The following is a 72,089-nucleotide window of genomic DNA, read 5'->3' as shown; positions in this document are numbered from 1 at the left end:
CAGACACATAAGCCAAGAAATAGCATTCCTCTAAGGCAACTAAACAAGTAATGCATTGTTACAAAAAACACTAGGCTAACATTGAAGGAAACAAGCTAAAAATGCCTTTTTTTTTAAGTTGGAAGTAGGAGCAGATGACCCACTTATTGTACAATTATATTTATGCCTGGCAGTTGTATTTGGGTTCTCTTCTTTGTTTATAGCTGTTTATAACACAAACTATTCAGTGGAATGTATTTTAAAAATTATTAAAAGGCACAGATATACAGAATGCATTAAACCTGCAAGAAAACTGAAAATTGCAAGAATGCAATTCCTAGTCCCAGCTGTGCATCCAAGGAGTCAGACAATATTTTGGGTGATGAATCCTGGAAGAAGACTACCTTATCAGGGGCTACAGAGTATGAAATGCATCTTGCAGAAGAAGCTCGTGTTTCACAAGACTATGCTTATGCAAATGAGTGGTTTTCTTTCATATCAGAAAACAAAGTTTGCTGATCAATTATTTAATTGTGAATTTAATACTGAAAAGTCTGATGGCTCAATAGCTACTGCTGTAAAGGAAGTTTCAGGCTCATGTGTAGCTGCTGTATGTTTGACATAGGCCATGAATCCACACACAGACATGCATCTAAAAATGTCTCTTCAGAGTTAGTTGATATTAAAAAATCCTAGGAAAGATGAAACAGACAGAATAAATTCTGGATTAAAAAAGTGCATTAAAAATTCAACCACATAAAAAGTTTCTTGCTCTATAACCTCAGATGTATTAGCATAACCATCACATGAATCTTTTTTCAGATGCCAGTGGGTAATTATAGGAACACAGGGTAGATCCTCAGCTGGTGAAAATCGTTATAGCTGCACAGAAGCCAATTTATGCCAGCTGAAGTTCTGGCCCATAAAATCTCTTCTAAACCTAAAAGAACATCTTGTGCTACAGTGTTATTGGTCTTCAGGTGATTGAAAACCATCTTGATGAACAGTGTGGTCTCAGGAAAAAAAAAACAGGACTGTATGGCTGACAAATTTCTGCTCTGTGTTACTTTATTTAACTGGATTAGAATGACATATTTAAGCAAAAGCTCGCATGGTACAATGCACCATTAGTCACATGCTGCTTCTCAATAGTGAAACCATCAATTTTATTATAGATGTGAATATGTGCAAGAAATCTAACTATAATTGGAACATTAGCCAAGAAACAGATGGGGATTCTGATTAAGAGTATACCTCCTGGGTATATGTTGTACAAGCAGCATCTCTAGCAGAAGAGAGAAGGTTATCAAGCCCTCTTACAGTATATGCAAACTAGCTATAAACACAGCAACATAAGCTAGAAATTTGTTTTTGGATGCTTCGTGTTTAAGAAAAGGTTCTATTTTATGTAAAGTAGGCAAAGCACTAGCTTCCATGCAATACAAAATATGTGTTCTATCTGTTTCACAGAAGAGCAGTTTGGATTATCTATTTTTAAATTTAGTATTAAAAAAAAATATCCAGATCACTACAGTAGCTATGAGTGATTTCAATGTGGAAAATGAAGTAACGTGCAAATGCGGGGTGTTATGGAAAAGAGAGATCAAATCTACTCACTTGGTAGAAGAATAACTTTTTTTTAATGGATTCTTTAAATTCTATGGTTAACATATTTAAATCTTAAATTTAAGAACTTAATTTCAGACTTTTTTTAAGAATCAAGGTTTTTGCAAATACCAAACTATCCAGTTGCCTTACCCAGAGCATGAGTAACAAACATACCCAAATCTAAAGAATAAACCTTCCACTCACTCTTGAAAGGACTCACATCAGGACACAGTGTAGCTTCCACATTCCAGGTGTCATTTTCCTACATCAATCTCTTAGCTTTCTTTACAGTCCCTGAAATTTCTCTTCCCTGATTTTCTAGTACCTATGTTGCATTCAGCTGTTGGAAATTTTGTCATTGCCAGTGGTACAGAACTGTAGCAGAGCAGTCTTACAGTTCATATTGCCCTGGCAGACCAGCAAACAACTATTAGTGTCTCAGAAGTATCCAGTTTAATTCAGACAGCATTCTCTATGATTGACCAGTGGACTAATATGAAGACCCAGAGCATCCTCTTTTTTCCAAAGGATCCTCTTTTTTCTGCAATGACTTTCAGAATATTGCAGCTCCCACTCACTGCACCTCATACAGATTCAAATGTGGCTGAAAAGAGCTATTTCAGTATGTGATGCAACATGCAGCAAGTAACTCTGAGTAGCTATTGCACAGTCCTTTCTGACAAATTCCTGTCGCCATTTTTTCTATTCTCATAATGTACCAAAGACTCTTTCTTGTTATACTTTTTATATAAGGAACTAATTCCTAAACCAATTTACGGTATATATCCATAGAATATATATGTATTATGCTATACATATACTTGTGTATATGTATATATGCTATACAAACATAACAATTAACCAAGCTGAGAGAGGGCTCAAGCAAAGCACGTAACTTCGCCAAGTGACCCGATAAACATGTTGAAGATGGCAAAGGTTATGATTTCAATATTTGGATTCACAGGAAAATTATTTATCAAGAGTCTTCTACCTCTAACATTCATTACATTGCAGGAGAGCCATTCTTTTCTTTATGAGTAGATAATAAAGGTAATTGGAATTACTCATGTAAATCAAATGGAGAAGAGACCTAGGGAAAAAAACCCTGACAAATCTACACTCTGAAAATGCATTGTGTGACAATGCTATAGAGGCCATTGGGAGCAGCTCCTACCTCCAGAACACCATTGCGTCTGCTCTCTGTGGACTAATGTGCCATAGCATGCAATTTTGTGCTACATAAACTTGTCTTGAATACACACTGTGGAATCTCTCATTCAAATGCTGTACAATTATTCCCACAACACTGCTTAGCTCTCTCACTTTTATTGCTGATAGTCTGTCAACACTGAAAAGGCAAATTAATACTAGCAATGACCAATGCAGGATTGCCAAATAAAGTGATGCAGATAGCAGGGAGGAAGGCAGGTTCCTCCTCCTTTTGCAGCTCATTCTTTTCCCAGTTTTCCTCTTACCACTTTAAGCAATCCTTCATAAGATGCTCATAATGCCATTCTGGTTTCCTACATGGGCTCTCTAGTGAGAAGTAAATCCAAAGGCTGATCCCTATAGTGTTTTTTTCCAGGCAATCTCCTCACAAAGATCCAACAGCCTGTTCTGTACCTGACAGATCTACTGTCCTGTTCCAGAACAATTCCTGTCTGCAGAAAATAGAGCTTATAATCTTTCTCCCCTAAACACTCTCTAGTTTCTTGATTACTGTGGCTTATATCACCATTCAACCTGTCAGTCAGTTATGTAATCTTCACATCATCTTCAGCTTACATTTTTCTAAGTTCACTGCAAGGCTGTGCTAAGTCACACCAGTAATTTCCACCAGCGTTAACTTCGCTAAAATACAGCATTTCCTGGCTACCATCACAGCCTAAATTCTTGTCCAAGTTCTGTCTCCTGTCTCAATTACTGCAAATCCTCTTCTTGCTCACATCCATTGAAAATACTGCTGTGAAGAGTATTTATCAGCCAGTCATTTGATCATATTGTTTCAGTTTCTGTATTCCCTGTTTATTAATATACTTTCACACACACACACACACACACTCCGATCAATCAGTCTTGACAACTCTTTAGATGTTGGTGTGCCAAGATCACTACCAACTGTGGTGACTGGTATGACCTTAGAGATTGCTAGTAGAGTCTTCTAGCTGTCTGCTGTATCCTAGACTCAAAGCTCTTTGGAGTGAGCAGGGAAAGGAAGTGATCTGTGTTTTTCTCCTTTATTCATGCAACACCCAGCACCATGGGCCACTCTCCATGAAGCATGTTCTTGTGTGCCAAAACAATGCATCAAACATGACAGCAGAGTTTCCCTGCTGAGAATACATTTTTTGTAGCCTAACATACCAGTTCTGCTATGGCATATGGGTCCTATGAGACTCACTGTCTTCTAAAAGAAAGAAAAATCTTTTAGGTGGGACACTTTAAAATAGTTCTTAATTATAAAAACGATAGAACAATGACAAATTCCTCAGGCTGGGATGGTATGGCTATCATTTCACACATTCTAGATTTAGTAATTACGATAAGAGGCTTCATAAAAAAATTGAGAGTCACTGGATACTCAAAATACACTTTTTCAAGTTTACAAGTGCTGTTTCAGTCATTAGTCTGACACAGATAGTTCTAGAGTTCTTAAAATATTGTCTCTATTTGCTATTACTAACAGCAAATCCTTAACAAACTAAGTTTAGCGAAGAATTTACACTATCACCCCCTCTTGAGCACATGAGGGCTTCTTAATCATTCAGAGCCTGGGAGAAAGTTTACTGTGCAAGAGACCTATTTCTAAGGAAAATTCCACAATGCTGTCAAAGCATAAAAGTGAGGTATAGCATAGACCTATCTGGCTAACTATATACTAGGTCAAGTATGCAGGTAGCGGTGGAGGTTGGCAACATTAACCCACGTAAGCTGGCAATCCAATGAAAGTGTAGGTCAATTTGCAGCCCATGCTAAGGCCTGTGCTGCCATGGCTACATCATAATTGGCACTTAGTTCCTTTCAAATGAGCTAGGGTATTTCTCAAGAACATTGACGTGTGTGGGAAAAGTATGATGCTCCAGACTGATGCTAACAAGGCCTGGAGGACAGCATTTTGTCCTGCTCATGTGTGAGATCCCGCTTAGCGGTAATACTGCCTATCCTGCCCTATCACACTTTGCAGTATACACCTATTCATTGTGGCATTTACACACACTGCTGTAACTAAGATTCTGCTTTGATTTCCAATATAAAACATACCATATTAGTAGTAACTTTTCCTCTGAAATGACTCCTACATTTACAACATATACTTGCTTATGATTGTTTTAACCGGAAGTGGAGAGAGATGTTGGTTAATTGTGCTTCATTAGTAAATTTATTATGTGGTAAAAATTGTTCACTTAATTTGAAGGGAAACATTTTGTGATTATCCAAAATCTGGTATCAATTTTATTACTGAAATAAGAGAAGTGTTTGTTATGTGTGGAATTTTGATGTTTCCCTTACTAGGATTTGTCTATGTTAATGAAATATTTAGATTAACCTTCAGCAGTTATTTTGCAACGTGTTCAAACTGAGCTGTTGACCAACCAAATTTGAGCTGGCTACCCATGGCCTTTAGCAGTATTTCAGAGAACAAACACCCTCAAGTCCGCTGTGTTCAGAGCCGAGCACTGTTGAGCAAGGTAGGAGGATCCAGTTCCAAATTATTTCTGCCACAAGTGGCATAAAATAAAAAAGAAGAGGTTGGAAACAGGCAAATTCCATTTTCACTTCCATAAAAGGAAAGATTGGAGCGGTGGACAGAAGAATTCAAGGTTAATGATTAATGGGCAAAGAATTTCTTGCAAAGGATTGATAATTCTCTCCTTTTCCCATCTTTGGCAGAATTAAGCAGTGCATTCCCCAACTCTCATTCAGAGAAAGAAGAAATGAAAAGTTTGCAACTTCTCCCATTTTTGTTGCTTTCTTGTCTCATCACCCCAGCAAATACATACGGAGGAAAGAAAAAAGGTAATATCCTATCAAACATAAATAGTGAATGTGAACTTTTTTTGAAATGTTTATGCTATAAAAATTCAGTAGTATTGGCTGTCTGGTCATCAGCATGTTGGGATTTGGGGGTTTTTCGAGTGTTATGTTCCCTTAAAGTGTGGCATTTATAACTGTCTATGTTTATTGGAAAATGTAGTTGTTTGTAATTACAACAAACATTTCTCAGTGGAAATCTATACATTCTGAGACTATAGACTTAAGGTAATCTGACCTTTAACAAAACTTCTGCTGAAGCTAATTTAAAAATGTATTAGTTTGAAAATATACACTCAACTGATATCAGTTACAATCTTCTTGGGCTGGAAGTATTCTATAAAATAGATTCAGTCTCCTACTATGAATAAAAATTCCTAGCTATTTGACAGTGTTTAAGCTTTCGTTTTCTGAGTTGCCTAATGTAGGCTGCCTTTCACCTCAAGTATGATGAATAACTTTGAGTGAAAGAGATACACCTGCAGTATGTTTTGTAGAGAAGTACTGTGGAGGATCTTTATCATTTACATGGTTGTACAACCATTTTCTATGCATTTGTGACACCGCACATTATGTCAGTATCTGTGTGACTGTTGAGTATGTCAGTGCATCACACAACCGCATTTCTTAAATCCTCTCTAATGTGATTGACAAAGACAATTCCACGTTTTCGTTCATTGTTGAGCCATACATAGTAAGCATTAGTTTTCCTTCTTATCTAACTGCATTTCTAATACTCTAAGTCTGGAGGGGATAAATGTAGCTTTCTCCTTAGCTGGAAATAAAGCAAGATATGCACATTCACAGAAGTACGGCCTCTTTCAGTAGCTGTTTTGCATTTATGTTGATTTGTATTAACAGTTTTAGAAACCATTTGCTATAAAAACACTTTGTATGTAATAGGCACAGTGATTTCAATCTACAGGAGGCAGGACCACCTTTCTTTGATTCTGCACATTAAACTTCCCCTTGGGTTTGATTTTGAACAATATAAAATCCTTGAATGAAAACACAATTATAATTGTAAATTTCAATTAATGCCATAAGTTGGCATGGCTTACCAGTCAGCAAGGTCTGCACATCCTTAACAGTCGCTGAACCTTAGTAAGCTATTTAGAAACCTTGATCAAATTCTGTATTTTTGACAGAACCAAAAATCAGAGCACTAACTTCTGTTTGAGGCTTCTCACATCATCTTTGCCCAGATATATTCAGACTCCACTGTGTGTTTAAAGCTTAGTTCACCTGAAGATACAAACACAAGGCAGAGAGAGGAAGTCACTGCACCCCCATTCTTTTATAGTCACAGGTCTTGCTGATGTCAGTTCACATTCTCCTACCCCAACTATTTGTGGCACCATTTATAGCAAGGTCAGTCACTTCACTCTCTCCATCCCCCTTTCCCCTCATGACCTAGTACTCCTATATCAACAGACTTCACTTGTTTGCTCATTGCTTCTGCTGCTTAAAACCTTGCTTGTGGGCCACAAAGATAGGTCACATGTCATATTAGCACTAGCAGCATGAGCACTGTTGAAGCGAGAGGCTGATTTAAGAAGCAGAGCAGGTACATTTCTAAAAACGCAAAAAAGTCTACTGTGTTTTCTTCTAGAGGCTATCCACAACTTAACTAGATCTGCTACAGAGAGCAGTTACAAGGTTAAGGGCCCTGATATTCTATTATGTTATATTCAGACCCTCATCTCCTGTCAGTTTTAAATCGGTGCAACTCGAATTCCAACCATCCATTTACATTAATGTCTATTTCTGCACCTTTCACTCCCTTGTTCTCCTTCCCCAATCCAAGCTCAGCCACACCAGCTTTGTCCAGAAGATAATGTAATTCCCTGTTCTCGAAACTTTGCCTTATTTCTCTTACCATTTAATTCATCAATATAGCTCAGCTAGTTCTGTCTTTCCCCAAATCAGCTCCAGTGTGTTTGCCACACCTAGTAACCTCAGGGAGTCGTTTTCCTCATTTCACTTCTCAACGAGGCAAATCTGTTTGCCACAATGGCGTATGCAAATGGCAATAAAGCATTAGTCCTCACCAAGGAAGGCCAGTGAAGTTTTTAGGCCTACATGAAAGGCCTTTTAACACTGTCAAGTGGAGACAGCTTTCAGTGAGCATAGTATATATTTTACCTGAATATCCTTCTACCTTGGAGCTTGCTTGTTCTTGCTTTAGCAGGAACTGCAGCCATGAACTGTACAACTATAAGGAGCTAGAAAGCCTTCTCAAAGCTGAGCGTCTGGCATGTAATTTTAGCACAAGCAATTGCCTACAAGGGAACCATCCTCTAAAAGAACAATCACTGTGTGAAAGTCCTTCACATTTATTTGTACCCAGCAAATAAACAACTCTCTGCTTCAATTTTCTCTGTATCATTCTATCCACCTACACAGTAAAAGAAATCACATTACTAAAGAAAAGAATTTGTAGGAATTAGACTGCAGCATGTAAATCACTGTAGATAGGTGTATGTAAATCCTTTTGTTCAAGTTATGTACATAAATACATATTATAGGTTCTTATTTTATACTTAATTATGTAGAATAAGATGGACTGCATTACCAAGCGAACACAACATCACATTTAAAACACAGAGAGGTTATTCTTAAAAAGCCACGGAGTGTTTCTGAAATGCCATGGTTTTCTTGTATATTTATATAGTAGGAAATAAGTTCGGCATTTTTTGGCAAGAGTTCATTATCTAAAAGCAGCATCCCAGAAAAAGACCAGAAATAAGCACCTAAAAATAACATCCCTGAAGTTGAGCCAAGATGATTCTTTCTAAAAACATGTGAAAAATACTTCAACATAAGCTCTTATTTATTTTGATTCTTCTCCTGGAAACATAAAATTAGGTGGGAATATATTCCATTTTTCCACTTCATTGTGCAGAGCAGAGTTATACAGTAGTCGACATGAAAATGTGTGTTGTTGAGCTAGCACTTTTTACTTGACAGTCTCACAGCTGGCAGTTGAGCCAGACATTTTTTGCCCAAAAGAGAAGGTAACATCTTAGTTGTCATCCAATTCTGCCATGTTTTAAGTATTACAGTGCTAACAGCTTAAAATTGTAACATAGACCATGGGAATGGATTATACAGAAATTTGAATAGCTGTTATGGTTTTTTTATTCCTCAATTGTATTATGGAGACATAAAAGATGCATTGGGTATATCAAATCCTCCAAAGCCTAGATAAAATTCTTCAGTAAAATGCAGTGTGCATGGAGTATAACATATCAGATCTGAAAAACTACTAAAATAATTTCTACCTGAAGCTGAAAAACTATTAGAAATGCAAAACCCATAGAAGATTCAAAGGCCATTTAAACTGCAGCGATAGAGAAATAAAGTCAGGTAAGATGATGAGGTGGTTACCTTTGACATTGAAGGTGAATATCACTTTTACTATGTAACATTTCTTTAAAGTCTACAATAAATACTAAAAATGTAGGGAAGACCTTCCTTTTAATTCCTTGAAGCATATTCAGTGTAATAACAATCTGTGCCTTAAATTTCCATTCATTCTGTGTGATTTGGGTTTATAATAAATGGCAGAACACAGACTAAGGCTGACAAGCTCACAGGATACTAGTAATCCAGTCTTACTTCTAGTTTGAGAGAAAATTATAATTTTCCAGCATAGACAGAAAGCTAAGATATCAAACTCAATTCCTTTCATGGAACAGAATGGCACAGTAATCTGTTCCTGTGATTGAAACTCCTTGGCTAAAACGTCTAACTCAATGTTCAAACTAACTAACGTTCAAACTCAACTGGAACACACTCAGCCTTTCACTCTCCTCAGGTAGACAAATTAAGTATCTCATAAGTTGTGCGCTATTTACAAACCATGGTTTGATGGGTGGCTGAATTTAAGATGTGCACTTCCATGAGCAGCAAAACTAATTTCAGTTTCCAGTCACTTAGATCCTACATATCCTAAACTCCTCATGTCCCAAACTCCAGCTGTGCTTCCATGACATTCCTGTCCTAAGGTCCTCAGTTCCTTCACCCCATCTCTACAGCACGTCTATATTCCTGAATTACTCCATGACTTAGTGCCCCCCATGGTACCCAGAGACGTTCCAGCACACTCTAGCTTCCTCAAATACCTTATACAACCCTTGCTAGGACCGTCCTCAGCCTGAGATCCACTCCATGGTCTCTCTCCCCAGCCCTGCACTACTGTCACCTCCTCATGTTTGTAGCCTTTTTTGCCTTGCTCTGCGTACATGCTGTGACTGTTTCAGGGGTATGCTTGTGTCCATTGACTACCTAGTGCAGACAGGCTCATAGATCAGGTAGTGGCTGGCCCAGGGCTGCTCACTGCACCAAGTAGGAAACTACTACTCTCCTGTGTTTGGTATCAGTGCTCAAACAAGATCAAATTCCAGGACAAAATGCTTTGAGCTAATTGCATCCACAATGCCTGCAGGAGTTGAACTCAAGCACAAGCCAGCCTCTATGAGTTTCCCTGTCTGATGAGCAGTTGGTTGTCTCCAAATGACAGCCAGAATGCAAGGTAACAGCTAAGCTTTATAGATAAGCAAGGTGCTAGAATTAAATGTTTACCTGAACCCTATCTTAATGCAATAGCAAATGTGTTACTACAAGGGTCTTTCTTCTCTATCCAGCTGTTGATTTTCAGAAAACATGTAGGAATTTATTATTTGATACCTCTTTCTCTCTATAAAGTTGTATTTAAATTGGCTCAAAAAATTACTGAAGGGAATTATTCTCTTTCTCTCCCTCTTCATCATATGTGCAAATATACCATGATTGCAGCCTATGGAAACAAAATAAAAAACATTAGAGTATTTCTAATTTACTCCGGTGGAGTTTGTGCATCACCACTGACCTTGAAACTCAGGTCACTCCTAGTTAGACCATTTAAACAGGGATTGAGGAGCTAAATTTTATGACATGCTGAAATACTAGTCCAAGAAGTCCTGGAAGTTGAAAGTTCAGATGTTAGGGTACTAACCAGTTACACTAATGATCTATATTATGCTATTATTAGGAAAAGTTCTACAAATGTATTTGCTGCCATATTCTGAGTGGCTGTGTTTCAGAAATACCGTGTGTGTACACAGCATTTGCAATGCTCTCAGGAGTCTTAGAATTCTATCAAAATTTCTATAATCTAAAACAGTTATTCTTCCTTTCGGCACCTGCAAAAATTTACAAATATTAATTCAGACATAAATTTTCACCACAGAGTCCAAAATATAACTGTAGTCTAATTGAAGACCGTTTGCTTTTTCCCATGAAGAGACAATAATGGGAACCCAATTGACAAAGGAACTATCCATGCATGAAACAAGTTTCAATATTTCTACTAATGCAAGTGACTGAACATCTTAATGAGGAGATTAAATTCACTAGAGAATTGTAATTCACTTGACTTAGGCATTACAGTCTACTGACCACTACTGTATGAATAGTGGTTGAACTCATATGACACTTGAGAAACTTGAACATACAAAACATTTCTTGATAATGTGGCAGTGCAATCTAATCGCTTAACTGATTTTCTTCCTTTTTCTCTCAGACTAGGAAAGGTTATAGTTTTTTATTAATATACATGTATAGTTTTAATGGAAAATAACTTATCAATAAAAACATTCATTATTAAAGAGAACATTTTTCTTTTCTGCTTATTTTGTGGTTCACTCTAGGTTTATATCGCACATTTCATTTTGGAAAACATAGTTATGCCCAATCCATGTGGAGCTTCAGGGTTAGTAATAGGGTTACATCAACAGTAGTGTAATATTGATGATGTAGCTCATAACACCATATGGTCCCCTAGGGTGGCCTTAGCACAGTGACCTTTTTCCTATATGTTAGCTAGAGCTAAGAGACTGTTTGCTGAAGCTAACTTGGACTCCTTATACAGTGGAATAGCTTGGCAGCAGGTGGATGGGCCAGCAGCCACTTCCAAGCAGCATGATTAAGACTTCCTGGCAACATAAGCAATAACTGGCAAAAGAGGCAGAAGGGGCCATCTATCTGCACATGCCAAGACTGGGTGATAAAGTTCACTTCTTTGGCAATAGGCCAAATGTGAATTACAGTTCTAGCAAAAAAAAAAATTAATGTCTATCTGCAAAGTAAAAAAAAAAATTACCACCTTCATACTTTGTAGCCTTTCTTCTAGAAAAATGTACTGGTTTTTAAGTTATATTACTATGACATCTTTCTTGCTTTTTCCTTTTAATTAAAAAAAAAATAAAAAATTGTTACAATTGTTAATATTCCCAGGAAGCATTAACTGCACATTAGTGCAGGAAGGATTGCATACCCTTACACATACCCATTATGACTAGCCAATGAAAACTTTTGCTGGTGCTGAAATGCTTCTAATACAACATGGTTGCTTCATGGTTGTGGAAACGGTAGCTGTTGCCTAAAAATACCCACAGACATTCTCTTGCCCTCTCCCATTTGCTTGCCCAGTCCAGTAAAATCCATTTGAATCTTTTACCAACAATACTGTTTATATTTGGGCTCCTGCTTGGCCTTCAGACTTCATGGTGTTGCTCCAAGTGCAACAAATAGCTACCAGGTAAATAACAGAAAGGAAATTATGAAAAAGAAATCTAGAAATATTGAATATGAGTGCAGAAGGTGTTTAAAGACATATTGCTCTCTGGCATAAAACCAGCATGTCCCATCTGAAAGATCAATTTTCATTAGAGAAACCCTAAAAAATTTCTGCTATTTTGAAATGTTTGATCCAAATACCATTTTCTAATTTTGCATATTGCTTTACTCAGTAAGTGAAACTGATGGAGACTACATACAAAGGAAAGTACTGAAACATGGGGGAGATAATGACAGAGCAGGTCCAAAGACGAAAAGAAAAACATACACGTTTGATATTGCTTTGCCTCTGGAGTTGACAAACTCCCATAAAAATCTTCTACACTGGCATGTTTTCCCATATCTTAATGCTAAATTTGTAAACAAATATATAGAAACACTGCTGAGATCAAATTTTTCATTTTAAAATCTTGTGTGTATTAAATCACTTGTGGCTCTACTTAATGCATCTCAGTCTGAAAATAATCTGTAGCATCTGACTGAAGGATTTTATTCAGCCTTTAAAGCACCACTCTTCTCCCTTTCAGCAACAATGGGTCATAAGAGATGTTGGAGGACATCAATTAAGATTTAACTCCATGTTTGCCAATCTGCATTTCCAAAAGCCACTCAAACTAGGGATTCTGCCAAACTAGGGTGGAAGGGGTGTGTGTGTTCCTTAGTTATACTACTATATAACTACACTGAAAAACTACCAAAATACATTCTGATTTATTTACCAGGCAATTCATTGTCTAATTAATTTATTGTCCAAGCAATTGTCATGACTTCAGCCTAAAACCTGTCCAGAACTGACCTTTGATTGGAATTCTAGGAGTTGTTATAAAAATACTAATAATAAAATTATATGGGCTTTCAGACAAAAAGCATGTTAAGAAATTATATTTATGATTTAAGAGAGTAGTATTTTGATTAGTTGTGTTTCCAGTTGATTATTTTCTGTGTTGTGGTGAAGTTTTCATATTTATGTCACTTGTACTTTTAACTTAAGACAACTGTGCCAATGCCTTCAAGGTTTCATTTTTAGGGGCTGCCAATAGGAAGGGAGGGGACATGGGAGAAACTCTCATCTTATTTTTAAGGGGGAATTATTTGGGCAATTTTTATTCACTACAAACAAAATATTTGGAATGATATTATTCAGGCAATACTTTCACCCCAGAGCTTACAACTTTCCAAGGAAATTTTTTTAAAAGTTTAATCACTTGTAAGAATGATGGATGCTATTTAAAATTGTTATCATTATTTTCAGAAAGACATGAAAGCTATTGCATTTCTGAAATTGATTACTCTTACTGAAGCAATATATTGCTTTCAGTGCCCAAACTGTGAGGAAGAAATAACAGTATGCATTAACAATGTTTTTAGGACATGTGGAAAAGGTTTAGCCACAAGTTTATTATGTCAGATACATCATTTGTAAGCTATGCATCTTTCTTACTGAATTATGTTATGTAAGAATCCCAAAAGCCTTCTACAGATATTGAATCAAGCCCTTAGTAGCTACTTAAATTCTTTTTTAATGTCTAATCCTAGACTCCAGTCCCTATTAATACTGCAATATCACTCTTCTGCAATTCACTAGTCAGCAGTTTTCAGACCTTTCAAATATCTGTACGATTTCATAACTGATCTTGACTAAAATAGCTTATGTCTATGACAACATATAGATTGCCACCTACACAACAGTGCCTGGCTAAACTACAAGGAAACTTGACAGCCCTAATTGCATTTCATGTGTTTATGCAAATGAGAGTAAGCTGGATGCAGCATGACCTAGAGCAGAGATTCACCATCAAGAACAAGACTTTCACAGACTATATCTGTGCAGGATTCCCCAAGTCTGCTGTTCAGGTTAAGGACCAACTGCAACTAGGAGAAAAATGGAGTCTTCTCTGACACTTGAAAGTAAACCCAAAACAGTTTTTGTATATTTTTCAAGGAGCAGTAGAGAGTTTAATGGACAGGATGCATTCCTCCCTCCAGAGTACAGAGCAAATGGAGGGAACTGTGACTAGATTACAGTTAATTCTCTGGCCTGCTCTTCTGTTAGTGCAGAAATGAGCAAGGCAGCTTGTAAAATTAGAGTCCAGACCCAAAAGAAAGAAGGGAACTTAGAATGGTAACATAAAAAGCTCAGCTAAGAGCATAAAGCATTAGTGATTGGACCTCTGCAGTGCTAGAAACTACACAGGAAGCCAGTTGGCACATCATCTAAAAATCTACTGTGCTCTTTATCTCCATCATGCTTACCTTCTGCTTACCTGGGAATAGAAATTAAAGCTTGTTCTTTTAATTGGGAACAGTTTTTTGAACAGAACATAATAAATCATTGCGTTCTTAGTAGATGACATCAAAGAGTCATGAAAGCTGAGATACTAAAGTGAGGTGTTTGTATCAGAAATCTTTGCCTATAGCTTGTCCAATAAGGCCCTAAAGAGGTTCCTAAACAAAATATGTCAGTGTGCAGTGCTGAAATTGCTCGTCTGTGTTTTGTTGAGTACTACGATTGCAATTCTGCCATCTTTACTCATACTGGGTAGTAAGTACTTCATTATCCCCAAGCTTGCTTGCACACTACAGTACTCTGCAATATAACAGTGAGAGTATCTGGGCATTGCCTTCACTAAAAAGACAGTATTCCAACTGGTTCCAGTTGACCTGTATATATTGCTCTCTAGAGCACAGCAAGGTCATTCTTCTGGCTAATAAATAACATTTCAAATACCATCAAATATACATAGAATGCTTACTAAACGTGAGGTTTTTCTTACTACACATGAATTAGTGATCTTCAGCCTCCATTCTACATCAGTAGAACAGTTTGTGCCACAGAGAGCATTGGGAGGTTTCCACATCTTTCCTAGGGCACATATACCTTTAGGATTCACCCTTTCCAAAAACTTAATACGCTTTTCCTCTCTGCCAGAACTCTACCTCCATCCCAATAGCAATCTCTGCACTCTTTCCTGGAGAGAGGAGTTCTGCATGATCCTCACGCAAGTCGTTTAATAGCCTTGGTCTCTTCTCGCATGTTATGTGACCATAATGTGATCTTTTACTTTAATATGTTAATTAAAAGGAACGGTAACTTTTCTAAGAAACTTCAGCCAAGGAATGTGTCTCTCAGCACCCTCTGGTTTGGTATTGTCAACAGGACAGAATGCAATGGAGATTCTTAACTGAAGCAAATAGACAAAACTTACAGTCTTTGATCCAGCTCCCTAAATAGACAGTTGTGCTGCTTACTATTTTAATCTCCCTAAGTCATAGCTCAGATGAAGTGGCAATGGGAAGGGCTGTTGACTACACTGTATTCTTCTATATGGAATTTTAGGTAGCAGAAATGAACACAATTACCACAGAGGTTCTCAGCGAATAAAAATAAAAGCAGGATTGTGACATATTATTCCATCCAAGAGGAATCTTTGCACCTCCCTTCTCCCAAACCCATCTCTGGAATTTTAGTAAATTCATAGGATTTGCACTTTGGATTTGTTTGTTTTTTCTCTTATGATTCTGTTCACTTTTCTATCTTTCTGGTCCAGTTTATGAAGATTGTGTGTATCTGTAAAAAATCTTCACCTTTACAAAACATTAAGTGCTAGTAAATTAATTCCATTGAGGATACCTGCATGGCCTTAAGATGTATCTAGCCATTCATTTAAATGAAATGTTCCTCCCCTGAATACCATCAAATAGCTCATACTTATGGGCCTACCAGAAATATTTAAGTTATTAGTGACTTTCCATCTATGAAGTATCAATGTTAGTTCTTAAGCTGGCTTAAAAAAAAAAAAAAAAAAAAAACACTTCTGGCTTTGGATACTTTGAATATGATAATCCTGATGTGCAGAAGGGAACCAAATTCTGAGACATCTGAGAGTTACACTGCATCTGTTCAGGGACTAGGTACTCTGAGCTCAGAAGGACTTCTCAGAACGTATGCATCCAATCAGCATTTAGCACTCTGCAACCCCAGCACATCATTACTTCTGATCTCCTCTTTAGACATTCTTTAGACATACCAAGTCCAGAGTAATCTGAACAAGTGAGTCTTGGGTCTTTAACAAGTGATCGGAGACTTCTTTTACAGTTACTCAGTAATCTACTTTAAGTAACAATTCAGCTACTGACTACCTGTATTTTTGTTTTTCAAAGTAAACACAGCCGCACAACTTAACTGCTGCACTACAGAACTCTCTGGATCCCTAATATTTCCAGATGTAAGATTGTGTGTTTCAGATATTCCTTTATTTCATTAAAATATTCTTTGATTTTAGCTTAAGTAAAATTAATTATGATTGCAATTATTTTAAGTAAAATCAATTTTTATTAAAGCTGGTAGCAAATTTCCCCATGGATTTTCTGTGAGCTGACACTGCCCGGAAATTTCTACCTTGATTGTATATTGTACACTCTTGGATGGTGTGGGTAGTTGGAAAATGCTGTAAACCAACATTTTCCTTCTTGCCGTGCAGCAAGTTAGTCCCTCAGCCCATAACTGTGTTCCTGAGCAAGCTTAATTGACCAGAATAAGGCAATCAAATGTGAATATTCTTTGCTCTTTGATTTTTAGAATGCCCTTTAAGAGTATAACCAAAATGAGACTAAGGACATGAGTTATGCCAAATTAAGAATCTAACAGAAAACAAATATTTATATTAATAGAAGGGGTGACATTCCACATCTGTCCAGCTCTCAGGAAAATCAAGGCCTCAAATACTTGATTTTTGTGTTTTGTACTTAACCAGTGTTCAGTGATGGCAGATGTTTTAAAGTCAAAGGGAAAGGCTGTAGTTCATTACACACTTAGTGACATTAACAACTTAAGCAGCCCTTGCCTCAGGCCACCATTGCAGGTACTTCATAAGCCTCTCCATTGTGCCAGTATAGCTGCTTGTAGCAAAAGAGCTTGGAAACTGATCCAGTCAAAAAATAATCCCATTTTTTGCTGGTGATCCTACTTTTTAGCTGGATCAGCTCCCTGATCTTGTTCACTGTTCAGCTAAGCAACCAGCTGTGCTGGGACAATGATGGGGACTACAGGAGGTCAGGAATGAGTGGGTGGCAGCAAGATGGGGCAGAATTCTGCTTAGAGTTGCTCAGGCAGCACTGAAACCAAATGTCTAGTTAGGAACTAAAGACGCTAACCATTGAGTCTGTCCTTTTTTTTCTTTTCCTTTTTTGGTAACTTTAAGTTTTTATCCTCAATTTAAAAAATAAAATAAAATGCAGTCTACCTTATCAGGCTTCCCATCATCTAATTTAGGAATAATAGCATTTGAAAAAAACCTAAAATATTACACAGTTTACAAAGGAGTAAGCATTAGTAATAGCATTATTGGAGCTGACAAAACAATGGAAGACACTTCTCACATTCAGCCCAGGCATATTAATTTGTCGATTTTTTCTAAAAATTCCTCTCAAATCCTAAAGATTACAGTGACCAGATTCTGATGTCATTTACATCATTAAAACTTTGGTTTACTTCCAGCAGTTTCTGTGAAGCATTCTCTACTGATTATTGTGTAGGAGTAAACAGAATTTAATCTTTGCTTTTCTGTGTATGACTACAGTGACATTATTTGTAATTCCTGGCTCTGTTAGAATTTTAAAGACACCCCCCCCACCCCAATTTAATTGATTGATTTCCAAAAATCACTTTAGTAAAAGAAAGAGAAGTCAGAAAAAAACCCTATTTTATCATTCCAATAACAGCTCATAAAAGATTGTATTTCTTTTTTTCTGGCTAGTGTTAATAATATTTACATTGGAAAGGTCTAGGGCAATCTCCTTTAAAATACAATTGTGTTCTGCACCATCAGCAACCTATTAGCCAGATAAAATAAAAGTCTTGTACCTCAGAGCTTTTTGGGTACATGCTCGAATTAAAGCTTTCATTTTCCTCAGACCCTCTGTACATATTTCAGCAAACTAACCATGGAAAAAGTACCAAAATTAGACAGAAAAGGTTTAATTATGAATAATCCAATTTCTATTCTAATTGCTTTCTTATTATTATTTCTGGTTTTAACAGGGCTACTTAGCCTACAAGAGAAATCCCTCTAATAATGGAATTCTGGTGTAGTAGTTTTGAAAGATCTTTTTGCCTTTTTTCTTCTTGATTCCCCAACACCACCTACTTCTTTTTCATTCACACACATGCACCCACTTAGTTAACTGTGTGTGATCACTAAACACAGAAACATGAAGGCACGAGCGTCCCTAATCAGACATGTGCACAGAAACAAAATCTCTATCCTTCAAGGGCAGGGTAATTCCTGTCAGGCATTTTAAAGCCAAGGCAGGTCATTGAAGTTATTATTAGCTCTAATTAGCACTCCCACAAGCTGTTGAATTCTTTACCTGCACACAAAGAGCACTCAATATGGTGCAGAATTTGCTAACATCTTTGAAAGCATCAGAGAAATTTCAGCTCTTCTTTAGAAGCACAGGTCTATTGCATATGAATAGGCTTTTGGTAATATTCTGTCTGATCCATGTACCAAATGATCTATAGAAGCAGAGATATGATGAAACTGTTCCAAAACAAAGGAATTCTACAAATGTCTAAACAGAATCTTAATCAGAAAAGGAAGACATCTGGGCTTACTTATTACAGTGGTACTATATTTTAAACTTCTAGCAGGTTACAGACAAATAATTCATATCCCACCTCAGTTACAACACTGTTCTTTTAAGTTAGTGTTTTATGTAGGAATTTGAAGACAAGTCTGTATGAAAACTGAATTTTTCCCCTTGTGTGCAGCCCCCCCCTTGAGAATTAGAGATCTCTGAACTGAATTACAGAGCTCCAAATAAAATACTGATCCTAATTGTGAAATTGGCTAAGAAGTGATGAAAGCCCAGTAAGGCATCACTTTTGTACGTTAGGCACATTGCTAACAAAGTGCCGTAAGAAGGAAGCCTGGCAATAGCTCTCATTAGTAAAAAGCACTGCTACAGAGCTGTAGAAGGTTTTATTTGAAACAGGGGAGAAAGAAAATGTGATAAAATCAGCTATTTTGGGTCTACAATATAATCCACAGTATGACCTTTAGTCTAGAAATAAATTTTCTACAAAAAGTAAGCAAAATTGTAACAGGAGTCGAAAAGTAACATGTTATAAAAAGTAAAACTAGTAAAATATTTATTTCAGAACCTAATATGTAGGAACCTGGCACCTAAATGCTTCACCTCCAACACCAAGCCACTATCCTCTATGGCAAGAAGTTGGAAATAATGGAAAGTCTTAAAAGATACAGGCAAGTGTCCTGGTTTCCAACTACTATTCCTTGCAAAAGTGAAAAGTAGAGAGTGGGGAACACAGAATAAACACTACTATGTTTGCAAAAATTCAAGGCCCAGCTCAATGCAGCTAGACAAATGGCAGCTCTTCATTAGCTGGACATGCAACCCACCAGCTGAAAGCTAACAATGGCTAGCATCTAGATTGGGGGTTGCCTGTGTCACTCTGAGCTACATTCAACTTTGTGTCTGTCACTGAGAGGCTGGAACTTCATCACATGCTCCACTTGGCAATGCACTCTTGTATTGTATGCATTTTCATACAGCCAAATGTCAAATCACAGAGCTGGGAATAAGGACCCTGGGATATACACCAGTCCCTTCCATGCAATGCAACACATCACGCTTTGCGGCTGCAAGGATCAGCCTGCCCCTTTAGACTTTATGCCATCCTTAAAGTACCACTCAAAATTTTCAAGAACAACTCCACAACTCCGAAGCACCAGTAATATTAATGGTCACGATTTTAGCATGATCAGTATTATTAACTCTGCTTTAAATTAGACACTAAACCCCCCCAAGCTTCTAGGTACTATTAGACAGTATTTAGCACCAGGACTGGAATCCATATCTTTAGCCTCCTGGTCCCATTCTTGAAGCCATTTTCTTTGTTACACTGCAGACAGCAATGTATTTCCTCTAAAACTAATATAGAAATGGCATAAAAATTCTGGCCTTCAGTCCCTCGGTAATAGTCCCATTAGAAAGATGAATCAAGGTCACTGCTTTTTTATTTGTGATATCCACTTTTTGAAAAGGAATTGCCTGCCACAAACTGAGAAGTGACACTAGCTGCCAAAGAAGTCTCTGTCATTTTCCATAATTTGCAACAATGCACATCTGTAGTGTTTTCATTATTTAGACACTTGATTTTCTGACACCAGGGCACAGCTACAAGGTATATTTCTGGGAATGCAAAAATCACATGACCTATTTCCTTTGGTATCATGTCGCAAGCTGAAGGGTGAAATAATTGCCTGAAAGTGCATTGAGTTGTGTCATTCTGCTAAACTAATTAGGATAATGGGAATTCTGGAACTAATTCCGTAGACATCTAACTAAAATCAAGCCTTTTAAACACTAGGATGGAAATCAGTGTCAAATATATCAGGAACACTTTCCTTCATGGATGCAATAAGATAAACTTCTCTACAGGAACAAGCATTGCTGGGTCATAATAAACTCTCAGAAAGGAAAAGAACACAATTTTCTAACTGATTGTGATGATTCTAACAGCTGGCTCATCGACAAGTCATTTATAAGGTTACAAAGTTAAGTAAAGATTGCCAAGCACTGATAGTATAATAGGACCCTGGGATGCCTTGGATGTGTGTTTAGAGGTTCCATTTACCAAATAGGAGCTGGACAGACTCAAAGAATGAGGATGGTGCTTATTTTAGACTTTATATATGGCTTCCAGCTTATGTTTCAACAAAACATTGAGCAAAATTAGAGAACTGAAAACAAAAATACAAAATCTCTCTTCTTGTTAATGTGACATGAGAGATCATGATTCTGGTATCTCGAGACTAGGAGGCATGTGTACTACCCTGTTCACTGAACAACTTTAAAATGAAAATAACCAATTGTATAATATTTATAAGCAAACAAAACTCAGCAAATTGAGTATGAGATTGATAAGTGTTTCACTCACAGTTTCACTTATTAAGGATTATTCACATTATCTCTAAATCACTTTCACTAAATTAAGAGCGCCATATGTTGAATTTGAGCTTTTTCCATACTTTTTAGCATGTATCAGTTCAAATGTTTAAGGCATTAAATATACTTTAGAACAACAGCTATTAGCTCAGAGGAGGAATCTGACCCTATAAGAAACCGCTTTGGCATACTCTGATATTTGTCTGACATTTCCAGTCAGCCAGTACGTCTCTTGGTGAACCTGGAGGGTCAGCAAAGGCAGCAAGGAATTTCAGGGGCTTATTAAGTACATAGAGAACAAACAAGTGCAGAATTTCAGACTTTGCTTTTCACACTAAATCGAGCTATATAACGATCTTGTTTTCTTTATCATCTATGAAAAATGAGGAAAACAATGCTGAGGTAGCTATGTTTTAAAACAATGCTTTAAAATGTCTGTCTGTAGCAAAACTATTCTGTATCTGAAGAACATAATCTTTACTGCTCTTAGCAAAGTTTTCTATCAGAAAAATCACTTTTCCCTTTTTCATCAGCTTTGACACATATTGTAATCTCCCATGCATCACTTATATATGGGCCACCATACAAAGTGATTACACCGATCATCATCTACTCATCGTGGAATAAGATAGTAAGCAGGGTCGTAAAGGGCAAGAATTGTTTGTAGTTTCCACTATTACTAAACCAAATCATTCCAAATAATTAACTTTTTATAACAAAAAAGATCGTTCTCTCTGTTCACTTTAAGTTTACTTATTAGGAGTCATACAAACACAAAATACTTGATAAAATAGGACAATCTTTTTTAACAGGGTATTTTTTTTATAGTCAGGAGAAGAGTGGTCAAGAGCAGCAGATGAAATGTTACATAAAAGCCTAAACGCATCATTCTTACGTGATCACTCTGGTTCCCTTGATCTGCTCAAGCCCAATGATTCTTGGCAGTTTGCTCCATTCCATAAAAATCACATGTAATCCAAACTTCAGTGACCTCCCAATTTCTATCAGGTTTGCTCCTGGAAAAGAAATAATCCAATCAGAGGAAGGAGGCAAAAAGAGACTTGTTCAACAGGTTTAAATTTACTTTTTGTAAAAATATAGGCATTTCCCACAGTCTCCAGTCCTGACCAGTATGTCAAAAAACAGAAAGACAATTCCTGAACATATTAGTATGTGAGGATTAAGCTCCTGGAATCAGGCTACGCTCTTGACATCCCAACCAAGTTCTTAAATAATAGAAGCAATGCAATTCTCTGAAAAGCATTGTGAAGTAGTCAGATCAAATGTGCATGGTGTTAAATAGAACTTCTAATAAAAATACTTCTTCTTTATTACAATAAAGGCTGGCTGTCAGTGTTGCTTGCAATATGGTAGCAAAATGTGAATGAAAGTAATAGAAAGTGGCATGCCAACAAAGGAATTTGAAAGCAATGGAAGAGATGCATATCCTTTTTGGATTTTACTGCGTTTTACTCTTTGCTGGTTTTAAAAATAATTTTTATTAAATATATCACTTAAGACTGAAAATAAGTACCCCAAATTTAATAAGCATGAAAAAGGACCCAACATTCAATTAATAAAAAGACATCTTTTCTTTCTGCTTTGGTTTTAGTTTCAGGTACACACTCCAATGCAATATTGTGACAGATAATGAAAACAGAACAAGGCATTTCATATTTAATCCATGGTCTCACTCAGCTGCCATGAGATTATGAATTTATATTAAAAGGACATGGTGGGTGAGAAAGACAGCAGAAGCTCATTCTATTTAATCTATTATTTCTTCTTTTAAAAATATTTTTATTTGTTCTAACTACTACTACTTCTCCACTAGCAGCTATTCATCTTGTTAGAGTCTCATAACTACATCATTCATCAGATGTAGATTACGTCTACTGTAAGAAGTACTACAGTGCAGTAAGAGCAGATCTGCACAGTGAGACATTTGGTGTTAAACACCAGAGTGACCCAACTACAGGCCTCTGGGGGAGGGGAGTGGTGGGAACTACTTTGGACTGGTTCTAGTCTAGTTCTGCAGATGAGTGCCCATCAGAAGCTGGAGCACATTAGGTACACTCCTGGAGTGCAGGTTTTGGTGCAGATTAATCTGTAAGGAATCCGCTTTGTGTGCTCCCAGAGCACTCCATAATATGAACCAAAGCATGGTAAGATCAGAAGATTTGCTTTAAAAGTGCACTCCTGGTGAGTTCACTCATCCTGGTGCTGAACAAAAATATTTACGTAGCTGCATCTTACTTATACTTCCATTTAAGCAAAATGTTTCAGTTCTTTCATGACACAGACAAACTGTTTGCCCAGGCATTCACTCTTAGGATCTAATTAGCTTGAGAACAATGCATTTTAGAGGGATCCTTATTTGCCAGATATTTTCCTTGAATACGGTCCCTCCATTCTATAACAACACAGATATGACCTAAAGCAATCCTACATTTTTCCTTAGTCAACTACAGTGCCATCACTATTGAATTGTTTAAACAGCGTGCTAACAGTCAACCTAGGCAATTACATTAACAAGATTCTCAAGCTAAAAATATATTTTATGTGAAAAACAGTCTCAGAAGTTGGAAACAGGTCAGCTTTTTTTGTAGCTTCATTCACTGCAAAACTACCATTAATTTATCTCTAAAAAGTCATCAATCTCTTTCTAAACAGAATTCCCATTTATCATTTCCATGAAGTGATTTTCAAAGAAATTGATCTTATGGCATTAAACAGGTTAACTACACCAAGCAAATAATCATCACGCCAACACTTCTACCTTCAGCAAAAAAGTTATTTTACTTGAAGGGTTTATTTTTGTGAATTCAGCACAACAGCATATTTCCACTGCAATATATAGAGGCTTAAAAGAGGAAATACTAGAATGTCAGAAGGGAATAAATACTATGTGGGTCAAAATTGGTCTTTATCTTTTTCCTGTATGTAGTCTGCATCAAGATTAGTGCCAGGAATGAAGCCCAATTAATTTGATAATATGGCTCTAAACTTTCATTTTAGAGAAGTAAATTAATTCCTCTTTAAAAGCCAAAGGCCATAACTTGTAGGAACTTCACCTAGGTTTGGATTTCTGAAAGGAATGGTCAATTTCTAGGCTTGCTTTCTGTGCAGTTTCCACTATGTTCACACTTTCAGTATCTGGGAAAATTCTGGGGCAGATGATTCCAACCTTTTCCCAGTTGGCCTTTATGCAAAATGACTGTATGTACATACACATGCGCATGGGAACTGACTCTTGGAAACAGCTGGTGCCAAGCAGTAGCCAATTTCAGCATGTCACAGTAAATGACTTCATTAACACCTCACTGAAGCATCAGGAGATTCCCTTTTGGTTACCAAACTTTTGCAAGACTTTTAAAATGAAATAAAAGGCATATCAAACAGGTACTGTGACACAGCATATAAAATTTTATGTTGCAGCTGGATTCTGTTTAACAAAAAGACTAGTACTTTATAGATTGTTAGAGAATATGGCTTATCTTGCTAATTATGAGGAATTAGTAAAAAATTGGTCTTGGAGTGTAAATTGAAATGGTACAGTTGAAACTCAGATAATAATTGTATTTCCAGATATATTGTGATTCAAAAGCAACTTTAAAAGGTCTTGTTACCAAGATGAATTGTGTCTTGGTTTCAGCTGGGATAGAGTTAATTGTCTTCCTAGTAGCTGGTACAGTGCTATGTTTTGAGTTCAGTATGAGAAGAATGTTGATAACACTGATGTTTTGCGTTGTTGCTAAGTAATGTTTAGTCTAAAGTCAAGGATTTTTCAGCTTCTCATGCCCAGCCAGCGAGAAAGCTGGAGGGGCACAAGAAGTTGGCACAGGACACAGCCAGGGCAGCTGACCCAAACTGGCCAAGGGGGTATTCCATACCATGTGATGTCCCATCTAGTATAGGAACTGGGGGGAGTGGGGGCGGGGAATCACCGCTCGGGGACTAGCTGGGTGTCGATCGGCGGGTAGTGAGCAATTGCACTGTGCATCATTTGTACATTCCAATCCTTTTATTATTACTGTTGTCATTTTATTAGTGTTATCATTATCATTATTAGTTTCTTCTTTTCTGTGCTATTAAACCTTTCTTACCTCAACCCACAAGTTTTACTTCTTTTCCCGATTTTCTCCCCCATCACACTGGGTGTGGGGGGAAGTGAGTGAGCGGCTGCGTGGTGCTTAGTTGCTGGCTGGGGTTAAACCACGACAATCGTTAACAGCCAGGCTAAGCAGGACTTCCATTTTTTAAACTATGCTACATCAAATCTATATAATTTTGTTCCTTTTCTGAATGTTGTTTACAATGTCTAAACAAACTTTACACTCTGGTGGCTGAAATTTAAAACAAGTGACAAGAAATTAGACACAACACTTCACAATTTTTTAGCACTATAAGATTTTGTTGAGAATTTTCATTATGAGAAAAGCATTTTTTTCTAGTAACAACATCATGTACATTTTCTCTCTCCTTTTTTCTTTCCCTTGATGGTATGTCTAGAAAAATGTTTATACAGCATCATCTCCACCTCCTTGAAGGTAAATTTTTGTTTGAGGAAATTTCCCATTACCTTAGAAACACAGATGTCTCAAACCTGAATGGTTTTACACTGAATCCATTTCTTTGCCAGCTACTCCTTGTTCCTGCAATGTCCCTCCACCAGGCATGGCCCCCTTTGCAGCTTGCATTGCAAAACCTTCCTGCCCTGAACCACACACCCAGCCAAATGATTCCTGTGACTCACCCCCACTGAAGTATGCACTTTTCTTTCTAGGGAGGCTATGTTTGATACTTCTGATTAAAAAAAAAAAAAAAAAAAGAGGGGAAGACAAAAGCTACATATTAATGTTGGGTAAATGAGACCACTTGATTCCTGCTGGCAGACAGCTCTATGCCTGCTTTCTACCACACATGCTTTCTCATATCATTCCCTTTCATTGCGCGGCTCTGGAGAATACCTGGTACCATAGAAAGAATGAGACAAAGTCTCTGCAGTCAGGATTTAGGCTCATTTAAAATAACTTCGAAATGCACCCATATCTCAAAAAATCCATCTTTGATTTATTTTATAATGAGCTCGATTCTTCCTAAACCTATTTATAAACTCCTTCATCTTATGCCTGCTGAATATCTTGCTAACAACATTTTATTCTTAGAAGATTCCTTTGCTTGACAATTTTGCAGACTCTACTCAACCAGTCTCCTGATAAATTTAAATTAAAAACATGATAATTAAATAGAGAAGTATTTCATCCTGTCATAATCTTCAGCTGTCTGAAACATCAGAAGCTGTTATAAAGAAACTGATTTGTCTGCATAGCAAAAAGACGAAAGATACCTAGAAGCTTGTCTGCATTAATTATCTGTTGCAAAATAGCTTTTAGAGGAAGGCCCAACCACCTAGGCAAATTTTAGGCATCCTTCATAAGGTTTGGTGTTTGAAGAGATGTTTATTCTCTCATTTCGGCTCTACTGCTGGCTCAGATTCGATTTGTCTTGTTTCTTTGGCCAAAGTGCTGTTTTCTCCAACCACTGCAGAAATGATTGGCCTCAGCTAACGGTTCCTGTGATGCATGCCAAATTGTCCCATGTACTAATACGTTTTACTCACAATTTGTAGAATTTACAATTAGATTAAATGACAAACAGAAAAATACAAATAGAGTCCTCCAAACTCCTTATTTTTCTGAGCAATAGTTTTATCACAGATCCCACAAGTAACTTGAAGCTTGTCTGTCTCCAGACTTCAAAGCTCCATATTTCTTTCTCCACAAGATAATCTGCCTTCCTTTTCAGTAAATACATTCAGTCTGCACAGTCCTACTGAAAGTTAACTTTGTATTCAAGTTGGCAAACAGGTCAGCTCTTGTGTCCTCTCTGAATACTGCTTTTATCTGACAGGTCTCTGAGTCAGCAACATCTTCCTTAAATACTCACTTCCAGTGTCACATGCGTAACCACTACAGCATTTTGTTCAAATGAATTATGTTCAGTGAACACGCCCTAGGCACGTCTAGTCCAAAACTAATACAGCAGCAACAGGATTTAAACTCATAAAGGATTTTACGCATATCTCAAGGCTACACTAACTTTTAATTTATGCCTCCAGATAGAGTTATCTTTCAGAGTGGCACAGAGCAAAGCACACCACTAGTTAAGTCAAAAGCCTTGTAGTCATGGGAAGAAAACAGGTGGCCCAGGACTGCTGCTGTAATGGATGTGAATACTGTGTTTTCACATCTACACCACCTATATCACATATGTAACTGTGCCGGATTGTCTGGGCATGTTCCCTGCATGCTGACCAAACTCTTTATTTGTTGACACATTCACATCTTGCAGAGCCAAGGACAAGATTAGGAAAACTGATGCAACTGTAATCTGTTGCCTGGGAAGTTTAGGACGCTTCAGTGCCAGCAAACAGCTCTACCCTAGGCTGAAATTCTACAGTAAACTTGTTTATATGTTTTACTGCCAAACTACATTTAACAGAATATAACAGCTATTTGATTGAAGGAATAAAGGAATTAAATTAGTAGAAGTTCTTCTGGGCTGTGGCTGCTGCTGTCCCACACCCAGTCCCAAGCAGCCTCTGCCCTTTGGGATGGTTTTGTGCTGCAGACACACTATGTGACATGGTTCCTGTCCAAAGGAATATATGGTCCAAACAGAACTGACTATAGCAAGATTATGACTTAAACAGTTTTTATGTTTTATTAATAACCTATTGGACAAAGAGAACGGGGAATCTATGAATGTTTCCCCCATTTTACGTTCTTTCCAGACCCAACACAGTGTGGCCTGGGAAGTCTCCTTCACTACAGCAGATAGCAACATCCCTTTAAAGGATTATGAACCAACCATGGACTACTCTGTTTTCACCTGGACTTCAGGATAGCAGAAATACAAATAGGTTGTCAGACCTCAGCTGAGAACTTCTGGCCTCATACAAAGCTAGCTTCTTTCACTTTTATGTCAGGGACAAAAGAGATAGGTCAATGTGGACAAGAATTTCATTTTCCAATGGCATGTTTATAGTCCTTCTATTCTCTACTTCTCATACAATAAGAAATAATATTTTAATTCTATTTAGAATTTGGAGGAAAATATTTAAATTATATTTTTTCTCTTCCACAAATATTTCAGGCATATATTTCAGATAAATGACATTTCATTATTTAAAATATGCCAGTAAAAGCTGAGCTGGGAGAACTATATTAGGGACATAAGAATTATTCTGCAAACCTGAAGGAAACAAAGGCATCAGTTCCACCAAGGACCATCCTGCAGATGACAGAAAAGAATCTAACATATAAAAAAAGCAATTAAAATTAAATTGGAAGGTTAAGAATTTTGGTCAAATTTGTTATTTCATTTCCACTTGATTCTAGTTGGAACTGCAAACATACTGAAGCATCATGAGAAATGCTGCCCTGCCCTTGTGATCTCTCGTTATTTCTGGGAAGCCTCCAGTGTGTTCTGAAGTTCACAGTCTGATATACCAGGAAATACCCACAAAAATATGTTGATGTGAAAATTCCAGGTCAGTTCAGTGTGGCAGACTAGGAAAGTTCAGCTGGCAAGGGTGGGTGAGCATCTCCCAGGATGGCTTTGTAAAATGAACCATTATGACAGAGGTTGTATAACCCATTGCTAAGCTCTTGTGCTAACCAATTATTTTAATTGTCCTGAAAAGGTCTGTCCAGCTAGGGTAGCAGCTACAAAATGCATGTGGGGCAGAGCCTGCCCCCATAAATAAGCCTATACCTGTGTAAGAGTAACAGCATTAGGTTTGTTAATAACCAAAATAATCCCTACCTCCACTCCCCAAAAGCCCTTGTCCAGGACTAAGTAAATTGCAAAGCTGCTAATAAAAGAAGCAATAAAGCTGAAAGATTGTGAAGGAAGTATGTTTAGGACAAAATGAACATTCATTTTAAGGAATAATTCTCCCTACATTTCAACAAATGTGCCCCAAAACTGGCTACAACACAGAGCACTACCTCAGGACTGCACAGCACGACAGAAGAGTCATCTACTGAAAAGCTGGAATAACTGCTGCATAAAGTTAGAATTCAGAATACTTAGAATATAAACACTATAATTACATCGCAGCATAATAACAGTTAATTACCTGAAAGGTTAGGAAAGAACTTGCGGAAAATAAAGGAAGCTCTTCCTTCAGTTAATGGAAAGTTTTGCTAATAGATTTTTCAGGTCCAGGTAGAAGAAAATGTATTTATCTTAAAAAATAACATGCCCTTTATGTGAATCTGTAGTGGAAAATTATGGGAGTTATTAAACTCACTGTAGAGAGGTAATAGATGGTTCTAATTCAAAATTAACTGAGTAGAGACTGACTTTTGCTGCTTGCAATGACAGTTTCTTAGTCTAGGCAGTCTCCCATAAATCTGAACAAAATCCATGACGCTGCTACAAAACGAAATGAAAAAGAAAGAGGACAAATAGCTTCACTTTCATTTCTAACAACTGACCCAGCCCCCTTGGAAAACGTGTGATATATCTCCAGCTGATAGCCACAGGAGCCTGAGAAGTAAGCAATATCCACCAGCACTCAACACAGTTGCATATGGACTTTCTATTATCAGATATACACTTTTCCCCAAAAAAGAACACCACAGAACAAAACCCCCTGCCAAACAGCCAAGCCTGAAATGACAATTCAATCATTAAATGCAATCACAACAATGTACCATCTGCAATATCACATGCAGTGCAAAAAATGGATCAATAGAAAATACCTGTAAAGTATAGAACAGAGGTACTTGCCCATTGCTGTCAATGACAGCAGCAAAGGTGTTCTCCACATTCAATATGATTATAAATTCTCATTTTGCCTGTGTTGTCCAGATTCCACTAGGAACACTCAAAATAGGCAGGACAACAACCATAGCACTAAACTAAAACTGGGTGGGAGGTGGTGGGGGGTGGTTTTGTTTTTTTTTCTTTAAAGTTTTCTTTGGCTTTCTTTTCTTCTATTAGCTCAGTGTAAGCTGTTGGTTTTTTCCTTATAATTAGATTATCCTAAACCATCTTCTGTTACTTTCCACTGGCTTTTCACACTCTCAGTTGTTGATGGAAGTGACTTTTTTTTCTTTCTTTCTTTCTTTAGATTAAAGTCAGTTAAATTACTAAGACTTTACAGAACAAATAATTGTAGGAATAGCTGGTTTACTACCTCCCCAACATTTTGGATCAGAAATACAGTCAGCATTTTCATACACAGGAAAATAAACATAACTTCTCAAATCCTATTGAGAAATACTTATGTAATAGTCATAGAAAATTAATAATTCTAAAAGCAGAAGAAAATAATAAAACCTATTGTATAATGACTTCACTCCATATTTTCTTGTAAAATTTACATTTCTTAAATATGTCAAGTCAAATCATTTCATAGCTTTTTATTAACCCGAACTTCTTGCTGGGAAGTAACAGCTCTCATTACCAAATGTCACCATCAACAGAGTTACTATCTAGGTGTCCATCTAAATAATTATATGTCCCTACTGTTTAAGTCAGGCTTACTTTCCTTGTTTTCTTCATGTACTTACGCTATCAAAATCAATATGGTTATGAGTACACACAACACTGAGCTTCTGCTAAAGTTTACTACAGCTATAGCTATCAGAATACTCAATTACCACAAAGCTGGGGGGGGGGGGGGGGGGGGGGTTTTTTTTTTTGGTTTGGTTTTTTAGTTTCCAAAACCAGAGGCATGACATGCTACTAAAGAATTCTTCCTTGTGAACACCATCACTGAGAACTTCCGTAAGAATGTGCTTAGTTAAAACTGAACAGGCAAGTTAGTATTTGGAAAAAAGAGAACACAGCAGTAACCTTCAAAAGCTAGATCTCATGACTGCTGTGAACCATGGCCAAACTCACCTGCTCATTTAATACAAAATGACTCACTAACCAAGATTTCCCCCTAGAATCATCCAAACCTATTGCTCAATAATTTCAGTCTAGTAAGAACTATTTCTGTGATGAATTAGGTTCAAATATATCCTTTCTTTCCCCCCTAGACTCTGTACAGAGAAAAATAAATTTTTCAAGCGTCTGCTCACACAGTACAAAAATTATTACTAGAGACATTTTTTCCTTTTTTTTTTTAATAGCATTTTACCAATCTTGAACAATGGTTTCTCTATTAATTATAGAACTTTTAAAATCAAACTTGTTTTGTTAGCTTTTGAAGAAAACAAACCAGCACCAATAACTCCCTGGCTAAAAAACATCCTCTGTTAATTTCTTCTCTCATTAGAGAATAGAAAGAAAATGGTTATTACAGCTGAGATGCATGATGTGTACTGTAGAGAGAAGAAAAAAAAATCCAGCAGCACAGAAAAGAGTCCAACATGCTGAGCTAGGGCACATGGATGCTTAGACCTTTGCTTTTCTGTTACTACACCATTAACTCCCACACTGTCCCAGATACCAGTATGAATGCACTTTCTATCTATTCCTCTCCTCATGGCAATATGAAGATCACTAGAACAGTGAATGACTGTTGCAGAATATTTCTGCTACCACTATTCCCTGTCAGTAAAGGGCAGAATACAGTCTTTGCAGATTTTCTTTGCTAAAAATTATGTGTCCAAGTGTCCATGCTGATTTCATTAAATTTCTGAGCCTTTGATAAACCCAAGACAACTGTCCCACTATTGGAATAGACTGGGGTTTTTCTATAGATTTTTTTGTTTGTTTTTCAATGGAGATCTCCAAGGAGAACCTGAGAACTGGATGGTGAATAGGTCTCAGTAGGTGCCTCCTTGTCACAGTGCTGTGTGGTTCATTCAGCAGCATTCACTGGTCTACCACCAGCTGTGAGGAAATTTGGGTTCCATTAGTATGCTGGTGATGCTCAGCTTATTTTCTATTTTTTACCAGATCAGAAATGTCATTCTTCAGCCAAGATGCACACATGAATGAGAACAAACTTGGCTGAAGTTGACTCTGCAGTGGACAAAGGCAGTGCTGGCAGCTAGCATTGAAACATTCACATTATTCCAGCCTAAAAAGCAGTCTCCAGTCTGAGATCACTTCTATTATCATGCACAATTATAATAACCAAGCTAGCAGAGGTGATGTTGATATTATCTTTTTTTTCTTTTTCTTTTTGACTGTCAATATATGGAGACGTTCAGGGAGACTGAAGAGTCCCCAGCTCTAGAACTTGCTCCAATGACAGGATGAATTTCCTACATGTAGCGGTACGCACAGCATCTTTTTTGATAAAACAAATGTCACTGTGCTATGTTTTGTTGCTTTGGTATATGACAGGGAAGATTTTTGTATTTGGGCATGTGGATTTGCTTAGTCCATATAAACAGCACAATACAATAGGAGGCTACAACATTTCCTAAAGCAAATATTAAAAGCAACGTGGTTTTTTTAAAATGAGGAAACTGACATGAACGTTTACTGGATATTATCATAGTTCTGAAGAGATGGACCAGAGGGAAAATTAAATCATGCACTGAATTGGAGAGAGGAGACACGAAAACAAAATGTTCTGGCAGTGTACATTATATCATCACCTTCTGTGACTTAGCCACATAAAGTATGATATATTGTAACTTTCTTTTTTATGTAAAACTTTAGCTCTGAGGATTCTAGGCTGAACTCAAATGTAGTGCTAAATAACAAAGCAGATAAATTCACCCACTTGGTGTTCCAGGCATGACACTCAGAGGCAAATAAATCTGTTTATCTGTGTAACCTTTTGACTACGCTACCACGTTGGTCACTAAAGATGAACTAAATGGTGGTTTACAGGCACAAAAGAGGGCACTGGGATCATTATAGAGCTTTCTGTAGTTTAATAAAGGGAACAATTTGATATTATTCCTGGCTACAGAAATTTCATAAATTGATATTACTGCTTGCTGAGAATATGACAATAAAGTGATAGGTTCTGCCTATTTAAAGCTCTGTGTGTGTATATATATATATAATTTCTGTATCTTTATACTACAGTAAAAAAATTCTAATGTCCACAGCAGGACTGAGCAAGCACTACACACAAGCCAATATACCTGACCTCCATTTTGAAATCCTAAGGAATCAAGAAAAACTCAGTAAGGTAGTCTTCAGGAAGTTATTGAATCATTGCATGTGTGTGTCTCAGGCCATGAACAAACATCCTTTTGCTAGTCAAGGGTAACTGCCTGTAGCACTCCCCCAGCTTTCATCGTTTCCAGAAATCTGATATTTTTATCCAACTCATGCAGTAGGTCAGTTCATGTAAACATGCCCCAATTTGCTCAAGTAATATAAATTAGGCTAGTTTAAACAGTTAAAATAGGTGATTTGAGGTAGCCTAGCTGATTTTCCTTGCAGCAAATAGGCAATGGTCCAACCTTGGAGCACTGGCAACAGGACAGTAAGGGTGGTAATCTTTGGCTGGTGGGAGGTGATAAAAAGCTGAAGGTGGTAACCTTTTTGCTGGTACAGATGGATGCAGACAAGGATGCCTGTCTACTGCTGTAATACGCTCCTTTGTAATGAGTGTTAAAGTACTGGTTTTCTGCAGCACAGTTATACACTCTAAAGCATGTTCAGATTCTTATACACAAAGGAAACCCTGCATCCAAATAGCTTTGTTTCTATTGTTACAAAAGTTAAAAAAAAAAAAAAAAAGATGTTTTTAAACTACAAAGTGAATTTATGTATAGTGAAAAGAAAGAAGCCTTCTGGAAGGACTTTTAACTACTGCTTTATACAAGACTTCCTCCCATTTTGGGTCTTTAATTCTTTACACATGAATAGCAGTCCAACTTTCTTTGCTCTACGAAATATGACAGATTCTAGATAAAACATACCAACCAAAGTCAGAAGCCTAAGTTTCAGTGTTATATGCACCACCTATGCACAATACGGGAAAGCAGTTTTTGACAAACTAGAGTAGTTAAGAGGACAGTGTGGAATTGAACTCCTAGGCAGAAATTAAATTCTGCACAGAAAGGTAATCTCCATATTTGCACACTCAGGTTTCCTTCTCTCCAGATACTGGTGTCTTCTCACATTCACAGAGAACCATAATTGCAAGATTCTGATCCGCAGCAGCACCCAGCTGTTGCTATAACCTCTGGAGTGCCCTTACACAGAGTATTACAGGATCAAGCCCATGGTTCAGCCTCCTCCCTTTCTGCTGCATGCCCTAATGCAGCTACTTGGTCAAGAGTATCAAAAGGATGACCATTAGGATTTTACTCACACAGCTGTTCTCATAAATGATTGCATGATAATTCTGATTATGCATCTTCTGATGCCTTTGTCACATCTATACTTTGCACAGAAGGGCTGGAAAAATCTGTCATTCTGACATTGTTCTAGTTCTTTTTGTGGGCTTGCCATGTTCAGCAATGGCAGCTGTTCACCAAGCAGTGAAAATGGCTATCTGGCTGTTCAGCAGAGCCACAGGTCTTTCTTCTGGGCTTGTGAATGTAAGAGATGGCAATTTCTGGATTGATAACAAACTGTTCCTTTCCCCCACATTGCATTCAGGAGACTTTTTGGCTCTGCTGTGTCCCCTCTCAAGCATTAAAGAGGAATGTGCTTCCAGCTGTCCTCTGAGAGTCTCATTAGGTTTTCCCAGCCACTCCTATGAAGTTTCACATTGTCGCCCAAATACAATTGGTCTGTAACTATTTGGAGAATTTTTAACTTCTGAGCCTACATACGTTGTGCTAGTCAAATGAACACAGAGATTATAAAATCAGCTTTCCAGGCACTTTCAAAGATACTTTTTCTTATGCTAATGGAAAAATAAGGGAAGATATGAGCGGGCTATGTTGATATCTTTCACAGAATAATCTTAAGCACATTAAAATGTAAATTTTTCTACAATCACTGCTTTTGGGTGACAAACTTTTTGCTTAAGTCTTTAGATGTGTTCTGCCTCCATTTTGATTTTCACATTTGGAGTTTTTGCCTGATCAGTTCTGTGATCCCATTTCTTTCTTACTCCTTATGCTGACAACTGATTTCTGCAAGAGTCTTTTTAGCTTGCTAAGCCAACAGCAAACTAACCCAGTAGAAAGAAAAGTGAATTTTCACATGGTGGCTGAGTGAACTGAATCAGACAAATGCAAAAGTCACAGCTGCACTGCTCAGGAATGGGGGAGTGAGACCCCTGAGGTGTCCATTATTGCCTCCATGGATGTACAACTGCTAGGACCAGGCCTGGGCCCTGCCTTGGGAGCAGGGGGTTCCACCCTCACTGATACTGTATATGTCTCAGTAAAATTTTCATGAGTCCTATTTCCCTACAGAGCAAAGTTTGACAGTGCACATCCTGGCACCAAGCTTGGCATCACAACACACTACAACAGGCAGCACACCATCCCTGCCCAGCAAACCTCAGGCAGGGATCCTGACCAGCTGAAAAGCATTAGTGCCAACACCACCTACTGCCTCCAGGAGCAATAATTTCTAATTCCGAATGCCTCCACTCTCAGTGACATATGCCTTCTCCCACTGTTTTTAGGTACATCCACTCCTGCATCTTTTTTAAAATTAGCTCCAATGTGCCAGCTGAACACACAAGATTATCTTAAGGCCATATAAAATTGATTTACAGGGACACATACCTAAAGACTCCAGAAGTGAGGCTTAAGGACATGAAAAGGACATGATCCAAGCTCATGAAAAATTCTTCTAAATCAATATGGTTCTCAGGGGAACAAAAACCTGTTCCCCTAATCTTCTTGGATGGTTGGTAACATTTGCCACAATGGGGCTCCTATCCTGAATAGACCTCTGAGTACCACTAGAATGCAAATAATAATTCTCAGAGTTATTATATTCAGGAAAATTACTCTGCTGTACTAATATGTATATTATATGTATTATTTATATGAGAGTCCAAAAAGATTTGTTAAATGAACATCTTAAAATGCAAGTAGAATGTAGACAGACTCAATCTAATTATTTATGCTTAGAAAGAACAATACAGCATAAACACATCAGTTTCTGTTTTACATTGATCACAATATTTTAAATTAAAATAACCTCTTTCTTTTCCACATTCCTTTTTTCCTAAACGACTGCGAAACAGTTGTACAAGGCTATCAGTTATTTCATCAGTGATACCGCTCCCAGCTTCTTACCAGTTAGCTAATGTGTTCTACCCATTGGTGTGCAGATGACTACTTCTGTATAAGAAAAACAAATTGATGGACTCAGAAGCACTGAAGACTACAGAATCTGGACATTAGACACAAGCTTTCTTTCTCATGTAATAAAGTCTCAAAAACAATGCGTTTTTTCAAAGCCAAAAGTCTTCTACAAGCCTATGTCTTTTGCCAGCAGATTTATTCTTTGCCACCAGATTAAACTGAGTAGCTGTCACCACTATCAGAATTTTTCTAATATACATTAGAATTAATTTTACCTACATGTTGTCTGAGCTGTTCCCAAAGGTAACTAGTAACACTGAAGTGGCAGAAGGCAATGCAGGGGCTACAGAGGTTAACCTTGACTTCAGAAAGGCTACTGTGCATCTCTGTGACAGACAGGGATATGAAATTAATAACTTCACTGATCAACTAATACCTTACCCACAAAGCATACCCCACTGCTTACTTCCCAAGAAGTATTAATTACCTATGTGCAAAGTATCCAGGTTCAGGGATGGTCAGCATACAGTGCTTTTAGTGATGGCATCTCATAAGATGTCTTTTCTCAAGGCTCTGTGTGCTAACTCTACTCAGGTGCTGGTTTACTGAGACTTGAAGGCTATTAACACTTGTCTACCTGTCCTTTTTCTTCTAAGCTACAACAGGACTACCTGGAAACTTCGCAAATCAGCCTACTTATTAGGGAGCCAAATTCAACATGATCAAACTCAACCTTTATCATAGAAGGGACAAACCTTCCATGAACTTCCCCTTGTGAATCTTGCAGAAAAGCATCCAACTAGCTAACTAGCCAGCTGATTGTCATCTCCTTTTCACCAAAGCAGTTGTAATTCAGTAATATCATATATACATATGTTGTGCAGGTCACACTCACTTCCTGGGCATGAATGAAACTAGGTCATCTAAAATCTGCAGCAGTATAGTAGTCAGAAGTTATGTCACTGATCAGCAAACAAAGCTGTTAAGTGGAGTAATGTTTCTAGGGCACAACAGCAGCAGAGAAAACTCTTGAGGTGAAAGACCACAAACTGGTCAGCACCCATGAAGGGTACTAAGTACTCCCAGCTCCCACTGATTTCGAAAGGAAATTTGCAGGCCTTTTGTTACCCTTGCTATTGCATGATAAACTCTGAACAACTTCCTTTTAGCCATGTGGCAACTGAACACTTGATTCTTTCTTTCTGCTTTCCAGGCTGTCAGATTTAATATATCCATTGTTTAATGATCCCATCCTCACCTTTAAGTTTATGGAGGATTTTTGTTCTAATCTAAGCAAATATCACAACCAAAATCCCTACATTTCTACTTCTGGAAGATGAGACCTCATTCAGCAAAATGGACTCTCCTTTCAGAAAGATTTTATATTTCCAACTTACAAACCCCACAAATGTATAGTAATATTTAATATTTTCCATGTTTGTTGAATTTTCTCCACTAAAGCAGATCCAGTTTGCTTTGCAAAGCAAACTTGGCTTCAGCACGCTTTCACTGTGCTGCCCTGTTGGATTCTGTTGAACAGCTCCTGGTGACAGAACACAAGGCTGTTTCATTAACCATCCACCAGCAAATCTAATAACGTGAAGAATTTCAACAACTCATTCATGGTTCAGTTAATTTATGATAAATTTCTCCCCAACAAGATATCACAAGCAGAGATCAGAGAAACTCCAGAGAATGATTTCTCTTCTCATATTCATACATTTGTGAAGCTGGAAGGAGTCTAGAGAGAATGAGCAAGAGCAGCTGATGAATTAAGACAGTTTGCACTTCCAACATGGAAAATAGTTATAAAATAAAACCCCATCCAGTGTAGGAAAACAATGTCATGGGGAAAAAAGTATTTTTGCTCAAAGTATAGTTTTTATCACCAGGAACATGTTGTTCACAAAAAGGCTTTGACTGCTGGGAGACTGAAACTCTCTGTTCACAGACCAAAACCATCATGGCCAACGTAAGCATCCCTTGGTTGTTCTATCCCTGCAGCACCCTTCCTCTGTCTGTCCCTGGCTTTCAGTTTGTTCTGCTGACACCTCCTACTTAGTGAAAATTACTGGGAGACACTTTTTGTATCTGGAATTCCAAACTTTCAAATAATACTTGTAGTTCATACATTTATTCATTTTCCCAGTTGTTTCAAAATAGATTTTAGCAATCTATAACTAATATACTAACTGAAAAAAATTTTGTGTGCTTTCAGGTGTCCTAGAAAACAAATACATACAAATACATACAAACACATTCACTTTGGAACATAGTGATTTTGTCCATCAATTTCTATGTATTCAAAATATGGAAAGCAACTTTGTTCCTCACAGTTTGGTTCATGTCATTCTGCAACTGATAAACAACAAACATGTAAATAAAAAAATAATCCAGTGATTAGTGAATGTTAAAATTTCTGTCAATCTGACATACTGTTGTCAAAGCCCAAACACCTAGGACTACAGGAACAAACATAACAGATCAAACCAGAGACACTCGGAAAATCTGGTCGGAGAGAAATCAAGACTGAATAATCCAGGGAAAAAAAAAATTAGAACTTATCCAGGAAATTAGTGGTTGACTTATGCCCTGAAGAATGAGGCTTTATACTCCTCATATACTTTTATCCCCTAGTTTAAATCTGGATTTTCTCCTTCCTCCCAGCTGCCTTCAGTGAGAAGTTTTCGGATGACCTGTAAAACAGGGCAAAAAAGTATGCAGCATAAAGTCTGATCACAGAATTTTCAGGAAGAGTCATCTTACTCATTCTTGCTTTACCTTATCCAAGGTTTCAAGTGAGCAGACAGCACTTAAAACTTCTGGCTCAGAAGGAAGGAGGAAAGGAGGAAAACAGATTTCTGAAGAGCTAGAAGAAAGGGTTAAAGAATAGGCTAGCAAGAAACACAGAAATCCAAAGAAAACAAATAGCCCAATCCTATAAGGTGCTGAGTACTTGCAACACCCATTAAAATGAAAGGTAGTTGACAAACATAAATAATTTCCTGAAATCATGCCTAAAGGAACAGTCTCTGCCTTTCTGTGATGGATACACAGAGGAAAGGGTCCCTCATTTTAGTCAACGCCTGGTCAACAAACTTTTTATCTGTCTAGACATCGTTTTTTAAAAAAAAACAACAAAAAGCCAAGCAAACAAAACAACAAAACCCCCACATGTTTCTCTTTTGCTTTTTGTGCTTGCCCTTCTATGGGTCTCTGAATTTTTATATTTCTCTTTTCATACACTAATGTATACAAATTGACTAAAGAAAGATGATCAACAAATTGTCTGTGGACCAACCACATCCTCCAGCTTTATTCAGATTAGTCTCACTGAGATGAACTGGGGAAGAGTCCAGCAGACCAAGAGGATTCTTCCAGTCCTAGGACCTCCTATGCCTTTCTCCTCCTCTGCCCCTGTGAAGCCAGCATGTCCCTTTCCTCCAGAGATCCAAATCATTATGGTGCTGAGGGGCATAAGCTAGCAAGGGCTATTCAAAGCACACCTCTCACCACTCCTTTTTTACTGGATGCTAAAGATATCACAGTGTTAAAAGACACCTTTTTTTCTCCTTGTGTTTCAGCACAATCAAGCCTAATCAATTATTAGGCTTTAAATGGGGCATGCATTCACTTGTGTCTCCAGAGTAATGTTTACATTAACAAACACACTTTTCAAGTAGGCAATGTCTCTTAAACAGTAAAATACTTCATACAGATACGGACACTAGGTCATAGCAAAAAGAAAGCTATACTCAGGAAAGAGCAAGAGGGAGCTTCTTAAATGAGAGATCCTGACTCATGGGAAGATTACATTATTCCAAATAATTGCAGATTCCTTTGCTACATATGCTGAATAGACATCCTTTTACAGTGCAAATCAGCAGTCATCATTGCTTACACTGTGAGAAAGATTCAGAAAGAAACTAGCTTAATCACCCTGTAGGTACAAGCATTTTCAAGGTTACCCAAGCTACTGCAGCTGTTCCGTTAGCATGTCCTTCACCTGCATTAAGAACCATGCTCTGGGCCTGTAAAAAGTGTTCAGCAATGCATGAATGCACAGTGAAAATTTAGAAACATTCATGGACATTTTATGTAAATGGTCTCTGAATATCAAACACTTGAACCTTCTAATACAAATGCCCAAAGTAATATTTCATTCATACTAAATACTGTAATAATGAGGGGAATGTCGTATACTTCATCAAATACACAGGTAGTATTTATACATAGCATTTAACAATTGTGTATAGATTTTTATAAATATATAAGTTTCTGTGTCTGGATGCACTTTACACAACACTACCTGAGATAATTATACAAATTACATAGCTATAATGGATAATTACGAACCAAATTATACTCTAACATATCATTAGGTACTACTATACTGCCCTCTAATACATATTTACTGCTACCGGTTTCCAGATTTTTGGACTCGCATCAGCTTCAAAATCTACAATTTTTTAAGTCACCAGGAAACAAAACAAGTGTTTCTTTCTCTCCCCATTCGAAATTTGGAATTTTACACCCAAAACCCAAATACTGCCAGAGGCCCAGAAACAGAATTCTCACTGTCACTGTAGTAGCAGGTTAAAATTCCAGCACTGTGTGCCCTTGCAGTGCTGCCGAGGCAGATTTATCTTGCTTGAAATTGAGATTTAAGGCTTTGAATGGGACAGAAATTGGCTGCGTAGCCATCTAATTTACTGGATCTTAGCATCATGACTTTTAAAATACATTTTTGATCATTTTATACATCTTGTCTCTATGACTGGAATCACAGTGTGCAAAGGTGTCTGGCCTTACAGGTGAAATGGATAAAACTAATAAAAGTTTTATAAGCTGTTCATCTTTTTAATGACTTTTTGCATTGTACGATGCATATAGTATTAAGTATTCCACAAAACAATATTTTGCATAATAGTTTTCACAGGACTCCTGGAAAGGCCTGCAGAGCTCAGCAACAGCTTTGCCAATTTTGATAATTGCTCACCCCAAGCTTATGCTAACAAATCTTTGTAGGACACCATTGCATGACCACTTTTACTAAAAGAGAGTTGTACTAGAGTACTAGACAAAAGTACTTGAGAAATTTTTGCGAACTATGGCTCAAGCAATAGCAATTGTTATAATGTGGACTCAGTTCACCTATACAAGGAAAATAGTAACAAAAATTGTATGACAGCAATAATAAAAACTCTAACACTGGTTCAGTATGCAGAATCTACTTTAAAACATGTCCACAGTAAATTTTCCTTCCTCTTAAAAACTCTAATTTAAAAAAAAAAAAAAATAAAAAAATCAATGTTTGATAAGAAGTCTCTTCTGGACATAATTGCATGGAGATAACCTTTGTAAGCACTGTGCACTGCAGAGGTTTTAGAAGAAATAAGTACAGGCATCTGCTGTCAAAGATGAGTTTGGAGAAATTCAGGGTACACTTGAAATGATCGAAGGCTTTTGATACCGTATCAGTGAAACCATCAATCTCTTCCTCAGATGAACACACCTAGTGATTGTCAAAGCAAACACTTCCTATGTGCTGCAAAAACAGGATTTCCCCTCAGCTATTTTGGCTTAACTAAGGCTTTCAGACAAAACCAGTAAAAATAAAACAACTCTATTAAAAAAAAAAAAAAAAAAAAAAATCAAAGGACACAGTGGAAAAAAACAGGACCATATCTGAGAGGCAAGAAAAAAGGAAACAAGAAGAAAGGGAGGATAGGGTGATTAAAGCAAAATATAGCTCCCAAGAATATATCCTTAAAAATTTTCCCAATATTTCCTCTAAAATACAGATTTCTTGGAAGTATGAAAATTTTAAGGGATCAGATGTCAAGTCACCACTCAGACTGAGACCTTTGGATGCTTAGTCCTATTCCTTGAATTGAACAAAGGCCACTTTGGTAGACTGGGATTTAATTATACTCAAGCTAGGCAGATTCCCCCACTTAATCAATGGGCTGCCTAGTGCTGGAGAGTTGTTTGGTCTCTTTGTCATTGTTACTACAGTCCTAAGGCTAAAACTCACCCAAATCCACCCCCCCTTCTTTTTTTCTTCCTTTCCACTGAACACTCAATCATCTTCCAAGCATCACTGACCTCTTCATTTCCCACTGCCTTTCTGCAAACTCTGAGACAAGCATTTGTCTTTTTCTGAGTATCAGAATAGTGCCAAGCATAAATATTCACAAGCTGAGTTTGTGAGAATAGCTCATACGAAAAATTCATAAGTAAACCTACAATTCACTAACTTCCCTGTGCAGACAAGGCTGGCTGTCCATATGAATACTATGCCCACACCTACAGCCACCACCTACCAGCTTGGTTCTGCCTTCCAGGGAATATAGCTATTATGCAGCAGTCTGGCCTGAAGGTCATGCCACGGCCCAGCGAGTGAGTTTCACTCAGTAATGCTTTCCTGTGCTAATATTCTAAAGATTCTAATGTTTCTACTTTCTCATTCTTGTAAGTTTCCTGTTATTTTTTTTTCCCTGAGCTTCAAACACATGTTCTTGCTGCATATATTTAATTTCTACTTGTCCTACAGAACACTGTGATGCAGAAGTTCTGCTGAATTTCTGACTCAGGAAGTTGGCACCAGACAAATGATTTCACTGCAGGATCATACAGCAAAAAAAGTAAGGCCATAGGAAGAAAACAAACTCCCACTTCCAGCAAGCTATCCTAAAATACAACTCCAAAAATGTCTTATATTCTGCAAGACTGTCTTTTTTTAATAAACATTTACTCCTGTCATGATAGTGTCAGTATATGTGAAATGGTTCCAAGGGACATGCACAAAAGTAATAGAAGTCTTCTTGTGGTCCCTTACAAATAAAATTGAAGAAAACAATGCTCTGAATTGTGATGTTATAAGCAAGTATATATACAGTTTTGAATCCTTTGATCTGTATTTCCTGTTCAGCTCTTGTCCACCTCTTCCAGGGTAAGAGCTGACTTGACTTTTTACTAGAGTTGAAGAGGAAAATATTTTCATATCCCAAGAACATTTTCCAGCCCAAACTAGATAAAAAGCCACAACTTCAACAGCAACAAAATTGAAATAAAAGCTCCAGACATTTCAACATAAATTAGCCTAAATATGCTGTTGATCAATTCTGATTGTGACATTATTTTTTTAATTACTACCAATTAACAAATATTGCCAGACAATTAATGATTTTGAACAACAGCAAATATTAACACTGATAACTTGGATGTAAAGAGGGAATGAAAGAAGTTTTCAACTGAAATATTTTCCAAAACCTGTTATTTTTCACAGGTTGTTTCTGTTTCAAAAACCAGCCAAAATCTAAGTCAAAAGTAATGCCAGGTAGCTCTACATCAAACACAAGAGTGACTGTAGTGGATGAAACCCAAGGTCCAGCTAGTTCAATGACCTGCAGTAGTGGCCAAAAGCAGATGCATACTCAGAAGGGGAAGTTTACATATACATACAGTACTTCCCCCGTGTACTCTCCCAGTCATCAACCATTTTCAGTTCAGAGATCTCCTGAGTTAGTGGTGATGTCTATGTGTTTAGTAATCCTCACTGGATTTCTCTTACATACACTTCCAGTTTCCAACTAACCTTATATAAATGCTTAATATCCATATCACACCCAGCAAGGAATTCCACAGGTTAACTACATGTCTCGAGGAGAACCATTTCATCATCTTTTGCTATTCACTATAAAAATATTTTGTTATCAAAATAATCTTTACATCTTGCACTGGGAGAGACATACAAGTGATCCCCTCTCTATTTTGCCCATGCCATTCATGATTTTATAGACCTCTATACCATATCACTCTTAGTTGTCTCCTGGCTGAAAAGTCCTCATCTACTTAGCTTCACATTTGTCATTATTCATTTGCCCCTTCCTCTATCTAGTAACATCATATGAACATATATATTTCACCCAGGCAGTTTGTGACTCTTTCTTCTTTTTGCTTTTAATATCAAAAAAAGAAAGGAAATTTAAGCTCCAAATCAGGCATCTGAATAACTTGGCAGAAACCCTGGCCAAAAAAATTTAGTCATGCATATATACAAAAGGAAGCATCTTCATGAAGGGCATTAAGTATTTTTTGCAACATTTACCTGCTTTTAAATCTTACTTGAAACTATGAAAGTTTTGGTTAGGTAACAGATGGAGGAGAGATGATTATTTTTTAACATTAATTTATAGTAACAATTTGAGATCTAGATTATGTGCTAGTCCAAAGCATTCCTAGAAAGACATACTGTAATGCTTTTCCAGTATTTTTGTTCATAAAATTCAGATTAGGTCAGATTAAACCATTGGGTTACTAATTTTAATTTAGCAATTATGCATTGCACAAGTAGCACTTTAACGTTCATATTTGGAAGTATTTTGCTTTAGATGAGGAAACTCGGAGTACAGCATTTTTGTTACCCTGTAAATAATGCAAGCTGTTCAACAGTTGTGTGGTTGGTGCCTCCTTCTGCACCGTTTTCAAGAGAGGACACAGAGATTTGGATGTATTGTTCTGCACAGTGCATCAGCCCAGAACCCAGGCGCAGAATTCTAAACAAAGAGGCACTGCTGGTTTCTTTGTGCACTGTTTTCCCTGTTCTTTGCAACAACAGTCTCACAAGCTTATTGATTATTGTACTTAAACTCACATTTTTTAATAGAGAACTAACTAATATTTTTAAATTATGTCACAATGAAGGACAGAAAAAAGGAAAAAGTTATTTACCTAACTTAATCAGACAATAAAAGAAATATCAAGCTTTTGAAAATCAGCATTCTTCCATGAAGTTTTCACCTGATATAAAAAGACAAAAGGGACAGTTAACAGTTGGGAGGGTGGGTGTTATTTCTTTGCCTTCTGTTCTAACCATCATTTCAATACTTGGTTCTAAATAAAGGAGACCAAAACTTATTTTTCACAAGTTTCACATACTAAAAAAGGGTTTTAACAGGGAAGAGAAAGAGTAAGGGACAAGAATCAGAGGTAATTCTTTGGAGAATTTTGAGGCAACCCAGTGTTCAAAACCAATGACAGAAACACAAATTTAGCAAGAGGAATAAAAATACATGCTCTAATACATGTAAATAATAAACAGATAATTTAGAGGAAAGCAAAAGGATAACCTACTAGTTTTTGTCTCTTAGAAGTTTTGTCTCTTAAAGGACAGGTTACACTCCCTCTCTTGAAACCATTAAATATAAATGCATTATTTGATTCGTAGGTGACTTAAGAGATATGTCTCTGAATAGTAGAGACACACAACAGCAAGTGGAAACCAAAGCATATTTAATCTGTTTCATCATCTTTTCCAAGGTTTTTTAGCAAGACTTTTGTTTTGATGTTCTCATTTTATTCTCCAGATCCCCACATACTCCCATTTAAGGCACTCTGCGAAACAGAAGCTCTTTGTATCTGTCTCTACCACCTGTCCAAATGCTTTCAAGAGAGGCAATTTCAAATAAACAGCAGCAGGAGATACATAAGTAGAGAATTTAAAACGAACTGACAACGGTCTTTTATCAATTATTTTGACATAAGCAACTTCTGAGAGTAGGTTGCACTCCTTCATATCTTAGACCACCAAGCAAGCGAATTGTACTAAACAATGATCTGTACTGAATACTCAGAATATATTTTACAGTTCTTGTATATGCCATGAATTCAATGCTGGGTGTTTTTTTCAAAAAAATATCATCTAGGTCTAAACTCCTTACTAACATGTTAATAACTTTTTAAAAATCATGATTCTGCTATTACCCAACAGGACTTTACATTCTCTGCTTTCTCCAATTTCCTGCACCCAGAAATTAATTCTGAATAGAAGTAAATGATAGGGATGGATCTCTGCTGACAGTTGTAACATTGTAGTTGCTCATCACATCTGCAAACAAATTTCCAGGTTCCTCACCCCTTCCACAAATAGCCCAGGTAAATAAAGAACACAGACCTGGGAGGTTCAGGGAGAGTGGAACAGAACAATCTTCCCTTTGTTAAACTGCGGGATGAGTTTTTATGGATTATCTCAGACCACCATGTCCTCCACAGTGCTTCAAATCATGATAGCAGTGTCTGATAATAATGAGTTCAGGAAAGATGAACCGTATTTAGACACCAGGAAAAAAAAAAAAAAAAGAGAGATTTCCAAATGGTAATCATGTTTTAGTAAAGAATTCGAAATCTGACTTTTGCTAGACATTGGATGGGTCTGATTTTCAAAAAAAAAAAAGTATCCTCTGCACTTTAATGGTAAAGAATCACAGACATAATCATCCCCGATAACTCAGGAGGTAATTTTTGAACAGGCACTCATATGCATACCTTCCATTGACAGTATCATTACCTCACTAATGAAAACAGGGTACCAGCTCCAATGAATTCTTATATTAGCCTCTTTCTAAACGCATCTTTCTTCCAGTTCCAAGAGTCACTAATGCCATCCGTTAGTAGCATTATCTGGATGATTTTAAAGCAATGAAACACACGGGGAAGAAAGTCAGTATGAATGGCATGGTTTTATATGCTCTCCTCTTCATGGATTTTTCAACAGAGTGTTAAAAGTATGTTAGCAGAGGTTTAACAATGGTTAGTTAACAGCCTCTTCTCTCCCTTCAGGGCTGTTTGGGTATGAACTACACTCATGGTGAGACTGTTGACTTATCTTTGGCATGTGTGCATGCATATAATATAGGAAAAACAAGAAATGGCAGCTCAGAAAACTATGATACTTTTCAGACAGAGCATCTGATGCTGAGAAAAGTATCACTACTTGTTATTCATTTAAACTTGAACAAAAAGGGAAGCTTTTTCCAAAAAGTCTCTTTCTAAACAGACCTCATCATTTTTAATCCAATTGATATAGATTTTTGTTGCTTGCTTGCTATTTTTTCATTCATTCTTTTGTGAGTGATACCTACTTTTCCTTTGGCAAGGTGAGCAAGTTAAGGAGAGTGAAAAATAAAAAGGAACTGCATGAGGATATAAAAAAATTTAAGCACAATAATAATATACCAAGAAATCAACAGACATGAGTTTTGACTGCCTAGGACTCTAGAGCAACCAATAAGACCTGGATTTCCCCCAAACACTCCATGTTTTAGAGTTCTCACCTAGGAACTACATGAGATGGAACTTTCAACCATTAGTCAAACAGCATCCAAAAGCCTTGAACTGACAGAAAAAATTAAAATCATCTTATATACAAGTACCTTAACTACTAATCTCAACAAAATAGAGAATGGACCACACCCGGCTTCAAGATACTGCTGTAAATCAGTAATATAAAAGCAAACAAAAGCTAATCTAATGTTTCCAATCTATTCCCATCATCTTTTTGATTGAATAAATTATTAAATAGCAGAAGTCCAGTCCTGATTTTGTGTCAGCTATTGTACAAGAAACTTTGCCCACAGAGATATATAATGCTTAGGTAAACATAGAGCAACTGAAATGTACCATTTACTTACATTTTACACACTATTGCTTAAATTTTTCAGGATTTTCAGATTTAAGAGTCCTTTACCATACATGTTCTAATAGTTCACTATTAATTTTTGTCATTTTGTGTCAGTTGCAGCAAATGGCCTTCCCTAAAAAGCACACAGTCTGGAGGTTATGACAGGCACTGCTAAACAAAGTAAAAGGGGTTAGCAAAGAGGATTTTCCATATCCAACAGGAACACTGACAACTATGCTTCTAGCAAGAACAGAATAGCTCTAAGGGAAGCATTTGCCAAATTGAGAGACCTGAATGCTTCCATGTCATTAGCTCTTAAGTGACAAAAAAAAACATCTGGCCATTGGAAATGAGGGGATCTGTGATATATTCCACTTTCCGTGGCCCAAACAAAAATAACATGTCACTGCCCGTGCTCACTTTCACAACAGAATTCTGGGGACAACAAAGGTTATCACTTGTTTCTTAAATAACTAAAATAACATCACAATACATAAGCAGTCTTTTGGAAACATTTCCATGTATGAAAAGCAGTAAAAACCATCCAAAAGATAAAGGAGATTTATTAAGGCTCAGACAAATCCACTCATGAACATGAAGGGAGGCTGCAGTAAGGGTCAGAAGGCAACCAGAAAAAATGTTGTGTCTAGGTAGTGGGGTGTGTATGCATGCTTACTTGTATGATCTTTAAGTGTCCTTAACATACCAGCAGCTGAAATTTTAGCTTCCATTCAGGCTTGTTTACTTTATTTTTCAATTGTCTATGGATTAGGTGAGTTCCATTGAAACATCCTCTTCAACCCTCTTCAGTGAGACCTTATTGAGAAACTCTTCCTGTACAGTTCCATGACAGGAAGAAGGATGCTGAACACTATTTTTCCTAGCCAGAAAAGCTACTTTCCTTAATTGGGAATGCCAATTTTAATCAATTTTTTTTATGCTGTACCATAAGATGAATTTAAAATGTATGACTTAGCAAATATTAAAATTTTGCTCTTGACATTACATAGTCCTACCATACTTTGTCCTCATTCCTGACACATCTTTAGGCAAATTTTGTGATGTGAAGCAGGTATTTTATAGTCGTATTTTTATGCCCAATCAAACATGATATAGAAAGAAATACTTTTAGATTCTGGATCTCTCTGCAAAAAAGCATACGATATTTCATGGTTTCAAACCCTGGCCAGTGTCCAGACCTTTGTCTAGTTTCCAGTAAAGTTTTCATTTACAAGCCTTAAAGCATTACTATCACATCTGTAAATTTCAAAGGAGACTCCAAAAATGCCATCGTTAAGAAAACCATATGCCTTATCATTTGGGGTGATTCAATCCAAATCAGTGTCCTGGGTTAACCTGCTTCTACAGGTAAATAGAAGATTTAGTTCAAATAATCTGAGTTTGGTCCATATGGAATTATTATTATTATTATTACTATTTGCAAGACCTCTTTTTACAGAAAAAATTATTTCTTCATATTTACTAGCTTTCTCATTATTCTTCATATGCTCCTTTCATCTTAGTTTGGAGCTCACATTATTAGAAGCAGGATGGACATCACCTAAAGCAATAAACACTAATAATGTGAATAATAATTAAATGCTAATTGTGAGAAACAATAACTGAACTCTTATCTTGCACATCCCAACGTGCATTGAATTTGGATGGCTACTATACCATCTACCAGGTATGCAGGCATCTTTTTTTTTAATCCCAATTAAAAAAGCTTCATTTTGTTCAGCTGGGATCACTCTTCTGGTTTTACTTTTCAGCAAGAAAGCATGATTAACTCAGGCGAAATGTAAAAGTGTTTTGGTTTGTCTGCCAAAACTAACCACAAAACATTTTACAAGAAACTTTGCTATATTACAGTTGAGTAGTATTTACAAACCCAGTCTTCAGTTACAGTCTTTACTGCACTTCACAGAAACATCATTAACACAAAGTAAGGAAAGGTAAAGGGCTGAATCTCCTCTGAGGTATCAAGAAGTCACAACATTTCTTGCTTGTGATTACCATGCTGCTCTGTGTGAAGGTAATCTGTGAGATAACACATGGATCAGTGTGGCCATGTTGCATTGCCTTTCCTGAAAGAATTCATGTTAGAGTAGGATCTTCAGAGAAAAAGGAAATCAAGTCATCAACTCACTCACCTGGGTAAGGGCTAATTTTCCAAAGAGAAATTCTTTGGAGTTTCAGGAAGATCTCAGCACTCTAGCTGCAACTAGCATGGGAAAATTTTTAGCAGTTTTATTTTGTTGTTTTTGTAAACTCACCTATGAAACTTTGCAGTTCCCTTCGATCATGTCACCGAGTCACTGGTATGATATTTTTAGCAAAAGTCTGTTGTAGAAGCTAAGCTCTTCAGACTCTATTTCCTTCTCCAAGTCATTACATGTATTGACAGATCGTAGCAGTTCTTTGTCTAATAACACAACAGATTCTACTGGAACTTTTGACAGCCATGAAGAAGTTCAAATTGTATTTTTAATTCCCTTTCCCAGACTTACTGGCAAGCCAAAAGCTCACCCACTAAAGCAACACAGCACTTTCACAGTCAATGTATAAAGAAAACAACTGTTTATTAGACTTGTTTTCTGTAGTGTGCACAAAGAATACGGAGAGTGACAAAGTGCCTTTGCATTGCACAAACACTGAGAGCGCAAAAAGAAAATGAAAACAAGGCATAAAACAAAGAAAGGATGTGTACAATGGAACAGGCACAAGTTACTTGTGCTTGTTTGTTTTTCTTTTTGTGCTAAAAATAGAACACAATACTTATCTTTGTGTAGAGACTACTCACCAAAGCCTGGATAAACTTGAGGTTAAGAATATCAACATCATTAAAACTCTTTCCAATTTTCAATTCTTTATCTAGATTCACTTTCTCCTAATATTACTTTTTTCAGAAACCGAGTCCTCTCCCAGCAAAAAAATCCAAAAGAAATGCTCTTAAGTAGACATTGTAGCAGAGAAATGATCAGACTTAGTCCTAGCTAGATATCACGATTAAAAGTGCTATTAAAGAAAAATGTGAGACTGAAGCTAAGAATTTTGAGAACCAAACCTTCGCTAACTTTGAAGCTTTTTAAATTCCAGCTGTTGTAAAAGGCTGAACAGCTTTCTACAACGATGTTTCCTAGCTATGAAACATTGCCTGGAGTTACTTGGAACGTACAATAATTAGCGACAAATAGAAAACAGTGCTCATCCAGTGCAGATCAGTTTGGGAGTTTTCTTGCCAGAATTTCCAATTACTTAACCAAATTAAATATGCTGTTTATATCATGTCTTATTATTATACTAAAATAAAACCTTGAATAAAGTTTGTAACAAGACTGACGTGGCAAAAATACAGTCTGATCCAAAACCAGCATGCTTTCACATTAGGGTTCTTCGTACTGTGCATTGTAAGATGCTACTACCACAGATATATAAATATGGGAGTTTCCCATCACTAAATAGGCTTACAGGATAAAAGCTCATCTGTAAACGTACCAGTACCACCTTGTAAATTATCAAAATCTTATCAAGACAACAATGTCATAGAACCTCAGGATACATTTGCAGATATAATACAGAAATGAATATGCTATGATTTTAGATGTTTTCTGAAAACATCTGCAGACATAAGAGTTGTGATGTAAAAAAAAAAATTTAAATCTGCTGACTTAGAAGATAAAATACAATACAATATTTCTAATATTAGTGTTTTATTCAGGAATTTTTATGCAAGAAAAATATAAGAACTAAAATTGATGTGTGTTCTGTTCCAACACAGATAATTTTAACTTCTTTGTCAGTGAATAAAATACTTCATTTTCATCTCCAAGAATAGTTCACAATTTAAGTCTAATAAAAACAAAAGCCTTCTCCCTGACCATTTTAGCACTGCTGCTGAGCAGCTGTTGTAGCTTGAATTGGTATCACCTGAACTTGGTAACGAGAGCTATGCACACTGTTCTGTATGTGGTTAGTAAGTGCCTTAACTTACTGGCACTAATATTCTCTCTTCCTACTGAAAACATCTTCCTGATGCACCTTGGAATTATATTTTCCTTTCTCACAGCCAAATCACAGAAGTGACTCATAGTCAGTTTTGTTACCGATTACTACAGTCAAGTCTCTGCTCTTGTGTCACTTCCAATTTATGACCCCCATTTATAGAGAAATTCCTATCAACTGTATGACCTTGCACTTCATAGTGTGACATTTCTACCTGTTTCTGTTGCTGTAATTTCAAGGTCATCAGGCTCTTAGTGTTTAACATTTTGGTCTCCTCAGTGTTAGCAAATACCTCCCAAATTTTGTCAGTCTTGTAACTTTCCTGCCTACTTCTTTAACGAAAATATTAAACAAAATTAGCCAAAAAACAGTCCCCAAGGAACTCCATCAGTAAACTGTCTCCACTCTAAAAGTTTCCTTTCCAACACAAACAACTGTAACCTTTCATTTGTCTAGTTCATCACACCCTAACTTTTCTTCTACTAATCCCCATTTTTTCTATCTTATATGGATTATTTTCAGATAAACAAACAGTCTGAAGGCTTATTCGAAAGAAACACCAGGCTTGCATGTTACAAAGTGCTTTTTGTAAGCTTTTGCTTTATTTTACTCCATTTTTCAGCAATTTTTCTATATTCATGTTTTTTTCTTCTAAGCTTGTAACGTTGATAAGACCACAGTTCATCCTGCCCCCACTTTCTTAAATACAGATACCATCCCAGATACTTAATAGACATTTCTAAAAATGCTGTTCTATATATACCAAGCTATTTTATCTAAAAATGAAACCACCAAAAATATTACAACTAGAACAAGAGCATTTCATCTTGCCTTTTTAGAGAAAAAGAATCGTTTACGATGTGGTCTAATAGTTTTAAGCAGTCACTTAAGTCTCTAAGCAGAGTTATAACCCTGAATAAAATGGTTATTTTAGTGTAATGATGCTTGCTCAGCAATTACTAGCAAATGAACATTGGTAAAATACGTCCTGCAGAGTTAATAGCCTATGAATGTGCTTGCCTGTGCATGCACTAACATTGTAAAGTCACAACACCTGTACCGTGTTTTTTAAATACTTATGCATTCTATAAGGGCCCATAGCAATAAGATCAATATTTCCTGTGTAATTGTTATTGTTCAAATAGACAGACTCAGAGGCACATCTAAACCATCTCAAACTTTGAAAGAGATCACTTTTTTGACGCAAAATGTACAGCTTAGGCCCACCTGGAGTAGGCAGCAATTATATAGCTAGAGTTTCAATCTTACTAGTTTACTCTGTCTTATAAACTGTGCTTAACTAGTAACTTCTTCAGGTTTTAGATTCCATGCTATTATGACTGTTGTTATGAATTTCATTTCAGAGGCACTAGGATCACAGAGTCAGCACACTAGAACAAAGAAGGATCAGCAAAACTTAGAAACCAAATTTCGACTTTATACAGATACAACTGAAGAAGGCTGTCAGATTTTTTTAAATCAGTTGGAGACTCTTGACAAATGCAGTTTCAATGCCTCTCTTCCTCTGGTGATAATAGTCCATGGCTGGTCGGTATGAACTCACATTTTATTTTTAATTCAATCTACATCTGATTTGATATACTTTCCTTCTTATTATGCTAGTGCCAAAAGTAACTTCAGGAGAAAGGTTGTGATTAGAAGGATGGTGGATTTCCCTGGTAGCAATCATGGCTAGAAATAATACAAAGTGAATATTCCCTGCTGAGATTCTGAAGGAAGAGTCTACAAGCAATTTTTCATATGGGAGTCCCATGCCAAGGATTAGTTTCAGCCCTGGTTTAAAGCCAGTAGAGTTCGAACAAGTAGCTGAATTAATGTGCTATGCCTCTGGAGGACTGAATACCAGTTTCATTTCTCTGATATGTTCACTGCCAGATATTTACAGACTTATTGAAAAGAAGTGCACACAATCTCCCCACGTCTTTCTCACAGGTACACCTTTAAAGAGAACTTCTCTATAAGCCCCTTCGGCTGAAAATGAAGCCTTCAATATCAATGAATTATCACTGAACTTCTTCTAGTTAAACTGTAAAAAAAAAACAAAAACAAAACCAAAAAAGCTACCACAAAAACCTTTCTCAAAAGCATAGCAGTACTAAGAGTGACTTTTAATCAGCTTCTCAGTTGAAAAAGAAACAAAAGAAAAGGCAGGATAAGAAATAATGTCATTTTAACAGATCCTCAATTCTCATAGAACCCATGTCATCACATAAAATGGCAAAATGACTCTTTCTTGCACATCTGTAAATATGCAGAGAAACTTTGAACCCTTGATGCTTATAACTCTCTTAACAAATAACAGCAGAGCTGATTTGGATGAAATATTGCCCTAGATTACTTTAGCCAAGCCTCCCAAACAAGAATTTGTTCAAAACCTGTACCCTCCTCAAAGACAAACCATGGACCTGAAGCTGCTGCCATTGAAATTTATCATTCACACTAACTTAGTTTGCAGATTAACAAATCAAAAATTTTCTGGGCATTTCTGTCTTTCTTTTTCATCAGTAATATCAATTATCTCATGATGAGTGAAAATACTTAGGGACATCCCTCATAACAGTTCTTATTACAAGACAAATTATTATACAGTTCATACATTCATTCCTAATTTTTTTGTCCACTAAACCCCAAAGATTCTCAGTACTGAAGCATGCTAAAATCTAGTTATCAGCATTAAGCCCTCCTTGTTGATATCATGGTTTTTGTCTCCTTGAGGTTTTCACAAGAAATATTTGGCAGAGACTGCTTTACCTTAAGAATGTTTTTTGTTTTGTTTTTGTGGTTGGTTTTTTTCCTTAATAAAACAGGTGGATGGGATGTTAGAAGGTTGGATTTGGAAAATGGCAGCAGCTCTGAAGTCTCAGCATAAACAAATTAATGTGATCATTGCAGACTGGCTTACATTTGCTCACCAGCACTATCCCATTGCTGTACAGAATACACGCTACATAGGACAGGAGATAGCAGACTTCCTGGAATGGCTGGAGGTAAGAGCCCCCAGATCAACACATGTTTCACTGGAAAAGGCCTATTTACCTGTTCTTATGCTTCTACCACCTTTCTGAAATACTACGCTGGTTAACGCTGTTCATTTTAATCACTTAAGTTTCTTTAACACATTGCAAATTTTTCTTCCATAAACTTTCATATGACTTCATAAAACTTTCATCATGCAAGAGATAAAAGCAAGTGGTCTTGTTTATTAAAATATTTTCATATGTCTTTAGAGGTGAGATGATTTCATGCTACTTTAGCTTTTCAAGTAGCATGTGTGCAGACAACTGACAGATTCCCACACTTTGAAAGCAGGCACACATTATTATTTGCAAGTGGTTAGTTCAGTAAAATGGGTTTATGTTATCTGTGCTTAATTTCTGCTTTTAATGCAGAATTCAAGCGTGACATTGTGTCTGATTTTTGCCTCAGTTCCCCAAAGATTATTCTAAAATAATGGCTTAGAGATCCAGAATGTAAAGGGAGACCTTTCAAGAGGACAGACATGCCTCACAAAGCAGATGACATGGAGACAGTAGTGAGTACAGAGCCACACTAATGTAGTGACTACTTATCAAAACCCCTCCTACGTAGGGAGCAGTGGCCATGGCTGGATTGAAAAGGCTGCAGACAAGTCTGCAATGGATCACTGGTCTCCAGCACTATTTAAGAAAAGGCAGAAAGCAAACACTAGAATGAGAATCACTCATACAAACCAGGCACCCTAAGCAACTCTTATTTCATCTATCTCTAGTACTAATTTAAGCCACCTAATCTGAAATGAAATTATACTTCTGTACCTCACAATAAATTTTTTAATGCATTAATTTAAATACGGTGACAGCTAAGGTGGAAGGGAGATACACTGCAAAGCTGAAATATCTGTAGCAAATACCACTGAAGAGCTAAGCTGTTTGCAACAGGAATGGCAGGGCTAGAAGAAGTTGTCAGATACCATGCCCCTTTAAGGACAACAGGCACAAAAGAGAAGGCAGAAGAGCCAGAGTCACTATTTTTCTTTGTGACATTACAAGAAACCTTAGCTCTTGGTCAAATATAGTTTAAATTGCTGGAGCCTAAAGTCATATTTTGAAGCTGTTTAATTATTGAATGAATCAAACGATGGACTTTGATCAGTTCCCAAGAGGACACACCACACTGTCAACAATAAAGAGAACCTGTGATTCCTCCAGTGTCAGCAAACAAATCAAGGCTTGAATAAATGACCCCTTGCTCCAGCATTGTAGATAGCTTCTCTTGTACTGTGATATATTCCAGGATTTAAATATGCCATAAATTTTCACAGCATTCAACTGAGCATGTTCAAGCAGTAAACCTTCTTTCTGTTGAGAGGCACCCCTCCTGAGTTTAACAGTTAAAAACTCCTTCATTCCAACTCCCATAACTATCTTTCCGTTATGCTTCTGTCTGCTTACAGGCAGGCGAGTATTTGAGATATCCTCAATGGATGTAACAACTTGCAGTGCTGTACAACTTTTTAATAAAGAATAAAAATAAAGTAAATCTTGGTGCTCTTAGTCCAAGAATTAATAGGGCATGATCAGTAACAATCTCAGTAGCATCCATCTCAATAACACCTACCAAGAAAATTGGTCAGACCTTGTGATTTCTAAGACTTGCCTCTCTCAAAAGGCGGCTGCCAAGTTTCACCTCATCTTCACAAGAGACAGGTATTGAGACTGCAAAGCCACCCCACTGGGGCAGACAATATCCACAATGAAATTAAAACAGAGGTTTGCCTTTCCTGTGAGAAAAATATGCCACATATTTCTTTACAAGTCAGAAAAACTTCGAGCCTTGCAGCTCAGGTGAAATGCTTAAGATCTAGATAGTATTGATTAGGTAGAAAGAAGGGCCTGAGGCCAATTCTGCTTCAACAAGTTTGTTTCAGATCGGATACCCAGTTTTGTACAAATCAATCCAAGAAATGTCATTGCTGTATCACTTAGCATGTCTGATCAATATTTTGATACTTTGGCTTCTAATTTGGCTTGTGCTAGTATGTCAGGCAAAAAAAAGCACGGCACTTTCAATAAAGAATTGTTTTACACTGAAGTTAAAGAACAGATATCCATTTTATAGTCACAGGAAAGTCAAATGCTGCAGACAAGAGGCAAGGCAAATTTGCATCACTTGCAAGAAACATCAACAAAAATTCTACTATCTGTGTTGATGGTTCTCCTGAGCATAGCACATAAGTAGCAGTGCCCAAATGTGTGGCATTTTTCTGCTGCATGAAAAGGAGGCAAGGAATAACATTTAGCCAACGAAGAAATTTATTGCATGATCCATGCACCTCATTTGACCTCCGTCATCAACATACAAATTTCTTCTGTTATTCATGGCATACCTAGCTTGTAGTAAGTATTTCACTGTTTACTTTTCACATTTTCTGCATCTAAATCAAGCTGCCACTATCTTCCAGGAATCTATTCAATTTTCCAGAAGCAATGTTCATCTAATTGGGTACAGCCTAGGAGCTCATGTTTCAGGATTTGCTGGAAGTTATATCAGTGGTACAAACAAGATTGGGAGAATTACAGGTAAGAGACTTATAACTTTAAGAAATGTAACAGTCAACTAATTTAAGTTACATAGATATTTGACATATCAATGTCATATCAATATTTAGCTGTTGAATAGTAATATTTGCCACAGTTTAGAAGTTTCATCCCATTGGTTTAGAAATTAGATTTAGAAAATTTAATGAAAACACTTTTCAAAATGAAGTATCATAGTAGTTCTAGCTTTGATCTTTCCTACCTCAGTCCAAATTATGACATACAGAATATACAAGTGTGGGGACTACAAATCATAAACCAAAGATTCAAGTTTTATGTTGCTTGAATTTATCTCATATCCATTCCCAGTAACACCTTAAATTAAATGTTAGCCACTAACCTTGGATCTTTGGTCACTATCTTGACCCAAAGCCATTCAAATACACGGTTCATTGTTAGCAACTCATTTTAAAAAGAAAATTACATTAAGGAAATTTTCTAACTGTGCTTGAGCTTTCAATTGTGGTACATTGCTCATGCAGTGAATTGAAGTCAGTTCTGTGGCAAAAAGTATAGCCCTGGATTACATTTTACAAGAAGCATAACATTAGAGCATCCCTAATAGATGCTTAAAGTAAACAAAGTTAACCGTACCACTTGATTATTTTGACTAGTGGCATTTTGAGCCTTCTGTAATGTTTTGTAACTGTACTAATTATGAGTGTAATGAAAATACATTTCTAAGGTTATTGATACACTGTATACAGTACCACATCTAATGGACAGTGACAGCTTAAAAAAAAAAAACCAAAAAACAAAAACAGAAGAGCATTTTACACAAGGCCCGCATCAGCTACATTTAAGTTATCAGAGAAAACATTTTACTTTAATCTGATTTGGGAGTGAGGCAAATATGCACAACTGTAGTCTGAAGTCCCAATTCTGACCTTGGATTCATTGCCACATATCATAGTCCCTTATACAATCAGCTCTTGTGACAGTGCCTGCATGACAAGAAGCTGATTTTACACAATGTGTCGTGATATTACACCTGTGTATACGCTGAAGGACTTTAGTTCAATAGCACTGCTTGTTCAAACCATAGTAGTACATCAAACTTCGATAATGGATAAGTAAAAAACATTAACACACATTATTTATTGTAACAGCTACATGCATTCCTCAGCAAAAATTATTCAGACTTGTAACAATAAGCTCCAAAAATTCATAGTGATAAAAGCTATTAAAAATAGTTGCCTTCAGGGTGACTCCCTACCTGTAGCCTGTGTTATTAGTCTTATCCAGTTACATCTATGAAACTACGTTAGTCCATAGTACCAACGGAAGAATCTCAAATTTAGAGGCTTGTCCTCAAAACTGAAGGCAGCTTTAAACTATGCAGGCAGTCCTTTTCCATTAATCAGTTCCCAGCCAAAAAGGGCTCCATATAAAAATATCTAGAAAACTAAAAATCAGCAAGAATCCATAAGTGGAATATTATTTTTCTGAATACCATAATAATTTGCCTTGAATAATTTTGAAGTTGAAGAATTATTATAAACAACATCTAGCAGACACATAGCTCTTTTAAGCAGTAAGTGAAGCTGCATAAAGTTTCAGGTCCCAAATGTGGGCTAAAAGTCAACATTGTTGTGGGACTGGTGTCTTCAAAAGGGCCTCTGAAATGCATGACCTCTGGAGTATGAAAGAACAAAATTAAATAAACATCCCTCAAGTGACAAAGCAGTAGCAAGCATGGTTTGTCTATAACAAACACATCTATCTCTGGGCCTGTGTCCTTGTGCATGTAGCAGTTACTGTTTATTACAGCATCTGTGTTTATCTTTTGGTGTAACCATGTACTCTCTTCAGGACAAGTGTTCCTAGCACTGTTTCTATCAGTGAAAGACCTTGTAAAGTACCAGCGCTGTCTGTTTTTAAAGATTTATCACAGGCTTTTCTCATAACAGTAAAAGAACAGCCCATCTGTACTATATCACGACTGGATTATTTGCATTTATTGCAGGCCTTGACCCTGCTGGTCCCTTGTTTGAAGGAATGTCACCAACAGACCGTTTATCTCCAGATGATGCAAACTTCGTAGACGCAATTCATACATTCACTAAACAGCACATGGGTCTCAGTGTTGGCATCAAGCAGCCTGTGGCTCATTTCGACTTTTATCCCAATGGAGGCACCTTTCAGCCTGGCTGTCACATCATGCATGTGTATAACCACATTGCACAATACGGAATCACTGGTAAGAACCAACGGCACAAACGGGAAGTGGCATTGGAACTGCACTGACACTCCGGGAAACTTTACATATCTCTATGATCTTAAACAGTATCTAATGGGAGATAATACTCCCATTATATGCAAGGAAATTTCTTTTCTAGAAATTAGTTATCTGGTTTTTACATGTATTAAATTCAAACTGTTCTTACTGACTCCAGTAAGGAATTTGGCTGCCTAGCACTTCTGAAAATGAGGCCATGAGCATCCTTCTGTCAAGCACTTCAGAATAATTGCAAAGGTATTCGTTTTAGCAGTAGAGGAAATGAGAAAACTTACTCTAATTAAGCCAGATTCATATAGTGTGCAATTATTTCAAGTCAAATAAAACACAGGGCTGTACTACTCACCTCCTTAGCTCACCTTTTCCTAACTCCCTGTCCTTCAGCTGCACAGATGATGCTCTCTCTAGGACCTGACTGCCACTGTTCCAGGCTAGGTTTTATATATAGAAGTTTATTTCCAATGTACCTAAACATAAACATATAAACTGATGCAACATACTGAAAAAAGACAAGGTACTGATGCACAGTGACAACCAGAACTGTTCACTGAAAAACGCCAAAAGAGTACTGTACGCCCAGCATACTTCATTGCAAAAATAGTCCATCGTGATATATCCTGATTACACATTAAAAAATAACTTTTGTAATTTGATGACACTTCAGGAAGAAAAAGATACTTCTCATAAAAGCAGATGTGCGTATTTAATAATTTTTTAAATGTATTTAATACTTTCTTTTGCTCCTTTTTCCCCAGTAGTAGGTGCAAGCAAAATTCAATTCAACATGGGAGTTTGTCACTCTGATAAGGACAAAATATGATACTACTGTGTAAGCATCCGAAAGACAAGTGTTCAACCATTCAGAATGAGACTGCTGTCTTTAGCGTGGCATGATTTGAAAGACTGCACATAGCTTTATATTGTATTTCATATTGACCAAAACAGCCAGGACGATGAAATCAAGGTTCATATTTACAGTCTTAAACAGTCAGGCTAGAGAAGTTTAAGCAGCAAATTATTCAATTTTATTATCACAGGGGTTCAGCCAAAATATTTTGGATGATCCTAAAAGTAAAGTTGCTACAATGTATGATTTCTGAGGCAAAATCAGGATGTTTGATTAATAAAGGGGGTGGGGGGAAAACAATAACATATGTTTATAGTTGGTTACTGTACTCCTCTGCAGTTGAAATGCACACAAAATTTTGTTGTTTGTATTTTTTCAGGCATCACTCAAACTGTTAAATGTGCCCATGAGAGGTCAGTTCATTTGTTCATCGACTCTCTGCTTCACAACGATAAGCAAAGCACAGCATACTGGTGCAATGACATCAACACTTTCAACAAAGGAATGTGCCTCAGCTGTAGAAAGAGCCGGTGCAACACACTGGGCTACAACATCAGGGAGGAAAGGCTCCCCAAAAGTAGACAACTCTTTTTGAAAACAAGAGCACATATGCCTTTCAAAGGTTTGTGGGAATACTTGTTACAGTCTCCAGATCGATCACGAAGTGTGAGAATGAGCCTAAGCTTTGTGATCCTGTTTACTCATTTATTAAAGCTTATAAATTCTGTGGGAATAATCAATTTGCTGAGTCAACTGAGAATCCCAGTAGGCTGTCTTGATGCCCTTTCACCAAGATTCTGACTCTCAGTATTTCTGTGGGAAAAAGCATGCTGCATGCTTGCCACAGGCTAACTGTGGATCTGTGGCCTCAGAGATGCTTGGTGTCCTGATCTACAGGATTTTCCCACAACTGGCCTGTGCGAGTTTGTTGTAGCATATGCAGGCACACAGCCAAGCCAAAAAAGTAGCATAATTGCTCTAGGGGGCCTGTAAAACCTCCTGTTCCAAGCTTGCCCAAATTTTAGCTGCAAGTAGTCTACAAGATGACATATAAATTATTGCTCTTCAAAAAATGGACAGACAACAGAATAGCATGGACTTTTACAGGGCAGAACTGTAGCACTAAAATAAAGTGACCGGTACTCTAGCCTTATCTCCATTACATTACTTTATCAAGAGCACCAAGTGACAATTTTCTAAGCTCCGAGAGACAATCAACGTGGTTTCTTGCACGTATTACCAGAGGGGAAGTAGTCTGACAGGGAAACGGGGCCTATCTGCCAGTCTCCCTTACAAAATGGCGTGGGCCTGGCTGTAGGCTAGCTACAACTTGTCTGTCTGAGGGCCCACGAGGCGACTGCTGCCGGTGAGCAGACGTTCACCTGCCAGCGGAAAGGTTTACATACGTTTTAAAGCGAGAACACGCAGGACTGTGTGGGATGAATGGCAGGGACACGCGTCTGCCAAGGGACTTTCGGTGTGGGGACTTTGGACGCGTGGCGTTCCTCCTCACTACCTGCTTGCTGGCTATCGATGAAGCACGTGGCACGCAACAGCGCAGCACAGCCTGGGCAGCTTGGCCTCCTCACCAAGCGGTCGGTGCTGGCCCGTTCTGCCTGGTGTGGGCGGAAAGGGGGTGCCTCCCTCCTGTTGGAGGCCCGCTTGTCCCCTTGCCCAAGGGGCTGGGGTTGGGGAAGCACTTTGAAAGTCGACAGCGCACCCCTGGCATGGATGCGCAAGGGCTTTCCAGTCCTGAGGAGAAATGCTTAAAAAAGCTGCTTGCGTTACACATCTTGTTTCCCCACAGTGCCCGGTACTCAATGACAACATCGCAGATTTTTAAAAAAATACAAAAATTCAGGTACTTTTAAAATAATTTTTGAAGTCTTCCACTAGTGCAGCTGTGAAGTATTCAGTGATGATTCCAGAGGGATCTGCTCAGCCCTGACTGATACTCAGAGCAGCTGAATCTGCTGGATCTCTTCTTATACTTCTTACAATGCCTCAGGAAGCTACTTGAAGCAGATTTAAAAATTCCAGAGGCTGCGTCTAGTTCCTGATGTTATTTTGCTGCAGTATGGTCAGGTCACCGTCAGTCAGGAAACTGAATTGCTCTGAGGACACGGTGTTTGCTACCACCACACCTGGGCATAGAAACACCATCCCTGTGTTGCGTTCTTGTCTGGACACTGAGATGATTTTTCAGCTTGTGCTAAAATATCTGTGTCCTATTGGCTTTGATTTCAATTTTAAACATGCTGCATTTTTATGCTTGGAACTGGTTTTGCTTCAAAAAAACGTCCTTGGCGCATATGCAGATATCAGTGCCCCAGACAATGGTTTCCTTTCACAAAAGTTCCCAAACAAGGCAGCAACTGTGGGAGGGCATGTACAAAGTCATCTTTGTAATGTTCTTAAAAAAATGTTTGAAGATCATGTGAGAAGCCCAAACAGAAGAAATTTGAGAAAGTCAGCATTACACTTCACAATCCTCCGCGTCTTCACGAAATCTGATGTTTCATTTTTCAAGTTAATAGCAGCATTATATTTTGGAGCGTACTTTAATCCAGTTCAAACAAAAAAATAGTTGCTACAAAGAAGTCAACAGTTATAATAAAGCTGTGATGGGACCCTGAGTCAGAGTTTTTATATGAATACGCTCACCTTCTTCCTTAAAGTGAGCATCATAACCACAGCAAAAGCCCAGGCTTTATCAGAACATACACCAGAACAAATTTTTACACAGAGAGAAAACTCAGAGGAAGACAGCTTAGTAATAAGTGATCTGTAAACAAGCCTCTCTGCATACTTTGTCCTCATGAGGTTTGCAGCAAAGAATCAGCCATTTTGTTTTCTACTGAGTGACACCTTTTCAAAAGAAAATTCATTATTCATTAACATACAATAACCATGAAACAACAACAAAAAGATACAGCTTTTCTAGCAAATACCTTCCATTGTGAACACTCAGAGCTGCACAACAACAACAACAAAAATCTATCTGTGCATATACATAAAAAGATGACTCCCTTAGCAGTATGGTGGAGCAATTCTCAGATGTAGGGAAGCCTGAAGTGGGTGAGGAGACGAAATGAGGAAAGAGCATCTTTCTACTCAAGAACTAGTGCGCGATAATGTTTACCAGAACAGTTTCCCATCCATAATTTGACCAGATTGCAAGGATAAATACAACACCCCTAATTCTTCCAAATACTCTGTGGTCTTTGTTAATAGAAATTGCTTAGGGTTTTCTTCTTTAGCACCTAAATCTATCAGTTTTGTCAAAAAGGTGGCTGGTAGAATCACCAGACAGAAGAGTTTTGAGCATTCAAATCTAGTTGACAATATCTGCGTGCACATGGTCTCTATGTTTGGTAGTTTTGGGTTTGGTTTTTTTTTTTTTTTCCATAATTTACTAAATGTCAAACTGCTTATAATCGGTATGCTTATGATTTCTCAGGCATTCTTCATTCCAACAATACTCAGGTCAAAGACTTTCCTAAACACTGTTCTTCTAGAAACCCACCAAATCTCGAAGTATTAATGACATCTTTCTTATAGCAATGTGCTTGGACAAAGTCATATTGTTAATGGATACACGTTAAGCACAATGTATCATTATGCAGTGAAGGAAAGTTTGTGAGTCATCTGTTTCGCAGGGCAATTTTCTAGCCGATCAGAGAAAAAGCCTGACTACATTGCGTAAGGTCTTCAATCTGTATCATGCATCTCTAGCCATGTCCAGTCATAAGGATTTGTCTGGTGATTAGATAGAGGACTTGCCAGAAATTGTAACAATTAAACTTCAGAAAAGCAGAAACATTTCCCATGGAATAACGTTTTATCCTATGAAGGGAACTCAACCCAGATTACCTTTTTTCTCCATCCTTTTAAATAGAGCAACAGGGCCCCAAACCCTAAGGGATTACACAGCACAGCAATCAGAAGAAATTATGATGTTTCAATTGCAATGAATCTGTTTAAAAAATAAAATGGAATATCAATCAAGTTTCTGCTCTGAAAGACAAAACTCTTTTGCCTGAGAAATCTATTGCTTCTTTGACCATTAATTTCGTCGCTTTGCAAATTCTTCCTTTCTACAGTCTATCATTATCAGTTCAAGATCCACTTCATCAATGAAATCCAAGGCAAGCCGATAGACCCTACTTTTACCATCTCTCTGACAGGCACTAAGGAGGATGCTAAAAACCTGCCCATCACACTGTGAGTATTCATATTACATGTCATTGTACAAGTGAAAAACAAGGTGCCAATTTATAATACCATATCATGTACATAATCATGCTGTGAGTGAAATGGTTTAGTACAGCTAAGTAAAAATGAACTGGAAATTGTCCTCTCTTCACCCATATTCCCTAAATATCACAAACGTTTACAAAGTTCATAGAGTTTTTACATGAAAAACCTCTATAAAACAAACTTAGTGATCTTGGAAGTTTCCCTGAACATTAAGTATCCTGTCCACTTATGTTCGGTCCATCCTATGGCTAACACAGGGAGGTCTAATCAATTAAAGCACAAATAAATAAACAGCTGTAATTAAGGTAAAGAATTTTGGATATTTCTCACGATGGACACTATCTGTATTAACAAAAGCAAAGGCAACAGTGGGGGTCAGCATTTGCTCTAGTAGACAAAAGACATAACATAGATGCTTAGAAACTAGTTTTTTCACTTTAATGCATAATAATTAAGACAGCATTATTGTGGTTTTGTTTTCTGCAGAGTTGAAGGTATTAATGGGAATAAAACCTACTCTTTTCTCATCACCCTGGACACTGATATTGGTGAGCTAATAATGATCAAGTTCAAATGGGAAGGAACTGCAGTTTGGGAAAATATCTGGGACACAGTTCAAACCATAATACCATGGACAAAAGGCACCCGTCGACCAGGACTTATAGTGAAGACAATAAGAGTGAAAGCAGGGGAAACACAGCAAAAGTAAGTGTAATGAAAACACTGTTTTTCTATAATAACACCACAGATATTTGGCACACAGGGTATCCTAGTTCAAAAACAAGCAACTGAGTCCCAGTACTCACACCAATGGTGAATTCAACCATGTACAACGTCTGGATTTCACCCCTCCCCCTCAGATCAGACTGCATGATTTTTAAGTGACTTAAAGAATTTCTTTGTTTCCAAGTCAGAAATGAATACTGGGAAGTGTTCTGGCTCACCACTGTCACTAATCTGAGTTTAAGGCATAATAACCTTGGGTGACAATTTTGTTGATACTTGGGAATAGAGGATAGAGGAGTTAGCACACAGATCCAAGAAGAATTTTAACAAGTTCTGCAATGCAATTTTTCTACACAATTATTGACAAAAATTGATGATGAATTCTGACTTATTTTTAGAATGTGATTATCTCACTCCATAAGGACGATATGAATTTTCAAAGAAACAAGGTACTACCTAAGATAAATATTGACTCCAACATTAAGGCCATGAAAAATTCAAATTCTTACTTTAAAAATATGCCAAATCTTAATTATTTGACTTTCAATACCTACTTCATAGAGAATCTCAACATCATCATTCCTGAAAGTACTCATTAGAAGCATCACATGCAGAACTAGTCATCTGATTATTCATTGAAGTTAAGGGCTTTATCATAAAAATCCCTTATTTCTGTCTCATCTGTTTAAGAGCCAGTCCAGCATCTGACAGTTTATAAGGAATTACTACACTGTGCAGGCTGTATAAGAAGTTCCTGGAGTGATAAACTGTGCAAGTAAAGTTTCAACTACAGATATTGTGAAATTTCTGTAGTGGGCAAACAGAATGTCAGCAGTCCTAGAAAACAAAAAGACTATCTATACTTCTACACACCAGACTTTCACTGGTATTTGACAGTAATTTTTGCACTCTGGTTGTGCTTTTTTATTCAGGGATGTGAATTTTGTCAGCTGAACTCTGAAGTAGCATCAGAGTGCAGTTTTCCAGAAAAAAAAAAAAGAATGGAAACTGAACTCTGTATTTGGTTTTTTTTGGTGTTTTGTTTGTTTTGTTTTTTGGGGTGTGTGTGTGTGTGTGCGTGGTTTTTTTTTTTTTCCCCCCGCTGATTGCTTTGAAACTGGATCAATAAGTCTGAGTAGCCTTGTTCTCTACATACAGTAATGCTAATAACACATTTGAAACTGCTTATTCACAGAGAAATTTCAGCCAGAAGACAGAATAACAAAACTTGTAATGATTCCCACTGCTTTAATCCTTTGAGAAATTTTAACTGAGCAGTTTAATTAAGGTTAATGAGAAAAGCATGTCTTACCTTGTAACTGTGGCTCAGTTAGAAGGTGGCTATTCCTTGCTGCAGTGTCTTTCTTACCAGCAGCAGTTATAACTACTGCAGACTTTCTGTGGAACAATACTTATTTGGAGACCTGCATCTCTTTGATACTGACAGAAATTAGACAATTTAGAGATATTTTCATAAGACCATCTGTGTGTGCTGGGGGGCCAGAGGAGGGATCATATTTTCTTGGGTTTTGTCCCCCTGAAAATGTATTTTTTAAGTATTTTCCTATCCTAACCCAGCACTTGGCACATACTCCCGCATTACTACTCTCCCAAATACTACTCATGTACTACTAAAGAAATCCTAGGAAATGGGTAACTGAGGTGGGTAATTATTATACTAACAAAAAATGATGCTGGTGTCTTCAGCTACCTAAGGCTCCTTAGAAGTTGTTTTTTTTTCTGCAAACAGAAGTGGGAGTTTGTGTCAAGATTTTAGTGGATACGGATTACGTGCTGGGTTTTGTTGTGTGCGATCTGGGCTTGTCATGGGAAAGGAAATGACATGTTACTGTTGAATTACTGTATTAATGCTTGAGGGGGTGTCATGGTTTAAGCCCAGCCAGCAACTAAGCACCACGCAGCTGCTCACTCACTTCCCCCTCCCAGCCAGTGGGATGGGGGAGAAAATCGGGAAAAGAAGTAAAACTCCTGGGTTGAGATAAGAACGGTTTAATAGCACAGAAAAGAAGAAACTAATAATGATAACGATAACACTAATAAAATGACAACAGTAATAATAAAAGGATTGGAATATACAAATGATGCACAATGCAACTGCTCACTACCCGCCAATCAACACCCAGTTAGTCCCCGAGCAGCCATCCTCCCGCCCCCACTCCCCCCAGTTTATATACTAGATGTGACCCAGCTGAAACCAGGACGGGGGGAATGAAAGATTATTAGGTGATTCTAAAAGGAGGAACAAAGGACACTCAAAGAAAAGTATTTTCCTCAAAGAAAGGACTGTGTAGTTTTCAGTTGTCTTGGAAAGACCAAACATCATGGATCAAAGAATTATCAATCCTGGAAATTCAATATTAAAAAAAAGGTAGTAAACACAAGACGTGTTTTGAGTTGTCTTGTGCTTTCTCAAGAATTTGAACAAACTGTTGACAATATTTTATCTCCATGTACCTTTACCTCACAATGTTGTGATATTTATAGACATGATAAATTTTCCTGTTAGATTATCTAATGACAAACACTTAGACACAACGTAACAGCATAAACTTAAAAAGTACTTAATAAACAGACTATTATGAGCAATAAAATACCAGATTCCAACATATCTGAGTTCCAAATATGGAAAATATTTCTGTAGCATATGTAGCTACTGATGTTGTTAGCATCCTACATAACTGATTTTTTGCAACCTCACAACTAAATACTAGTAGTCCAACTAAGTACTAGTAGGCTAAATAGTGCAGTCCTGGTAGTAATAGTAAGAGTTGAAACAATGACAATGGCCACTGAGAATACAAAGACCAAATCACTGTGAGGGTATGCTCTGGAGGACAGCATGCTGTGTATGGTAACAGAAAGATGGAGGCATAATGCAGTCAGTACATGGGAGTTGTCTACTCCTTTTACTCTGTACCTACTATCTGGCAGCCAGATGCATCTCTTTCCTCACAAGCCCATAAAAACAATCAGATACCTTCCTGTAAAAGACAGGATAAAGAAAGTCAGATTTGGTGTATCCAGAGAGCACACTTTTAATACAGATAGTAGCCCTAAAAAATAACATCATGCTTACATGCTGTGTTTTCTTTCTAGAATGACATTTTGTTCTCAAAGCATTGACAACGTTCACCTTCATCCAGCCCAGGAGAAAACATTTGTGAGGTGTGAAGATCGCTTTCCGAGACAAAACAGAAAATGAGCAAGAACACAAAAAACTACTCACCAAATATATTCAAAATACTATACATCTAGTAAAATGTTTTAAAAATACACAGCTATGTTAAATTTAAATATCCTGATAGTTTCAGAGGTGGTAAAGAAAATGCATTAAAAAAAAATTTAGATTTTGTGATACAACAGTAAGCTGAAATATGTGCTTTGTTCATCTATGAGCCTACTCTCAATGTGATCAATCAGCGATTTAATGAAGGGCAACCATCAGTTTTAAATTGTTTAAAGTTTTAAAAAACACCTGCTCACCAGAAATAAAAAGATTACTATTTGAAAGAATCACTGCCATAAGCCTTTGAAAAATTTCATTTTGTTGAATTTAAGGGAAAAAGAAGCCTCATTTCCCATTAAATACTTCGAAATGCTAATAGTGACTACTATCAGATAAGACTTTCCTAAATTATTCCATAAGGAAGGGAAAGTTAAATAATTAATAGAACAAAATATTCCCAAATAGGTAACATTGTTAACAAAGAGTTTGAACTTTTTACTTTGTAACATTCAAAACCTAAAACATATCTCAACATACAGAATGCTTGAGCTATCTGCCATAACCATATGACAAGCCAAATAACTATTATCTAAAAACGCTATACTAAACTTTGTTCTATTGGAAAATGTTTTGCTGTTTAACTGTTTTAATTGAAGTACTGATTTAAATTACTAGTAATTTAATTATTTTAATGATGCTTAGTATACTACATGCAATCCTAGCACAACTAAGTTCAGTTAACTTTTACATTAAAATCATATTTACCTATTCAGGTAAGGCTCGAGATTTTTAGATTTTAAATCACTGTATAGCAGATTTTAGCATGAGTCAAAACTGCATGAATAAATGAAAATGGTAAAACCCTCAAACATCTTTAGTGTATATAAACAAACTTTATAAATTCAAACACAACAATTCCTTTTTTTCCTATGTCAGAATATAAACTACATAAAGAAACATTGTCTCAGATTATTTTTATTTTACAGCTAGTGCATACCGAAATAGAAATCAATATGTATGTCAGAGTATTCCATTTGTCACTTTGTAATGCTAAGCACAAGATTCATTAAAAATTATGTTTCTACAACTCTGTATTCTGAATTTAATTTGTTTTAAATGTTCTCTAAATGGTAAAAAAAGTGCAAGATAGTCCTAAGACCTGGAGCAAAGCATATTTTCCATACCGAGATATTGCAGGGAATTTTGAATCAAAATATACAGATGTTAGCAGGATTAAAGGGAGATTTATTTAAAAAGCACAACAAATGAACAAGTTGAGCAGAGCAAGCAATCCCACAAGCAATGAACAGTGATCAAATGTTGAACGCAGGCATCTTTGCCAAACATTCAGAATATTAACTTCTAACTTTTAAAAGTGGCTTTCAATAACTACCAGTCCTTTAAACAATCAGGAATATTCAATACAGAAACAGAAAGGCTGACTAAATATGATGGGAACTGAAGCATACTTACTTTTCAAACGAGAATGGCTGTCCTTCCTGAGGTGTGAATTTCAGAAGCTGATCTGATATTTAAAATGGCCACTTGGAGTAGCATCTTGATTAGGAGAAATATTTATAGATTTAGATACAAATTCCATGTAAAAGAATCTTTAGGTCTTTACTGAAAATGAAGGTTTGTGCTTTAAATGATTTTGCTCAGTGACGCAAATTGGTTTTTTAAAACATGAAAAGTATTTCCTCCTCCTATGTCAAAAACCACAATTTAAATGATTAATTTCATGCTTCAGGTTACTATCCCCAATACTTAAACTTCCTAACATAATTATTTTATTAAAGCTCTGTAATATGTTCTGTGTTTATCTAAAAATCGATCACTTTAATAATAGCCAGAAGTCAAATCAGGAGCACACACAGAAGAGGGAAATTTCAGCAATAAGTATCCCTGAAATAGTTAGGTAAGCACCAGACCTTTTTTAGATGATGGTTGGTTTATTTTTTTACATTTGTAGTAGCTATAATCCACGGGAGACACTCAAGTGCTAGAGACCCAGTGACAACATTTTTAGCAGCATGAAGTTAAAATGGACAGTGTCCTGAAGAATAACAGACAACAAACAAAAATGACAGTGTGGCCGTTTTAGTTTTCCAAAGCACAATGAAAAGTGAGAGAGAACAGAGAGAGAAGTATGTGTGTGTGGCTAACTCAAATTATGCATCTCCCTAGACTGTTTCTAGAATTCAGTTTTTGCTTCTGGGGAAAGCTAAAGATCTCCCACTTTTACTTCTTATGTTTAGAGTTGTTTTGTTTATACAATACATGTCTACTTATAGAAGAATTGAAATACTGTCATTGGAATTGCATCTACAACATTGGTTATCACCAACTTTCTATGAACTCTGTAAGCTTCCTGAACCAAATCCTACTCTTACTCCTCCAAAAAGGCTTTGTTCAGAAGATAGTGAACGATGATGGAGCAAGAGACAAAGGTTAGAAAGAACTGGACTGTGCTTCTTCAGTGCAGAAACTACGACGTTAGTGTTTTGCTATACCTGAAAAAAAAAAAACACTAGAGTTGGAGAGACAGCTTTTAATGAGATTTCTATGATGTAGAACATGCATATTCACAGAGCCTTTCAAGTAATAATTTTCCTGTAGTTACACATCCTAACACACTTAAAAACATTTTAGACATTAAAATTGGCATTTCTTTCACATTACTATCACTTACTTGGTAAGAAGGCCGATAAAGGAATCTAAACTTTAGGAGAAACAGGCTTGAAAGCGTAAGTTCAGGAAAAGCAGGTGGAAAAAAAAGGTCAGAGATGACTACAGTGTGCTGAAACTCAAGTAATGGGGATACTGCAGTTTGAGGACTTCTAAAGTTTCTGAGGAAAAAAACCCATTCTCCAGTTCAACTGAAACAAGCTAGTACATCCTCAGACAAATTGAAAACCTTTAAAAAGTCAAATAGGAAAATTAAAAGAACATTCAGTATTTGAACTCTTGCAGATATGAAGATCCTTATTCTGATGTCATTTTTCACAAGTCATATGTCTAAATAAATTCTGTCCCTGTGTTTTGATAGCCATTACACTAATTTCTAACATAAAAATGAAATAAAGCCCAAGTTGCAGCATACTCAAAGTCGTACGATGCCTGAATATAATACTGAAATCATACCTACAATTGCAAGTGCCTGTAGCGGTGCCTTACTTTCTGCTCATTGGAATTATTTCTGTCTCACTCCAAACAACTGAATCAAGACCTTGAAAGCCATGAGGAGCCTAATCCTGTCAGCGCAAGCACAGCTTACGACGACATAATGACTGCTGTCCTTTCAAGCACCTCTCTGTAATAATGAACCTCCAA

The 72,089-nt window shown here is 37.0% G+C and overlaps 1 protein-coding gene across 1 annotated transcript; it reads left to right on the top strand.

Moving 5' to 3' along the window:
- Nucleotides 1-49,119: 49,119 nt before the first annotated feature.
- Nucleotides 49,120-68,739, top strand: LIPC (lipase, hepatic). Its single transcript, XM_010572273.1, has 10 exons — nucleotides 49,120-49,203; nucleotides 50,714-50,783; nucleotides 53,157-53,392; nucleotides 54,669-54,848; nucleotides 57,302-57,419; nucleotides 59,404-59,637; nucleotides 60,903-61,145; nucleotides 64,627-64,747; nucleotides 65,270-65,488; nucleotides 68,627-68,739. Exons 1-10 carry the CDS (start codon nucleotides 49,120-49,122, stop codon nucleotides 68,730-68,732), a joined length of 1,611 nt encoding a protein of 536 aa, XP_010570575.1. The 3' UTR covers nucleotides 68,733-68,739.
- The last annotated feature ends 3,350 nt before the right edge of the window (nucleotides 68,740-72,089 follow it).

This window comes from Haliaeetus leucocephalus, unplaced genomic scaffold (genome assembly GCF_000737465.1).
Source record: "Haliaeetus leucocephalus isolate CR32 unplaced genomic scaffold, Haliaeetus_leucocephalus-4.0 Scaffold339, whole genome shotgun sequence".
NCBI classification, from domain to species: Eukaryota; Metazoa; Chordata; class Aves; order Accipitriformes; family Accipitridae; genus Haliaeetus; species Haliaeetus leucocephalus.
The sequence above is the reverse complement of the archived record's forward strand: the minus strand, read 5'-3'. Positions and strand labels throughout refer to the sequence as shown.

Coding starts and splice junctions, on each gene's coding strand:
- LIPC (XM_010572273.1), top strand. CDS start 49,120: ATGCCATCGTTAAGAAAACCATATGCCTTATCATTTGGGGTGATTCAA. Junction 54,849..57,301: donor ACTTCCTGGAATGGCTGGAG/GTAAGAGCCCCC, acceptor ACTATCTTCCAG/GAATCTATTCAATTTTCCAG. Junction 61,146..64,626: donor AGCACATATGCCTTTCAAAG/GTTTGTGGGAAT, acceptor TCCTTTCTACAG/TCTATCATTATCAGTTCAAG.